Source organism: Vulpes vulpes, chromosome 8 (genome assembly GCF_048418805.1).
Source record: "Vulpes vulpes isolate BD-2025 chromosome 8, VulVul3, whole genome shotgun sequence".
NCBI lineage: Eukaryota > Metazoa > Chordata > Mammalia > Carnivora > Canidae > Vulpes > Vulpes vulpes.
The window spans coordinates 32,895,867-32,967,571 of NC_132787.1; the positions used below are offsets into that span (position 1 = coordinate 32,895,867).

At 44.1% G+C, this 71,705-nt stretch overlaps 2 protein-coding genes and 1 pseudogene across 3 annotated transcripts in view; 1 reads left to right on the plus strand and 2 right to left on the minus strand.

The window, feature by feature from the left end:
• GPRC5D (G protein-coupled receptor class C group 5 member D) overlaps positions 1-6,145 on the plus strand; it is an 8,654-nt gene extending 2,509 nt beyond the window's left edge. Inside the window, exons 4-5 of one of the 2 annotated variants that reach the window (XM_025995593.2) lie at positions 4,694-4,761; positions 5,871-6,145. In XM_025995593.2, coding sequence (XP_025851378.1) covers positions 4,694-4,761; positions 5,871-5,975 — 173 coding nt within the window. In that variant the 3' untranslated portion in view covers positions 5,976-6,145. The remainder of the gene's footprint in view (positions 1-4,693; positions 4,762-5,870) is intronic. The other variant, XM_072766003.1, reaches the window with a different exon arrangement.
• A 13,330-nt stretch (positions 6,146-19,475) lies between these two features.
• GPRC5A (G protein-coupled receptor class C group 5 member A) lies at positions 19,476-41,034 on the minus strand. The gene is made up of 5 exons (XM_072766004.1): positions 40,900-41,034; positions 40,616-40,725; positions 25,592-26,520; positions 23,489-23,547; positions 19,476-23,160 (listed from the first exon to the last, which is right to left on the minus strand). Exons 3-5 carry the CDS (start codon positions 26,511-26,513, stop codon positions 23,068-23,070), a joined length of 1,074 nt encoding a protein of 357 aa, XP_072622105.1. The 5' UTR covers positions 26,514-26,520; positions 40,616-40,725; positions 40,900-41,034; the 3' UTR covers positions 19,476-23,067.
• Positions 41,035-49,746: 8,712 nt separating this feature from the next.
• LOC140599826 (U6 snRNA-associated Sm-like protein LSm5 pseudogene) lies at positions 49,747-50,085 on the minus strand (annotated as a pseudogene).
• Positions 50,086-71,705: the final 21,620 nt, after the last annotated feature.

The following is a 71,705-nucleotide window of genomic DNA, read 5'->3' on the forward strand; positions in this document are numbered from 1 at the left end:
CTTGGCAACAGCAATTGACATTTTTTTAAATTTTAGGTCTTGAAGTTAATTTGCCCAAACATCATAATAAACTGATTCATAGGACTCATCACCTCATTAACGTCACAAAGCCCCATAACTTCTGGATTTCTACTTTTCAAACCATTTATTGCTTGAAAGCCTTCAAGGTTTACAAAAGGTGAAGAGCCACTGAATCACAATTCTAATAAAGGCTCAGATGTGTAATCATTAATAGAAATAAAGCAACTTGCTTAGGTAACATTTTCATAAAAATTTCTGGTCAGATTTTTATCATGATGTAAGACTAAGCCATCTGACTATACTTTGTTAATGAATAAAATATATTAACCATGACAACAAAAATGCTTGGACCCTAACAACCTGTGAAAAATAGTGACTAATTCTGGTTATCTAGAAATATGTCAAAACTCATTCATTCCTTTCTAAAACATCTGGCCTATTCATAACCCGATATCAAAATTTTACATCAATTTTTGTGTCTTAATAGGCATCCGATTCCTCACAATTTATTTATAATGTGTAAAAATTATGTTATTTTATATACTGTATAGCACACATAACGTTCACCAGGCTCAAAAAAATTAATAGAAGCCTTCCCTTTAAGTGTATACACTTTTTGAGCTGTAATCTCTGGCTAATTACACATTCAAATTAAATGCTGCTCAGATAGATGCACCCATTAATTCTTTTCAGTGCAGTTGACAGAGTCGGAAATTGAGGCTATACATCCTTCCTAGAACAGTTTCTCTTTTCCTGTTGCTGTTGCATCATCAGATCACTAAGGTTTGTGGCAGAATTGCAGAGTCAATCCCTGAAACTACTTCTCATGGTTTTCACCAGAAGTTAGGATAAAACTTCTTGTGTTTGTGTTATGGTCATCATATGTTTCCAGTACACAAAAGTCAGAGGGAAAGAGAGAGAGGAGTTTTTAGAGTTTTATGATACTTCAAACATACTGGGATTTGTAATGATTGATATTCTATATCCGAAGACACAAGTGTTCCAAGTGTTTTCAAGAGTGTCTTGGAGGAAGAGTTAAGGCTTGCAAAAGCACATTTCCTGGTCCTATCCTTGTTACTTGAGTATGGTTAGGAAATCCATATCTGAGCAGGAAATTGCCTTCCAGTGACAGTCATTGTCGATATAGTTTGGTGTTTTTTAAAAAAATAAAAAAATATATCAGTAATGTAGTAAAAAAGATACAGATTGCTCTTCAAATTGGGCAGAATAACCAGAAACTTAAACTTGGCCAACAGAATCAGAATTTAGGTCACCTGGGAAAGATACAAATGTCAAAAATAAGAAGAACGATGAAAACTCAGTACAAAATACAGGATGACACCAAGCTCAGAAAAAAATACAATGCAAGATAGATAAGAGCCAGACAAGTAGAGTGTGATAACAGGAACCTGAAAAACCCAGTGTACCATAGGTCACAAACTGGAGGGAGGAAAGTGGCTTACCACTGTCTTTGTTTTCATTGCCTCTGAAAACAGTCCTAGTGCCATGTAAGCAGACATGTGGTCAGCAAGATCCATCAGGCTCTTGTGCTTGGCATTGGTCAGTCTCCAACGAGAATACCCATTCCAGTTCTGGGATCCATCAATGAGAAGTGTGAGCAATTTGGGGAGTCTAAGGGAGAACCAAAAAGATAATTAAGGGTTATAGCATCAGACCAATATGGAAAAGTTAAGACAATGAGACAAGTGGTAGTTCTTAATACACCTTCCTCATTGACTGTTCAAGTTCTTTCTATAAATTCTTTTTTTTTAAGATTTTTATTTATTTATTCATGAGAGACACAGAGAGAGAGAGAGAGAGAGAAAGAGAGAGAGAGAGAGAGAGAGGCAGAGACACAGGCAGAGGGAGAAGCAGACTCCATGCAAGGAGCCCGACATGGGACTGGATCCCGGGTCTCCAGGATCACACCCTTGGCTGAAGGCGGCGCCAAACCACTGAGCCACCCGGGCTGCCCCATCTTTCTCTAAATTCTATACCAAAATGTGATATTTTGAGTCCATGAGACATCCATTTGTCATGTGACTGTTCTGATTACTACTGCTTTTAGCTGTGACTCCAGTCATATAATTATTTAATTTACCACAAGGTTGTGGGGCCAGTATTATCCATCTGAAAGAAGAATAAAACAAGAAAAGATCAGCAGGGAATTTCACCAGTATGGAAACCTCTCTCCAAGAGGCTGTGGCCCTGTTGCTTTATATCTCCAAATACAGACAACATGTAGAAATGAACTCAACCCAAAGCATGAAGGATTTAGATTAAATGTGAAAATAAGAGTTTGTAAACACAGAAATAGATCAGCAAAGGGGATTAAGAACTCTACTTCCCTGCGAGTCTTTCAAAAGAAGATTAGGCTTTATCTTCCTGAAGTGGCTTATGGACTTAATTCCAAGATATAAAAACATCCGGGTGGAGAATGAAAATGCATTCAAGCATGTTACTACAGGACACCAAACAAATAGGAGTAAATATACTTGGCCCTGTATTATAAATGTGTTCCTAGAGAGCTGTATAATGATTGCACTTTTAAAAACTCAGTTGCCCTTGTAACTGAGAATTTTAAATGTGATCTAATTCATGGAGATCCTAAATATAGAGTATCAGCCATGAATCTTTTTTTTTTTTTAATCAAGGGAAAGCTTCTGTTTGGATTATTGCTTACTTTATCTGCTTTACTTAGGGTATTGTTATATCAAGTTTGCTAAAATCAAGACCCATGTATATTTTAAAGTATCACACTGCTGTGGGCATTTATTTCTGTCCATTGTCTGAAGGTGTACAGACAAAGCCAGTCTGAGTCTTTTTGAAGATATTAAGACAAAAATAATGAGTCTGTGCAGTGTAAAAAGAAGTCAATAACTATAAAATGACATGAACCAAGAGAATGTACCTGCAAACTGAAGTCCATTTGGATTGTTTTCCCTATAGCAAGTACCAGCTTTTGCTTGACAGTCCTTTTTGACAATTCTCAGCATTTTTTTTCTTCAAGGCATTTCCCCCCTTCCTAGAAGAAACCAATTTCAATAGTCCCAAGCAGTGTAATTTCCATTTGTTCAAGCAGGAACAAATTGCAAAACTGCTGTTTTATCACCCTCAAGAGCAACAGGTTACAGAGAGAGAAGTCGCATGGAGTAGGGAAGAAGACAATGAGTCTGGGCAGGATTTGTTTGGTCTGAGGTCAGATAAGGCAAGGATTTGGCATTCCTAAAGATCCAGGGAGCATGAAATAATTGGGCAGCATGAGGGTAGAAGAAAGAAGGCAGGATCTGCTTCCTTCCAACTTTGAGACCAAACCAAGCTCCTTAACCTCTAGATCTAGAAGGTCAGGCTCCTTGTCTTTAAATGATGGTTATAACATCCCTGCCCCCTCCCCATATAAATGTAAGGTCTTCCTCATTCAACTCAGATTTCACACCATGAGGTGGTTGCAGGATTAATAGAGAGAAATACGCAGCCCTTTGGTAAATCCATGAACAACTTAACTAATGCTGGAGATTGCTGGAGAATGAGGCTTCTCTCATTTATGATCTGGTCTGATGAGCATGTTGGATGAATGTTGGTCCACAAAATGCTAAGTGTGAAGGAGTCTCATATTGCCTCAAAGCACAAAGTTAAACCAAGAATTCAGTTCACTCTGCTTCCAGGGAAAGAAGAGAATTTCATATTTCTTAAGATTCAGCCCTCTAAAAAATACCATTTGGAGAGGATGTCAGAGCATCAGTTATGACCACACCACCAGCACCACCATGGATAAAAATACACAAAGTACAGAATTATAGTGTTTTCTACATATCATGCCCTGTTCCAAGAGCCTTATACATATTGATTGGCTCAATCTTCAAGATAACTCTATGAAGTAGATTTACTATCATGATCACTGTTATCCCTCTTTTATTCCCATCAGGAAAGAAGGGCAACCAAAGGTTAAACAATGTGGCCCTAGGTCACACGGCTAGTAAGTGAGAGAACCACTATGCATAAACACTCAGGACACGGCTACACCTGTGACCATCAAACAACAAATATGTATATGCAGGCGAGGGCCTGGCCTTAAAGCAGACATGGCTCCTGTCTTCAAAGAGCCTACAGTCTTGTCGAGAAGCCTGACCTTAAACCAATAACTGTGCATGTGATTATTATTATGATTATTATTCAGTGATGGGATAAAATTGTCTCTAGGGATCTTTTTTATTAGGTCTGCTTTTTTAAAGCTGAACCAAAGTTTATGGAGTATCAAGCCTGAAGGAGCTTTGATCTAGGTAAGGCCTTTTATTTTAGTGTTGAGGACAGTGAGGTATGCAAGGTCACACAGGTAATACTGCAGGGCCAAAGACCTTGACCCACTGTGAGCAGCGCCCTTCCTCTAGAAGGTGATGACCAGTGTTCAGCCTCTTCAATCACTAACCACAGATGTGGCTCTCCTGAACACACAGATGCCATCCATAGCCAACCTTCCTCATAAGCTTTAAAAACACTCTTTCTTAAAATCATAGATTAAAAAAAAAAAAAAAAAAACAGCCTCAAGTGAGAATTCCTTTTTAAAGGGTCAAGAGCCTCTTTGCAAGCCCTTGGGTCTTCTCATAGTCCTCATGTGCTGTTTCCAGGTGAATCTCTGACACTAACCCAAGCCCTTCCCTCCTTTGGCTTTCAGCCCGAGACAGTGATGGAGCTGAGGAGGATGTAGCATTAACTTCATATGGTACCCCCATTCAGCTGCAGGTAAATGTGCTCATCTACCATCACCAAAGAGGGGCATAGCAAATACTCCTTCCTTAAGAAAGCGGTCAGGCTTCATTTCTGGTGTCTTTACTGACCTGAGAAAGGAGAGGTAGGGCAGGCTCATCTCCACAAGCATGTGGAACTTAAGCCATCCAGATATAATCCATATTGGGGGAGTGCAATAAAGGCAAGTCATGCCTTTGCCCCTGCCCAAGGCCCTCCCACACCATCAACAATGTACTCTGATACAAGTGAATGTCACTGGAAAGAAAAAGGCAGCCTGAAAGGTTTGTGAGAGCGTGAAGAGGAACAAGCTTACTGCTTTTTGCCCTCGGGACAACAGGGAATTGTAAATATGTATGAGGTCAGATCTGTTTTTAGTATTTATCAGTTGTCTAAATGAATCCGCTGAGCCCCACCAGCTGCCTCTCTGAGTCACTGTCTAGCTCCTGCAGCCCAAGCTGCCCCAAGAACTGGGCTAGGTCTGTCACCCTCATCACCAGATGGGTATAACCAATTTTAATCCTTTCAGGCAAAAGCAGAAGCACTAGTGAGTAGAATTGGAGGTAACTTGTGTTTGTGTCATGATAGCTTGAGGGCATACAAATACAGGCAGCCAAAAATACCAAACTGGGACATAATTCTTATATTCTTATCTCCATAACTAAAATCTGAGGGTGAAAGTCATGCTTAGGCTGTTTGCTTGATGAACCATGTGAGGCAACTCTAGCTAATCCCTCTGGTCTGTTACCTGAGACTTAGCCTTTTCCTGGAATGGCACACAGACCAAAAGAGAGATGCATCATTTGCTGTAATTAACCCTCTGGAGGGCACTAACATGATGAGAAAATATTATCTTTTCTAGAATTTCTTAGATTACTTCAATTTCCAGTGATCAGCTAATCATGAATCTTGCATAAAGATACTTGTTACTGATTAAAAGGGAAGGTGGTATAAAAAAAATTCTGATATGCATAGCCTCAATATTTTTTTCCTTTTATTAACAAAGGATTAAGTGATGCTGAAGTGATATTTTAAACATAGCTGTGGAGAGTTATCATTCATTGTGTTTGCTCAGCAAATTGACAATGGCATATCTTCTTTTCCAGACTGTTGATCCCACACAAGAGTGTTTTATCCCATTGGCCAAACCAAGCCCCCAGCAAGACGCAGAAAAAGAAAGTCCACAGGAAACATGCATAGTGAAGACCTAGAAGACCATCCTAATGTAGCCCTGATGGGCTACTGGGGAGCTCAGAGTCATGCTGCCAACAAAGTATGGACTCATCCTTCCTCCCCTGCTTCCTAGCCCTTTCCATCCATCTGGGCCCTTCATCAGAAGACTACCCTCTCAACCATAATTACAATCTTGCTGGCCACCCTACCTTGACTATGTGTCTCTTTTTTCCTTCATGCAACTGAAAGACTCCCTTCCTTAGCAATGTAAGAACAAATTGGCACCTCTTACTAATGGAACTGAAAGACCTTGGTCTGAAAAAATTAGGGTCATGTTAATGTGACAAAATATAGAGAGCACTAGCAATGTACTACTGGATTACTCCTCTAGTCATTTTTTATAAAGGGTCCCTAAATATGATTGACCCAGAATTTATGATAAAAGTTATAGCCCTGGGATCCTCATGACTGAGCATTTTAAATAACACAGACATTTCATAGCTTGCAACTGGTAGGCTTTTTTCCAAGGTTCTAGCACCCAGCAACAGTGAGTATGGCAGCAGATGTGGCTGAGGTCAATAACCTGCTTTGACAAACCAGTAACAGCAAAGAAAGAGCCACCCTACTTGATGCTCATAAATGAATTTAGGTGCTACATATAAACAGCTGAGTCTGCCTGTTTTGATGTTTCCAATGAACTGATGCCTCTGCACTAATAACTTTGCCTTCAATCTTCCTGCAGCCGCACATCCTTCCCAATGGATCCATCTGTACTTATTACCCATATATTGTATATAACAGGACCAGAGTTAGATGTGTGCCACCAGAGGGCTTCTTAGGGTCTAATTCAACCCCTTCACCTTACAGATAAGAAAACAGAACCTAGAGAAATGGAAAGACTCCCCCAAAGTCACACACAGTAGTTAGTGGTAGGCCAAGTCTTCCAACTCACAGGCCACTCCTCTTCCCATTCGACAGGGCATGCCTATATTTCTGTGTTAACAAGTACAATGTGGACCCCCTGACAATCAAATGTGATAGTTCAGACCAAAGCAATTTGAAAAATAGCTAAGACTCCATATATGAAAAAAAAAACCTTTTTAATGAGCAACATACAGCATGAATTGTTCAATATCACCAAGTATTTCCTCGCACCTGCAAGGTACCAGGAGCTGTTCTTAGATTGGGCCCTAAGCAGATAAAGCAGACAGTGCTGCTTTGGTGGAGCTTATGTTTTCTCTGGGGCAGATAGCACAATGTAGAGAATTTCAGGGACACAGTTGCCTCCTTTTACAGATGAGGAAAGGGATTTGGCTAGAATAATATGGTTTGTTAGATGGCAGAATTGACTAGAATCCGGATCCTCAACTACTGTTCAAGTGCTTGCTCACTCCCTACACAATGTTCCAACATTTCATACATTTTCCTGCTACACTCAGGTAGCTACTCCTTTTTAAAATCTGTGCCCTGAGCAGTGTTCTCAGAACAAACCAGTATACAGGTAAGTGACCAAAGAGTTTGACCTTCTGCCCTTATTGGTAATACAAAATTGAGGGAAAATGTTAACATTAAGACTCTGACCCATTAGAGGGCATACTATTTAGTGAACCACATAAAGAACCCAACTTGAGAGGGAAAACAAGCCATGGAATCTTACCCATGATCTGGAAGAAAATCATCATCAGGGCAGCCTGGGTGGCTCAGTGGTTTAGTGCCGCCTTCAGCCCAGGGTGTGATCCTGGAGACCCAGGATCGAGTCCCATGTCGGGCTCCCTGCATGAAGCCTGCTTCTCCCTCTGCCTGTGTTTCTGCCTCTCTCTCTGTGTGTGTGTGTCTCTCATGAATAAAAAAATAAATAAAATCTTTTTTAAAAAAAGTTTAAAAAAAAAAAAAAAGAAAATCATCATCACTGATCTTCCTAATTTTTATCCCAAAAGTGTCAACAGGGACACCTTCAACATAATCCTGTTGTGTTATGTTGTGTTGCAGGCAGGAAAGGTTTCTGTTGAGTTGGCAGACACATTTTAATAAACCCATTAAAACCATAGATGGTCCAGCTTATCATCACTGCTCCTGACTGGGAGCTCTCTGGAAGTGGCCCTCTTAATTTACAATCAGTTTGTAAACTGACTGCCCATGAGTCCTGTACCCACCCTTGGTCCATTCAGCTACGCCTGGCTTGGTCATGTGGTACAGACATGGTCACATGTTATAGGAGGGTTTATAAGGAGTTTTTGGCGGGAGGGTTGGTAAGGAGATATGGGGTGAAGTTTCCTTATTTGGTGGTGTTTTCAGGTTTCAGTCTTCTTCCGGGTCTTGTTTTTTCCAGTTGGCTAGGGCAATGGTCACGGGTTTTGTAAGCCTACTAAGTGTCCGGTTTATTACTTGACTTGCAAGGAGAAGGGGGTGGGTAGGTGTACTGAATGTTGGCCTTCCATCAGTCCCTTTAGAGGTTTCCGTCAGGCTCCCCAGTCCCGTCGGCCCAACAGTTTGAAGATTCAAACTCATTTACTTTTATGTCCTGGGTTGTATAATTGGAAAGGTGCTTATTCTCTTAAGTATTTTAGATAGTCCTCTTCTGACTTTATTTATCCAAAAAGAAGGGTATCAGTAAAAACCTTTATTATAAAAATATCTCCCCAGTGTTACGTGGCTGGTTAGCTCAGTTAGTGCATGATGCTAATACAATACCTGTAGAGTTAATATATCCTTCATCTTGATTATTTTTTTCCTGATCTAAAGACCACCAAAGATTTGTTTCCCTGCACATTAAATTTCATGCTCTCCCCATAAGCTTAAAAGGTCTTCCAGTTAACATGTTTTATTTCAAGCTGTGGTCTGGTCAGGCTAAAATTTTCTTACTCTACCATTATTAAGAGAGAATCTCTTCTTTTAAACAAATGATCTCTTTTCCTAGGATTATATCTACTTCAGGTTGGCCAGATTCATGCCTTATTATCCTTTTTTTTCCTCATTCCACAATCAGTTCCAAATCTACCTTTCACAGAAACTTATCTCTAATGACATAAGGACCCACGGTGGTCACACATCAAGCCCTTAAGTTATAGCAGAACGAGGTTCTCTTTTTTTCCTTCAAGCTCAGTTGGTTAAAGAAGATACTTCTAGGGATCCCTGGGTGGCGCAGTGGTTTGGCGCCTGCCTTTGGCCCAGGGCGCGATCCTGGAGACCCGGGATCCAATCCCACGTCGGGTTCCCGGTGCATGGAGCCTGCTTCTCCCTCTGCCTGTGTCTCTGCCTCTCTCCCTCTCTCTCTGTGTGACTATCATAAATAAAGAAAAATTAAAAAAAATATATTAAAAAAAAAAGAAGATACTTCTATAGTCTCTTCCTCAGATTAAGCCTAATCATCTATTTTAAAAGCGCACAATTAATGAGCAATAAACTAGAAAATCTATTTCTCCTTCCTTTTGTACTTTAAAAGCCTCTGTACTTTTCACTGAAGAAAGTGCTTCTCAATTAACATTCAATGGGAACAATCACAAAGACCTTTACTTCTGAGAAGACATGGTTGACATCTCTGTAAAGGCTTCTACGTGGAGTCATTGGAAACGTCTTCATAGCTCAGGTCAGTTCTAAGCTGTTGGTCTCCTGTGAGAGATCATATTTGCTGCTCTTCACAGATAGATGAGTTAGAATTAAGTTTACATTTTAACATGAATCAGAATTTATTTATTCAAAGGACTTCAAAGTGGAAGACTCGGGAAGCACAAGGATGCATCTTTTGCTGACAATATTAGAATGCCTTACCTGGAAAGTCTCGAGGAAATCAGTGGGATTGGATTATGGTGATGTTTGAACTGTCAGATCTGAGAGGTGAGGTGAATGATGAATTTCCAATATTGATGTCATGCATCACTCAAAGAATGACTTTATTTGTGTGTAGAAGAACCTTGTGTAGAGGTAATCTGCAATTCATTTTTGAATTCATTAATATCGATCTCAGTGGCATTATTCCCAGGGCAATTTCTATCTGGAAAAACTGAGGGTTTTGATTTTTGATTTGAATTTACAGCTGATTCACATTTTTAAAAATGTTTGCTATCTTTGTTATTATGAGGGGTTTGCTTTAAAAGCAAATAAAAATTCGGGGAAAAAAACAAAGAAATGTTCATAGGAGGATAAGATCTTAGAACAGATGGATCTTTGGGATGACTAGTCCTTTATACTAATGGTAATTTAATTTTAAACAGCACTTCACATGTTAGCACTTTACAATTTACAAATGGTTTTCACATCCACTATCATTGATTTTTTGGATGAATTAGGTAATTTATTTCAATTGTGTGTGTATATATACATATATTTATATGCTTATATGTATTTAGTGTTTATATATACTCATGCAATAGCTATGTATTTAATTTTTATATATATATACAGTATTTTATATCGTACATAAAGATATATGTATGTATATGTGTATATGTATATCTTTCTAAGATACTAAGAGTGTCATCTAAAACTGCATTTGGGCCATGGCCACTCTGCTGTTTTTTAACAGTATAATCTGAACTACATCTGTAAAATGAAATAGACACTTACCCCACAAGAATCTTTATTTATGGGCAGAGATGTCACTGAAAGATTTCCAAAAAAGACTACGCTTTTGGTTTTTAGCTTCAGTTGTTATCATGCCATGTCCTGCTATTGATAACTTTCCTTTCTAAACACCAAAACCAGCAGCAGAAGTGTCTAGGAAATAAGGAAGATCAGTCAATTTTATGGAAAGTGTTAACTCTGATGGCCATAAGTGCTCTTTGCCAAATGTTTTCAAACCCTCCCATCTCCAGGCACATGGAAGCATTGCACTTTTGAGGCTGGGTGGAACCATGACACTACATCTGGCTGATACATTGGACCAGGAACAATGTCACTTCCAAGGTCAATGCCAGGCAGAAGCAATAAATTGTCAGTCCATGACCCTCAGGAATTTGATTTCTTTCTACGATGGTGGCATGCAGTATCTCAAACAGTGGCTGCTCCATCCATCTGGATTCCTTGATGAAGATGTAGAATAAGCAAGAAATAAAACTCTGTTATTAGATAAGCTAGAGTCAAAATTGTTACCTCAGCCCATTCTGATTGGATTAGCCAGGAACCAGTTGTTGGTGTCCAGAAGAAGAAGAAGAAGAAGAAGAAGAAGAAGAAGAAGAAGAAGGTAGTTGTCTGAATATTTTCCTTTACCACTGATATTTCTAGTGCTCTTCAAAGACATCCTTAGATTAAAGAAGAACCATCCTGTTCTTGACTGTTATATATGCCCAACTGATCTGCCAGCCATGGGGCTCCATGCTTGTTCACATAATTACAATCACTGAGATAGGTGTCATCATAAAAGAATAGAGTGTGAGGTGGAAACTTAGAACACAGAGTCACTCTGGCTGAGTGACCGAGGACAAGGAAGACTTCACAGTGGAGTCCAAAAGCTTGGGCTCAGTCTTAAATTGGTAGGCAGGAATTCTGGGACAGATGATGTAGGGAATGATACTCAGAGTAGCCACCAGCAGGGAGTCTTTGGGCAAACTAGAAAAATGTGCCTCCTATGGGTGGATGAATTAGAAAATGTGCCCCCACCTTCCCCCAAGCCCAGGGATGCAGCCTCATGCCAGGACACAGGACTTGGTAAGTGGAGCAAGGCTAGATTCCAACTCTACTCAACATCTCAGCCAAGTGTTTCTGCGCAGTACAAAAAACAAAAACAACAGAAACAAAAAACTGTTCAGCTGACTGCAATGACCCATATCCATGGGGCAGAAAAAGTGCCTATGGAAAAGCTTATCTGCAAGCAAAATCAAGATATGTCCAGAGAATCACAAGGCATCTATTATGGCTAGAGCACAAATGCACAGCAGGGTGCAGCAATAGGAGATGAGGCTGCAGAGCTGGGCTTGGGGAGCTCACACGGAGCTTATATCCCAAAGGCAGGAATCAAGCCCTGGGTGTGAGAAGCCCATGCTGTGTTGAGTCGTGCTGGGATCTCAGGCAAAAGGCAAAATGAGTGCTCCTTGTTTGCACTTATCCAAATATCTCCCACATTTTGAACCAAATGGAAACTCTCCATTGAAAAAAATCTAAACCCATTGCCCAATCTATTTACAAGCCTTTGTTGATACTCATAAACCCTCGGGAGGGACATGACAGCCACACAAGCCTGGGAACCGCAGCCTGAAACAATTGCTCCTGTTGTGAAATAATGCAGGGTTGGAAAACAAACCACAACAGCCTGTTTTTATAAAATGTTGATGTGTTGTTTATCATAGACTTTTGGGCATTAATTTTTATTTTTCAACATTTTATTCAATCTTGATTACTGGGGGCTTGATGCTCCCTTGAATTTTGTGCCCAAGGTAAATGCTTATTCTCTTTCCCCTAGCCCCAGTCCTGCTGATCAGATTTGCCTCGTGTAGAAGGAAGGGTGTGACCAGGAACAGAGAGGGAACCCTGGCTGCACATTAGAATCACCTGGGAAATTTTAAAAGCTTTCCATGGCTTGACCTCACCACAGACCAATTATACCAGAACTTCTGGGAGTGGAGCCCAGGCATGGGTATGTTTTAAAATCTTCCCACATGATTCTGTTTTGCAGCCAGGGTTGCAAACCACTGCCTTAAACAGATAATGTGGGATTAGATGTAAGGAATCAGGAAGAGGGAGAAGTCAGGATCCTGGCCTGGGTAACTGGGTAGATGATGATTCTATTTGGTAGAAGAGGTAACTCAGAAAAAGAAGGGTTCCGGAGAAGAACAGATCTGGGGGTGGAGAGGAAAGCAAATGACTCTAGTCTTGCACCAGCTGAGTTTGAAGTGGAAATGCACAGATGAGCATTAGGCTGTGGACTTCCAGTAGAGACAGAAACCCAGGAAGGAGCTTAGAGGCTAAGGTGGAAGTTCGGGGGGGAGGTGTGATTGTACCGGGAACATAAGGAGGGAGTCCCAGGTGGAGATCGAGTGCTGGAAAAGGCCATTCCATCCCTAAAGGGCTCTCTCCTGACATTCAGTTCGCCTTTACCACTGTGACATATCCACCAAGATCCCGCCAGAGAGAGGACCTGAGTACTGTTCGCAGAACCACAACCATAGCACTGAGGGAACATACTAAGAGTCTTTCTCTGGCTCAGAATTCAAAGATTCAGGGCAGCCCCGGTGGCTCAGCAGTTCAGCGCCACCTTCAGCCCAGGGCGTGATCCTGGAGACCCAGGATGGAGTCCCACGTTGGGCTCCCTGCATGGAGCCTGCTTCTCCCTCTGCCTGTGTCTCTGCCTCTCTCTCTCTCTGTGTCTCTCACAAACAAATAAATTTTAAAAAAATAATAATTCGAAGATTCAGGAGGCAGTGATTAGAGCTTGCCTGGAAAGATTGGTGGATCCACCAAAGAAAAAACATGGCTAACTATTCAATGCCTTTCCTCAAGCCTGCTGAATCAGAAGAAACAGCTAGGACACTTGTTCCAAATATAAACTTTCATTCTCAGACCCAGAACTACTAAATCAGAACCTCCAGGAGAAGCCCCCAAGACTCTGCATTTTAACAAGTTCCCATGTGACTCTTAAGATAGTGTGAGTTTGGGAAGCACTGCTCAGTTGACGAGAAAAGTCTCCCTCTTTGTTCTGGTTTGTAGCAAAGACTGTCCAGGCTTTTCTAGCTTGGCCCAGGAAGGCAGAAAGTAATTGGCTTTATGTGGCATAATCAATGGAAAGATTTTATGAGTCAATTCTGTCACTGGAAACATTCGGTTTCCAATTTACATCTTCTTTCTTCCCCTTGTCCAGCGTAATATTCAGAGCAGGACACACTCAGTTCTCCTGAGAGAAAACATTGCCAAAAGCAGCTTACCACCTTGAAATTTAGGAAGATAAATCCCTCCTGAGCCTATTTGCTGGCATGCTCATCTATTTCCAGTTAGGTTTATACAGACTAAAAGGTTCTTGTTCCATTTGGTTCGAGTCAGTTTAGAAAAGTAATGCACTTGAAAGAGAAAAAAAAAAAAAGATTGCAATTGATCTTGGGGGAGGGGGGATCAATCTAAAATGCTTCTCTGATTTTTGCTTTGAGGGATGCTTTTCTCTTTTATATTTGAAGTTTGTTCTTGTGTGGTTCTCCTAGGAAACAGCACTTTCCCAAGCTTGACAAAGAAAAGCCTCAGGGAAATAAAACTTGGATGTGATGAAATGTGCTTAACCCAACAACAAAAGAAGTTTCTTTCTTTCCTACAAGCCTCAGGCTTGTAAGTAGCTTTTATCACATTGAATTTAAGTGTTTGTATATGAAAAAAAGAAAAGAAAAGAAAACTCTCATGGTTGATCAGCTGAAATTCATCAAAATTATTTCAGGAGAAATGGCATTGGAGACCCCAGAACAGACAAAAGGGAATCTGACAGTGGTGTTCTCTGAATGAGGTACCATAATCCCAATTAGCCTGTGACAAACAAAAAAAAAAAATCCCTCTCTCCCCAGAATTATATTCATTCATGCAACAAATGCTCGTACATGCGCAGACACTATGCTGGGCCCTGGGAATACAAAACAAGTTCCTGTCTTCCTGAGACCCACAGAAGAAAAAAGAGAAGAAACAAGTAAGACAAATAAATACAATTTTATAATTATAAGCACTCTGGAGACAACAGGCTGGTCCTCTGAAGACCAGCTACTGTGAGAGACCAGCATTACCTTGACTGGTGGAGGCCTCGCAAAGGCAGCCATATTGGACTGAGGTGTAAAAGCCATGAAGAAGAGCTTGGAGAGGTTTGGGAGGAGCTGGGGCAAGACCCAAGTGGGAGGCATGTAGGGGTTGGCCCCTCAAGGAGAGGCCTTATGGAAAAACTTGTCTCTGAAGGAGATGATTAAAACTATCAAGAAATCTAACTTGCAGGATCAGACCCAAGAAGGACTGGCAAACCAGACAGGAGAGAGGTACCCTGAATATGCTCAATCTCATCTAATCTTGGAAGCTAAGCAGGCTCGGGCCTGGTTAGTACTTGGATGGGAGAGAGGCAGTGAGTCTATTACAAGATGGAAAATTGCTGATTCCCTAGACCCGGGGGCAGCCAGGCATGGTTTGAGGTGACCAGAGCTCCAGACTGGCCACATCTGTCAGTGAGGAGCAGCATCCATCTACCCTAGTGCACCTTAAAATATTCATGTTCTTCTAAGTGCCCCAGTAGGTGAAAATGAGAGGCCCTGCTTTAGGGTTTAGGCCCAACCAAACAGGCTCGTGGGAAGCTACCTGGGATTAACCTCAACTGGGTAAATAGGTTATCTCTTCAAATTTCTTCACTATGTATAGGAAGGCCTTTCAGACTGGAATGCATTTCTGGCAGAAGAGACAGGTTGAGAAGAGCAAGGGTCTGGGAAGCCCCAAAAAGTGAGATAGTGCTGTTTGATTGTGACACAACCCTAAGAGTACATGAGAAAGGTCATAGAAAGCAAGGGCCCCAGGTAAGGGACAGCTGGTAGCATGCATCCCTTCTTGCTTTACCATCTACAACCTTCTGTTTTGTTAACTGATTTAACTGGAAATTTTTTTTATTGGCACAATAATATGTATGCATACATAGAATGAATAGGATTAAGGATAAAGGTTTCATCTCACTGCAGAAAGGACTCTGTATCTGACAGTTACATCTAAGCTGCATATACATGTGTAGATGTGCTGTGTGTACAGGTGAATGCACAAGTGCGTATGCCAGTGGACACTGCACACACGTAGTAGGGATCTCAGAGACTCCCATGGACCACTGGGAAAGATGCTTGGAGAGCCTAAAAACTTCTCCACTTATCCTTTATGCAAAATTGATAAAGAACTATTTTTCTTCCTATTCTCATTTCCTGTTAAAATAAAATGCAACACACACACACACACACACACACACACACACACCAGCCACCTGGGCAAAGTATTCAGGTTCCAATTTAGTACGTCACAGCCTCCAGGTGTGTCAGGAAAAGGAGGGGACAGAGGACCCAGCCAATGCCTTAGAAGGGGGTGGTGGGAAGGGTTTTGGTCCATGTCATCAAAAGAACCACCTGCACACACCAGGGTCTGTGCCTTTTGGATGCTGCTTCGCCTCACATTATCCCCCTCTTTCATCATGCAGAGCCTTCTGGAACTTAGAGGCAAAAATAGCCTCTCTTACTAAGAGGTTCTGGGATGAGGTTGCCCAATTGCACAGATAGCTCGTGACACTCTGGGAATTGTAACTTCATGCTTTCCCGAATTTCTGATTCTTAAGGCCTTAACTTTCATTTCACCTGGCGATACTTGTTTCTTCGTTATTTGGCCAGGTGCCTGATTTTCTAACCCTCCCTCCTTAACCTATCAGCTTTCTTCCCCTCCCCCCTAACCGATCCCTATGCTTTCCTTCTAGCTCAGCCTTGTGTTCCTCCCTCTCTCTCTGCTACATAAATACAGTCAGATGCTCCCTGTAACCTGCTTCCTGGTTCCCAAGTGTTCACAGAGTTCATGGGCTTATGACTCAGATAACTAACCACATGCTACACAAGCATGACCCACAAACCTTTTTGATTTTTTTTTAAACCTTTTTGATTTTGCTCAGCAACACAAACCATGAGTTTCTTTCTTATGCAATGAATCACCCTCAAAGAGCAACATGGACCTGTTTTGTTGTTGGTGGGGGGGTTTTTTGTACTTAAAAAATGGTAGCTTTTGTGCAAAGAACTCAATCGGGCAATGTATGAGGCATTGACCGCATGTATCTCAGGCATGAGGGGGCACACTGGCTTCCATTAAGTTCAAGTATCTTTGCAAAGGATTCTATAGTGATCATCACAGCACAATAAAGTGTTATTAACTATAGCATACAAGGTTTTCGCATGGCATCTTCCAGCCCCAAGCAAGGCTATGAGGAATTGTTTTGTAAAATAAAACTGCCAGCCAGGGGACAGACTATGATAACCCAAAATAACACACAAATGGGTAAGGGTGTGTCCAAACAATGAAAAGCATTTTCATTTTCACCTGAGGGCTAAGGGAGTGTTTGGGGTTGCATATGTGGCAGATGAAAACTGTATAGTAAAACTGATAACCCCTCCATGGTTCTTAGAATCCAATCCCTGGAACGACACCACAGCAAGTAAAAGTCCAGAACCTCATAAGTTCCTTGGAGCTTATCCATCCCGGCCTGCTCCTACACAGGGTTCCCCACATCGCCCTCAGCAGAGCATCACTCAGCTTGAACACCACTCGCAGGAGATAACCCACCACTTTGTAGGAAGGTCTTCTGGGATCTGCCCCTGCTGAAGTTTCTAACCACTGAGCAACCTCTTTTATGCTGTTATCATTAAAGACAGCTGAGAGACAGCATGGGGTTACACGTAGGCAATCCTGAGGCAGCCCCCAGTGGCTTTGACCCTCCAGCCCTATCACTTGGTAGCTGTGTCATCTTAGGGCTTCCGTTTCTGTAGGTATTAGGCAAAAGGGAGAGTATGGTCATAATAACTCCTAAGGTTTTTATAAGTATCAAATGATAATACACAAATAGAGCCCTTCAAACAGAAGCTGGCACAGAGTAAGCATACAAATATTCTTGGTGATGATACTGTGCCCTACAAAGTCTTGCCCTCTCCAGATCAAACAGCTCCATTTCATCACCCCTGCTGTAGATCATATAATTCTAGAAATAGCTCCCCTGTTAGAAGCTCCTTCCTCACAGTGAGAGGCATGGAAATGGATTTAATATTCCAATGTGGTGTAATGCACCCCTGATTTGGTGGGAATGGCACTGCCCTGACCAAAGCTTCACAATTTTATCAGTGTGGCCTCCGTTTGCACTGGCTCTTTGCCTACTGAACTGCATCATGGTGGGTGTCAGTCTCATAGATAAACTACCAGCTCTTTTTCATGAAAACTACTGTCAAACTGAGCCTCTCCCAACAATATTTGTGTAATTTATTTGGGGGGTTATGAATACATCTTATGTCTATTCAAGTAAACTCTTGGTGTGGGATCTTGATTCCAGTCCTTTGCAATACATCTGCTTTTTCGCTTTATTATTTCGTCCTTCCTAGTGTGTCATGTGCAAAACTTGACAAATATGCTTTCTTTTTATCCAAGTGGTTGATTAAAGTGTTACCCAAACATAGCCAAAGACAGAGCCCTGTGGAAAACCGCTAAAGACCTCCATCTCTAAATAATCAGATCTTTTGGAATGTTTGACTTGGGACTCCACCTAACTTTATTACCATTACCCTTTCTCCATCTTGTTCATAAAGATATCATGCCAAAATCAATATATACTTTCTCTATTTCAATTTCTTGTGGGTAAAAAACAGTTGATCTAGAATTATTCCTTCTTAGAGAGAGAGGTAGTAGTTGTACATAATCACAGGGCACGGTGCTAGCCGCTACCACCAAGCCCCAGAGCTCAGGGCATAGCTACTGGACTTGTCAAAGTTTTTTTTAATTGGGGCGATAAGAATCCAGCAGGATTAATAGATCATAATATGGAAGGGAGGGATCCCTGGGTGGCTCAGTGGTTTGGCGCCTGCCTTTGGCCCAGGGCGTGATCCTGGAGTCCCGGGATCGAGTCCTGCGTTGGGCTCCCAGCATGGAGCTTGCTTCTCCCTCTGCCTCTCTATCATGAATAAATAAATAAATCTTTAAAAAAATTAATATGGAAGGGAGCCTGAACTAGAAGTGGCTGGGGCCAGACATTTTGGTGTTGCACAGGTGGTAACCAAATTCCATTAAAGTTTCACCTTCTTTTCTGTTGAAGATCACGTTTGGATCTGGTGCTTGAGCCCCAAGGCTCAGGCGGTGACAATAGAAGGGTTACTCGCAAAGATTTTTCAAGGATTGCTCCCTGAATTCTGCCCTCAGGAACTACACAGGGAGGGAGAGATGCTGAGGGTTGTGGCAAAGCCCCCTGAGGGGAGCAATGACTCCATCCAACAAAGGAGAATGGGAGGTGCTGGGTATGGGTTTAGACTTGATGTGGGACTCGGGGAAGTTAAAGGATTATCACGCTGGCAGGGAAAATGAAGAACTCTCCCCCCCCCCCCACACACACACACCCTTTTTTTTGAGAGAGAGAACAGGTGAGCAGGGAAAGGGCAGAGGGAGAGGGAGAAAGAGAGAATCCCAAGCAGGTTCCCATGCCCAATGTGGAGCTATCACAGGGCTTGATCCCACAACCCCTCGATCATGACCCGAGCCCAAATCAAGAGTCCAATGCTTCGCTCACTGAGCCACCCAGGTGCCCCTTTTTTAACTTTATAATTATTATTTTTTAGAATTCTGCCTTGTCTTACAATTCCTCCTTTGACAGTCTACTTTTCCAAGAGGAAAATGTTCATTCAGCTTGGGGCTCATGGTAATGTGACCTGGGGTTAACCAGAATATGCCCATCTTCACCCCATCCTTCTCTCCACAGATTACATGCAGGAGGGAGAGAAGATGACTAGAGAGGAAATCAGGGGAAGAAAAGGCATTTGGAAAAAAAAAAAAAGAAAGAAAAGGCATTTGGGAGAGGGAAAAGGAAAATGAAAGGAGAGCTTAAAGTATAGAGTGACCATGGTCATTTTATTTGATTCTTGACTCCAACACCCACTTTGGGGAAAAAAGGTTTAAAACTGACCACATAGGTATTGGCAGTAGACAGAACCAGAAATTTGACCCCAGTTGTATTAACTCCATTAAGCCTGAGTTCTTTCCTCTGCAAAACAAAGGCCATGAGGCACCAACCAGAAGTTCTGTGACCTTCTCAAATGCCAACATTTTGGGCACTGGATTGTTCCATTCTGAAGGATCAAGTAAGTTCTAGCAATCTAGGAGTTGCAGAACTGAGGGTAGGGCACTTTGATACTCTACCACACAGACCCATCTGCATACTTGGTACATCCTGAAACCAAGGGGGACTATAAAACATCATCTGCCCGGATGGAAGGGATTCCAGAATATGACCACAGGTTGGACCACAGAACGTGCAAAGGCCCACAGTGTACAACCTAGAAGCTGACTGCCCAGATCTTGGATCTGGAGAAAGTTGGCACTGGAGAAAGATGTTTCTAACGCCTCCACCTCCACTTCTGAAATAATTCCATGTTTCAGATGGGGGCTGGAACGGTGGCAAATCTGCAAACCCTGATAGCAACAGAAGGAAGCAGACCAGGAAGGAAAAGATCAGCTGGGCACAGTTCAGTTCTCAGCAATAATGACAAGTCTAGAAATGAAGGAAGGAAACCCAGAATGCATGGGCGGGGGGGGGGGTGGGCTGGGGGTGTATTTTACTGCTGCATTTCCAGGGCCAGGCTGTACTCTTTGTTTTGGCACACTTTTCCTTCCAGAAAGCCAATGTTCTCACCACATAAATACCCGTCGACATTAATAACAACAGCATTGGAGACCGTTGTCTGTAAAGATGCCAGATTGCCTGCAAATAGGCTGCAAATACCTGGGAGACTTTCACGAAAAACAAGACACCAGGCAATGAAAGTCTGGCAGAGGAGATGGGGCTTCTGACGATGGTGGGAGGGAGCACACGAACAGCCCTAGCATGCAGGCTTTTTCAAATGCGACGCTTTTGCCTTGAACCCATGGAACGCCTGCAGGTCTGACTCGGTGCCCTTTACCAAAAAGCAGCTTTAAGAGGTTTGCTTTGCAAAGGCTGGGCTCCCGGGGGTGATCGCTGAGGTTTTACTGCCATCAAGTGGAAGCATGGAGTATGGCATCTGCCAAGCAGCCCCAGCCTGAAGTGGAAGGCAGAGTGGAAGGAGACACAGCCTATTTCCCACCAGACAATGAAAGATGAGGGGAAGGTTGTTGAGCTTCATTTCATTATCACCCATTTAGTTCAAAGGAGATGCCATTTTGGTTCCCAGCCATCAATCAACTGGCATCACTCAAGGACCAGGCTGGGCTAAATTTGCACATTCTATTTCAGCCCAGTGAAAATGGAGATCTATGGGAAATCTCCAAAACCCTCTTCTCCAATATCAGAGATCATCAGGTGCCAAAACTTCCAGTCCCTGCGATGTCCTTATTCTAACAGAAGAGTTTAATTATGTCCTGAACACATAAGACCTGAAGACAGGGTGGCAGCTGTGGGGGTGACAAGGCTGTTCGAATGGGAAGAAGCATTTATCTACCTCCTGGCAAGATAAAGAATTCAGTGAGGGAATGATCTCCTTGTCCAAACCCTATACTTCTTAGAAGAGAATCCAGCAATGGGTGCCACTTCCATGTTCTCTCCTGTTTTCAAAGAGGTTAACAGGAAGACTGCAGTCATGGGAATACAAAGGCCTGGCAGATCCTCTTCCCTAACAAGAAAGAAGATCCAGGGTATTCTGTGGATTTACCTTTCGAAAACTCAGCCCCCTTTGCTTGGTCGGTGGGCTAAAGACCAGAGGAGGAAAGAAAAGAGGGAAGGGAATATTTATTTCTTGATTTACCTACACTGTGACAGATGATATACATGAAATTATATTGTGTTCCCCTCACAACAACCTCACTGGCCTCTTAAGAAATACTATAATGGTCTAAAAGGATCCAAATTATGATTTGTAATTTCTGTTTACAATACAAAACTAGACCAATGTTGGTGCAAAGCCACGTGAAAAACAACCAAATCTTTGTGGAACGGAAATTCAGGGTCTCATTCAGTTCACCTCTGGCCTCACCTCAATCTTCTTCCCACACCAGGTTTTCCTTTTGATGAAAAGTAGAGTGTCTTAGGAGGTAACTCCCTAACTCAGCAACAAATTTTTAAATGTCATTTGGTTTCTGTACCTGGGGATTCTACCCCCCTTCACCAAAGAGTGTTTCCTATTGCCCTGCCCCGCGAGCTGTTTCTGGAATTAAGTAAATAATAATTGTTAGGTACTAGGTCTTTCCCAAGGGATATTATGAACCAATTCTGTCAAATAGGGATCTGAATGTATTCCCTCCTACAATTAAACCTCCTGAGAATTGTGAAGCGGGCTTTGAGGTCTCCTCCCCGGCCTACTTGGCCTGCCACACTCCATTCCGAAATTGCCACTCCTCTCTGCCATCCTGTAGCAAAACATCAGTCTGTGGCCCTTCTTGGCTCCCCCCGGCCCCCTTGCCACTCATCTCAGCAACTGGAGAAAACACACGTGTTTTAGACAAAAGGAAGAGAAGGAGAAACTCATGGAAGTGCACCCCCAGTGGAACTGAACATTGTCTTCAGCTCCATGTGAAGACAAGAGCCCGCCATCTCTCCTTCGGGCCCAGTGCCCTCCCCTCGTCCTGCCACTGCCACAGTGAAAGCTTGCCAGCACATCTTTATTGTGTCTCCAAGTGAGGTGTGGTGAATAACTTATAACAGAAGGAACACTCCCCATTTGTAGACAATGCCCACTTACAGAATGCTGGTGGTGAGCATGGTGTGAAGCTATTTACGGGAGCTGAGGAGCAAAGGGGATGACAGAAGAATCAGTGCCAGGAATTTAGGGCAAGAACAGTGCACAAATGTCTCCTGGCAGAGGGAAATCAGGCTTGTCCCTGCTAGGGAGATATAGAAGAGGAATTTCTGGTAACGCATGAGGGGGTGCATATTTCTGGAGATGGGCAGCAAGTTTGGGAATGGTGACCTGTGAATTGGTGCTGGGGAGCCTCAGGGGCTCTGTGCTAGCACCACGTGTGGGTGACCTTTGGCCTCTCCTACCCAGACAAGATGCGTGAGTGCCAGTAAGTTGGCTTCCAGTGTAGATATTGACAAGGACAGGCCTTTGCTGTTTTTGCTCAGATCTGCAGATCTGCTCTGGGCCAAGCGATCCTCACAAAACCAGCCTTGAGTCAGAAGAGCTAGCTCCTGAAATGAACTGAGTCAGTAAGGGGCCCGATGACCAGAGCTTTAGTCACTTGTGGAATGACTGGGCATAGTAATGGGCACACCCTGAGTTGCCTGAGACTCCCTCCCATTTAAAAGAAGTATCCTAAGTACGGGACAAAGGAAAAACACTAGAGTGCTAGGACCTAGAGTCTTGTTAGCCCCCAACAACTCCAGAAGGGAAGGCAAGTTCTTTCCAAAAGGTTCTGTACAGTTTCCTTGGGCGACTTGGGATTCAGCCCAGATCCCTTTGAACTCCCCGTTGGTGGGCTGACTTGCTGTGCTCGTCCTGCTCTTCAGAACAGCTAACTGCCGTCTTTCCTTCCTTCATAGTCATTGTAAGGGCTAGTCCGAGTCTGGGCCCGTGGAATGGAGAAATCCCTTTGGGCGGTTCGATTCTGAAAAGGAAGCCACCATATTGTTAAACCCACTCCAATTCCCAATTCCCAGGTATTTCAACAGAGCTCCAATCTGGAGCAGGAATCTCCATCTTCCTCCACTCTCTTCCCTCTCCCATCTCTCCCCGTGAAGCGCTCCTCCCTTTGCCCTGCACTCCAGTCTCCTGTGCTGACCCAGGAGGCAGATCACAGGAAAGGAGATATGGCGTCCTTTCAAGGTGGCCATCTAGGGGCCTTCAGAATGGCTACATCCTGTTCCCAAAGGACAAGCATTCCTTGCTAGCAGAGCTAACACTGCTGATGAAAAAGGAGAAAAAAAAAATTTTACCTGCAGCTGAAAATGGGTGGAATAAGGAGCATAGAGTGTACCACTTAGCTCTTCAAGACCTGAAAGAGAGGGAAAGGAGAGGTTCCAGCATTAGGGCTCCACCCCACTTCCTGCTCCTGCCTGTTCTCACCCCAATTCAGTCAATTATCAAAGTGTGACATCTATCTATCTGTCTCTTCGGTAGACCAGAAGTTTCCTGTAGGGAGAGACTGTCCCAAGCCCAGGGCCAGGCACAAAGTAAGCACGGTATTGGATGAATAAATCAATAACTACCAACATAGGATCACTACGGAAGCACCTTCCAGAAAACTTCACTGGTGGCACAACTCATCCCAGAACCACTTCTAAAGCACATTTGAAACCAGTTTTTTCAGATATGGATCCGGCCAGAAGGTGTCGCCTAGAGCGAATCTCACTGAGGATTTACCTACTTCCTTAACTGCCCACCAGGAAAGAAAAAAAAAAAAACTTTTTTTTTTTCTTTTTACTTTCTTTGGGAGGGGGCAAAACTTATGAGCAACAGTTTTCTGTGTATTTGAGGGAAATTCGAGGGATTTAAACTCTGGAACAGAAAAGCAAATCCATACAATCATCATGGATATCATACAAAGCAATCCATCGATTTCCCACCAAATGTACCTGTTCAGTTTACTCCACACACACCTCAGGTACTTTCTCTATGTAAGGTACTGTGGAGAAGCTGAGGATTAACCAGAATGATTCCTGGCCTGAGGCTGACACTGGGGAACGAGGGATATATGACAGCTATACAAATAGCAAGGGAATGAGACACCCTCTGATAAGAGCGTTTCAAAGTTTTACAGCTTGCAGGCAAAGTGCATGAGAGACTAGGGATTGCATGACTCTATAAGAGGGCAAGGGCAGGCAGAAGGACATGTCTGGAGCCTGGACACACGGGCGGGGAAAGGTAGTGGCTGGTTACTTTGGACTGAGAGCACAGTTTCCATGGTTGTTGGGTCCTGGCCATGAAAAGCCTCCCTATGTACATACGGTGGGTACTGGGGAGCCAGCAAGTTATGGGAACAGGAAAATGTGGTAGTCGAAGAGGTATTTTAGGGAGAGGAAGGTGACAGTGGTCCATAAAATGAATGCAAAGAAAGAAGAAAGGGAAGAATAGTAGTTAGGGAATGAGTCCTAACAGAGTCCAAGAGTATGGGGACAGGCTGAAGCCCTGAGAGTGGATGGGAGTGGACAGGTGCTAAAGTATCCCCTCCAGCCGTCCCTGCTTCCCTTCAGGCTTCCAAGTGTCCAGAAGAGGGACCACAGCCACTATGAAAAGCACCAGGAGGCTTTGCACCTCGGTTTTCAAGGGCAGAGAAAATTGTTAACTAAAGCTAAGAACCTCACCTTGGAGGTCCCTCCCTCCTGTCCCAGACCTGTCCTCTCCCTTGATTAGCCCCAGAGACCAATGAATAGATTCCTTTGGGCAAGAACAGTCTCTAGCTATCAGTTTAGCCTCTTTTTGGTTATGAGAACAACATAATACCTGGTTATTCACAACTTTAGGCAAGAGCAAAATCATTTGATTCTTTTATGTCAGGTACCATCTCTTCCCTCTCATGAGGCCAGAGACATGCAGTAAGATGTGGCTCTTCGGGATAAATCAGAATCCTCAGTAACTTTATGGAGATACCTCCTGATTTATGATGAAAGGGCTTTCTCCCTTCTCTGTGACCACTGCAAGAAATCATGGCTTGCTTTCTATATTCAAATCTACAAAGGGCTCCACATTTCTGGAAGGAACACTTAGTTATCTGTTATAAAGAATATAATCTCACCTACTTGTCTCTGGAGATATTTTTAGTCATTCCTTTGCCATTCCTTTGCCCTATCTTATTTTGGCTTGAGAAACCCACAAGGTATTGTGTAGAAAGTACTAGATTAAGACTCCAGAGGCTGGTTTCTACTTCTACTAGAACTCTAGTTAGCTGGATGATTTTAAGTAACATCTGAGCCTGGGGGACCTTATCTATTCTATCAGAGGTATGACTTGGATCATCTTGAGTGCTCCTCAGAGTTATAATATCCTATGATTCTCCCCCATCTTTCTACAAGGGATTCCCACCCAGCCATCCTCTGTACCTTGAGTGATTTCCTCTTGAGAGTAGGCTCTGTTCTCCACACCATAGCTCTGCTTCATGAGTTGAGGTTTACAAAATGTGTCCTCCACAGGGTAATCCATGGGGTTCCGTTGCTTTGTGAGCAGCTGAAACTCAGGTGCAGCATAAGCCAACAGGAAAACCCAGCCATTGGCAACCAAGGCTGAGCTGAGGACAGTATCATCCCACTCAGGGCCAAAGGTAGAAATCAGGAGCAAGGTGATCCATGTCACCCAGATGCCAATGGAGAGGAGCATGGTGAGGAAGATGTGGGTGCCATGTCTCTTCCAGCCAATGAAAGATCCACAGAAGATGAAGCAGGACATGAGGAAGGTCAGTGCCATCAAGGAGAGGACATAGATGAGCAACATGACAAAATCTTCATTCCGCCGAGGGGCAGAAAGCTCGGAAAAGATGGCAACATTGGTCCTATTCATGGTGAGGATGATGTACTCTGCAGCAATGATGTCCTGCACCAAGCTGAGGCCCACGGCCAGGCTCAGCATCACCATCAAGGACAGGGGCTTCCTTCCACGCACCAGCTTTGTCAGATTGAAAGCATGAGCCAGGAGGCAGGAGAAGCAGAGGGAGAAGAGGACGCCAAAGAGGAAGAAGCGGGTGGGCCCTGTGCTGCCATCAAGTTGGATGATGAAAGCGAAGGTAAGGCCAAAGATCCCCAGAACACCCAGGAGGAAGAGAAACTGGGTCGGGAGCACTTTTCGCCTGTTGGAGTCTTGCACCTTGCAGATGAGGATCAGAAGAGCAAACATGAAGGCCATCGAGGTCACAGCCCCAACTGCAGCCACTGCTTCTAGGACGATGCCCCAAATTTTAGTGGTATCACAAAGTCTGTGGTACCTGGCATCCAGGTTTGAGCGGCAACCACTAGGGGATGTTGTGGCCATTCTGGTCCTGCATAAAAGCAAGTTGTGGGGAGGAAGAGGTGAATCTCCTAAGAAATTCAGCCACAGGACACCCAAAAAGATTAGAAAAAAATCTTTGTATGTTTGGCCAGGATGTTGCCCCTAAACTTGCTACTTAGATAAAGCTACTAACTTTTCTCCACCTTTTGTGGCAAATTCTAAAGGAAAAAACCAAATCTTCCCACAATTAAGTTATAAATATGTACCCTGATGCCAGAGGACTCAGTGCTCTGTTGAAGGGTTCCAGGGTTTCATTTTAAAAAACAATTTGCCAGGGTTCCTGATATTTTTGCCTAGTATTTTGTCAGAATTCATGAGCATGGAAATCTCTAAGTTTAAACTTTAATCATAATTTATCAGTCTGAAGGTTTTTTCCACCTTTGCCTGTTTCAGACATTTGTAAGTATCCCATTCTTTTTTTTTTAAGGTTCTATTTATTTATTTGAGAGAGAGAGCACATGTGCAAAAGTGGGGGAGGGGTGCAGAGGGAGAGGGAGAAGCAGATTCCCCACTGAGTATGGAACCCAACGCAGGGCTTGACCCCAGGGTCCTGGGATCATGGCCAGCCAAAGGCAGACACTTAACGGACTGAGCCACCCAGGCACCCCTGTAAGCACCTCATTCTTTCATGCATAAGAGGAGTTATCTATTTAAACTATAGATTTCTCTATGGAAGGCCACACATCCACTTTGCCACCCCCGGATCCTCTTCTTAGCTCTGCTGTCACATGTTAGAAGGATTTTTTTCCCCTCCTTAAGGTTTGTAAGGCTGGCTCTACTCTTATTCCAAAAAGTGATGGAGTCTTCTCTGTCATAACAAGTTCTTTATTAATTATCTGTTAGGAGAAAAGTCCTAGAGTATGCACCAAAAAATAGTGAATAAAGCAACTCTAGGAGGTAAAAAATATTAGCCCTATATTACAAATGAGAAAACTGAGGCAGAGACAAGTTAAGTTACTTGCCCAACATCATACATTGAGGAAATGGCAGAAGCAGAATTTGAACATAAGTCATCTGGCTCTAGGATCCATGTTCTCTCATACTACAGGTACCACCTCTCGAGAAAGTTCTAGTTGGCCTTAAATGCAATCTGAGGTGTTCTCATTCTCTCTCTCTCTCATGTCCTTCCCTTTTCTACCTCATTAGATGCCTCATTAACCAGCTCTGTTTATGGTCTTGATTCCACTTAGTTCAGGCCCACACAGGCTAGGAGCTCCCAGGTGACAGATGATCCACAAAGCAGGTAATCTGTTCACCCACTCAAGGACAATCAGACTTGACTGGCTGGAGACACATGGGTGGCTCAGTGGCTGAATGTCTGCCTTTGGCTCAGGTCATGATACCAGGGTCCTGGGATTGAGTCCCACATCAGGGAGCCTGCTTCTCCCTCTGCCTATCTCTGCCTCTCTCTCTGTGTCTCTCATAAATAAACAAAATCTTAAAAAAATATAAAAATAAAGAATTAACTGGCTGGGAGCAGCCTGGGTGGCTCAGTTGAATAAGTGTGACTCTTGATTTCGGCTCAGCTGGTGATCTCGGGGGTCGTGAGATACAGCCCCATGTTGGGCTTCACACTCAACTGGGAATCTGCTCGTTCTTCTCCCTCCCGCTCTGCACTCCCCCACCCCCACCCCCACCATTGTAGCTGGCAGGTGTGCATGCACCTTCTCTCTCTCTCTCTCTCAAATAATTAAGTAAATAAAATATTTTTTAAAAAAGAATTGACTGGCTATACCCCCTATATATCTCTCATTGATTTCCCAGATCTGCTTCCTTCTCCACTCCCACTAACTTCATGTCAATTTTAAAGCTAGCTAATGTTCAAACCTCATGAAATCTAATTCCTAAGAATTCAGGGCATGGTGGGAAGATAAATTGGGAAATTGGAAGAGAGAAGGAGTCTATACATCTTAAAATATATGGGTCTCAAAGTCCAAAGTCAATGCCAGGTAAGACATTGAAATTCAAAAGTGCTAAGGTTTTAACAGTTTGTCAACAAACTATAATTTTTTCCTGGATTACCTGGCTAGTTTATCTGGTTTATCAGTTTCTATGACACCATTCTTTTGGTTCTGTTAAATGCTATTTGTGCATGAATGGGTTTGGGGGGCACAGCGCTTTAGACTTTAGATTTTCTTTTCCTGATAGGATTGCTCACTCAACAGTGAAAAGTTCTGAACTGACTAGAAGAGAAATGCAGTCAGGACAAGGAATAGAGGACAGTGTTGGAGGAAGGAAAGGCTCACTGAGTACCCCTCCACAGAAAATCACCAGTGAAAGACCTCGGCCCCCCAAAGCCAAGTAGGGAGAGATCGTGCAGAAAGGAACTGGAAAGAAGGAGAGTCGCTAGGACTGGGAAGCAGGAAAAGATACAAAACATTCATTGCATCCTGCCTCTTCCTTTATTAGCAGAGAAAACAGCTCAGAATGTCTTCACCACATGCCCATAAATGCTCATAGACAAGATTTCTCTGGCCCTTCACAGCTCTATGAGATGCTGTGATCAACCCTAGAGAAAAAGAACACCTGTTTCTCTTTTTTCCATTTTATATCTGCAAAATCCAACTACAAGTCAGAGAACACCACAATGGGATATGGAACCAGCCATTGCTCACTAACTGTCCAGGGCAAAGGAGCACCTTCCTCAATGCAGACAGAATTCAAACATCTGCTTCCCTTAAAGATACAAAATCTGAGGGCACCTGGGTGGCACAGTCAGTTAAGCGTCTGATTCTTGATTTCGGCTCAGGTCACAATCTCAGGGTTTTGGGATCCAGCCCAGACCCACTGGGCTCCATGCTCAACCAAGACTCAGCTTGAAAGATTCTCTCCCTCTGCCCCTCATCCCACCTTCCTCTCAAATAAATAAATAAATAAACCTTTAAAAAAAAAAAAGATACAGAATCTCCATTTCAGTTCAATGAGGTAGTCATCGCCCTAGCATTGTTTAATTTTCATGGTAAGTAGGGAAAAAATTATATATATGTATATATATATGCAATATAAAACACATAATTACATAAATGAATATTATGTATGTGTTGGAATATTATAGGTATGTTAGAATACAATAACTTAATATAAATAACAAATAATTGATAGCTTCAATCTATCTTCCTAACTTTCTTTTTTTAAGATTTTATTTATTCATTCATGAGAGACACACAGAGAGAGGCAGAGACACAGGCAGAGGGAGAAGCAGGCTCCCTGCAGGGAACCCGATGCAGGGCTCGATCCCAGGACCCCGGGATCGTGACCTGAGCCAAAGGCAGATCTTCAAGCACTGAGCCACCCTAGTGCCCCTCTTCCTAATTTTTTAATGAAATTTGGCTCCCCAAGCTTAACTTTTTATTGTATAGTCATTCATTCAACCAATATTTTCTGAGCACCACTATGTGCCCATCACTAAATAGTGGTAAAGGGGAAAACCGGCAAATGCCCTAGCATAGAAGGGACAAACAGACAGACATAATCTGCCACTACTTCCACGGCCTTCCCAAGTCCTTTCGTCAGCAGGGGTCTGTCACGGGGGTCTCTACTGCATGGAAATAACACCACAGTCATCCCTACCACATTTACAGAGCAAAGATGGAAATACCTCTTCAGGGCAGCAAAGAGTGAAATATGGGAGGAAGAGGGCGGGCAAGGCCTGAGACACACGTGCCCAAAGTCTGGTTTGCCTCGCCTCTGAACGTGCTCTGTGGTGGTGAGGGGAAGGGAGGTGCAGACCTTGTCAGTGCGGGTGCTGGGAGGAAGGGAGAGGAAGAAGGGCCCCCTCCCTTGAATGCAAGCACAGTGCGTACAAGGGAAGGGAGGGACCCAGGCTGGGCACAACTCCTCCCTGCTCACCTTTGCCTCTCCCCCTCACCCCCTCCCATCAGTCATAAGGGCGGTGTCTAGCTGGAAAGGTATTTCTCCCTCCCCGGCAGGCCGCCCGCCTGCGGCTCCTTCCCCACCCTCTAGGTAGTGCTGTCCCTTGCCAACTGGTCATGAGCATCACGGGGAATTATATGAACTTTGGGCCTGATGACTCTATCTTGACGGAGACTGATGAGGTGTTTGCCTATAGGAGAGTCGGGGTGCCGGTCAGAGGAAGAGTGAGGCAGAAACCTCCCATCCCCCAACCTGGACCTCCAGGCCCATCTGTTCTGGTGGCAGGTGTGCAGGAGGCGGGTGTGTCTCGAGGCCTCCTGGCATCTGCAAACCAGGCCACAGGTGTACAGAGGTGGGGGAAACCAATTTCCCTCAATTTCAATTCCACCTCCCACCCCAATCACGCACAGAAGATGGAGAAGCAGACTCTGAAGTCCCTTTAAAACACTATTTTGGGGGGGGCCTGGGTGGTTCAGTCAGTTGGACATCTGCCTTCAGCTGATCTCAGGGTCCTGGTATCAAGCTCCAAGTAGGGTTCCCTGCTCAGCGAGCAGCCTGCTTCTCCCTCTGCCCCTCTCCCTCTGCTCCTGCTTGCTCTCTCTCTCTCTCTCTCTCTCAAATTAATACATAAAATACATTTTTAAAAAACACTGTTTTTAGGGCAGCCCCGGTGGCTTAGCGGTTTAGTGCCACCTTCAGCCCGGGGCCTGATCCTGGAGACCAGGGGCCTGCTTCTCCCTCTGCCTGTCTCTCTCTCAATCTCTGTCTCTCTAATAAATAAATTAAAAAATCTTAAAAAAAAAAAAAAAACACTGTTTTTAAAGAAATGTTGACATTTTCAAGCATACAAAGCCCAAGGGCTCATCATTTGGTTTCGGAAATTACCAATCTATGGCCAATTTTGCTTCCTCTCCATCCCCATCCCACTCACTAGACTGTTTTTAAACAAACACCAGGCAGCCTATCATTTTATGCACAAATACTTCAGTGTGTATCTCGAAAAGATAAAACTCCATTTTAACCTAACTACATTTCAAAAGTCAAGAATAGGGATCCCTGGGTGGCGCAGCAGTTTAGCACCTGCCTTTGGCCCAAGGCGCAATCCTGGAGACCCGGGATCGAATCCCACATCGGGCTCCCGATGCATGGAGCCTGCACAGCCCTCTGCCTGTGTCTCTGCCTCTCTCTCTCTCTCTCTCTCTATCATAAATAAATAAATTTTTTAAAAAAAGAAAAAAAAAACAAAAGTCTTTTAAAAAAAAAAAAGTTAAGAATAACCCTGTCATATCAAATACCCACCTGGGGTTCACATTTCCCAATTCTCTCACAAATGTCTATTTTAACATGTTTCTTAGTAAATACACTTTTATCTAAGTGACTAATTTTTCTGGAATCCTCCTTACTTCATCTCTGCTAGCCTTCCTCCAGCCTCTTCCCCCAGCATGACACCCAGTGTGTAACAGGTCCAAATGTCCTCTAACTACTTTGAATTTGGTCAGAGGAAAATAAGACTCATCGGACTCATTAACAAGCAGCTCTGTACAGAGAAGGCCCTGTGTCACCCAGATGAGGAAAAGAGAGAGGGAAACTGGCTCGGGAAAAAGGCAGGGTTCTGGGAAGCAAAAAAGGGCTAATATAAACTGCCAGGAGTTACAGAAACAGCCTTTGGAGAAGAATGTAAGGGCTGGAGCTAGAAAGAAAAAATGGAACGCGACCAGGGATTATTTGGCCATCGTTTGTAACCAAAGTCAAGGACACAGAGATTTAGGGTCCTGCCAAGAGAGGACTAGCTCCCTCAAAGACCAAGTGGGAGCTGAAAGAAGCAATTTACTGTTGGACTGCTCTGATGGGGAGAATCTCCCCACTAACTCATCCTCAACATCCACCAGGTGTGCTTTAATGGGCTCTGCCCTCTGAACCCTCACCACCTCCTTATACTATAGCTCCTATCATCACTATCTTGCCTCCAACTGGAGCGATGGAGGCACAAGTCAGACCCCTCACCAAAGTCCCACCACTAGGAGATGGCAGGGCCAGGATCCAAATCAGAATTCCAACTCCAAAGTTACACTGCGGAGCCCTCTGTCTGGTAAAAACTTTAAAGCTGGGAGTGGAGCACCTGGTGGTTCAGTGGTTGAGCATCTGCCTATGGCTCAGGGTGTGATCCCAGGGTGCTGGGATCGAGTCCTGCATCGGGTTCCCCATGGGGAGCCTGCTTCTCCCTCTGCCTATGTCTCTGCCCCTTCTCTGTGTGTCTCTCATGAATAAATAAGTAAAATCTTTAAATAAATAAATAAGCCAGGAGGGACCTGCCATCATGGGGCCGGGGGGGTGGGGAGGTGACTGCATCAGCACTCAGGCTTTGAGCATGAACAAAATTCACTGAGGCACAAAGCCTGTCCTTGTGAGTTGCTCCAGCTGTTGGAACTGTGTGTAGCCTCAGATTCCTCCCCGGGAACAAAAGGACTGTCCCCCCAGCCTGGCTGCTGGAAGAAGCCCTCCACTGCAGGAGGCAGGCCAGGAAAGGAGGTCTTGAAAGCAGATGAGAGCGGGGCAGGGGGCATCACAGGTGTCTCGCTACTTGTAAGCCTGAGGCAGAGGCTCAAAAAGCCAACTTCAGATCAACCTCTGAGTTGGGAAATGGTCTGAGAAATCCGTACCCCACATTTCTGGCCCCAAAGTTCATGTCCTGGGGATTCCATCTCTTCAGGATCTCAAACATTCTACTTCTCCCAGCCCTAAGGCCAGCCACCCCACTCAGACCACTTCAGATGACCCTCCTCGCTCTCCAGACTTATCCTCCCTGAGACCCTCCATTTACCATCAGGGAGAGCCGTAATCCTGCCCAAAGGTATAAGGCTCTACATCCCCGGCCCCTGCCCTCCTCTGGCGCTTCCCACCCAGCACTCTTCACACAGCCCTGCAGTGCCTACTGGTAAGTCTGTGTCTTCCTCTGGGTTTGAAGGCAGGGACTGAGTCGCTGAATGTTTCTCCCCGGTCTCTACACTAGCACCTGACACGTGGTAAAAGCCTAACCAGGATGGATGAGTGTGCACAGGGATAGAAGCAGAATCTGGTGGGAGAGGAGGGGCCGCTCATGAGTTGGGGGGGTGGAGTGGGGTGTCCCTGGCTTCCTCACTAGCTTCCTGTTTGCTGTCCTGAGTTCTAACTTCCCTTTCTGGGGCACCTGGGTAGTTCAGTGGTTGAGCATCTGCCTTCGGCTCAGGGCTTGATCTCCGGGTCCTGGGATCAAGTTCCACATCAGGCTCCCTGCAGGGAGCCTGCATCTCCCTCTGCCTGTGTCTCTGCCTCTCCTTGTGTGTGTGTGTCTCTCATGAATAAATAAATAAATAAAATCTTAAAAAATGATAATAATAATAACCTCCCTTTCTCCCCATCCTCCGCCTCCTGTGGGCTGACTAAAACATACTGTAGGGCCAATGCTAGGGGGTTTGGGCCATGTCTGGAACCATGGTCCTAACTAAATGACTCCGGGGGTCTCCCAGGAGAGCATGAATCCTGAGATTTCCCAGGAAGCAGAGAGAGATTTGCTAGAATCTGTCCTCTGTTGCCAGCCAATTCCTTGATGACTAAACCCTGCACTTTGGAAGAACATGGTACAGTTTTAGCATGTGTAGCCTCTGACCTGAGGCATGAGGACAGAACTTTTCATTAGTCATAAGGGTGAGACACCCCCCTCCTTCACTTACCACAGCTGCTAACTAAGCTAGCCACCCACTGTCCAGTCACCCAACAACAGCGACAACCAAGACCTTGAATTCACCTGGCACTGTCCTAAACCCTTCTGAAATAAGTCAAGGCATGAAAAAGAAAAGTTACAAAGGAAAAGGACACATTGTTGGTAAATTGAATTTAAATAAAATTTTGAAAAAGAAAAAGAAAACGGCGAAGTGAAAGGCAGAAAGGTAAGAGAAGAACAAGAGGAGGAGGTGACAGGGAAGAGGAAAGGTAGGGAGAGGAAGGGGGGGAGGCAGGAGTCGCTGTCTGGGCTCAAGTCCAAGCCTTGTCTTTACCCCAACCCTTTGGGAAGAAGCGGTTTCCGCTGCGTCAGGTGTGGACACTCTCCTGGAACCTCCCTCCTCTCCTCTGTAAGATGAGGGTGGGGTGCTAAACTAGATGGTGGGAACCCAGTTTCATCCCTCTAGGAAGCTCCCATTAGACAACTGCCCAGGTCGCCTGGGGCTCAGTTGGTTAAGCATCTGCCTTGGGCTCAGGTCATGATCCTGGGGTCCTGGGATCGAGCTCCTATGGGCTCCCTGCTCTGCGGGGAGCCTACTTCTCCCTTGCCCTCTGCCGCTCCCCTGGCTTGTGTGCACGCGCTCTCTCTCAGATAAATAAAATCTTTTTTTTTTTTTTTTAAAAAGGCAGTTGCCAAATCTTTCTCTCTCCCCCTTCATTCTTCTTCCTGCCCCACCTCCCGTCATTAAAAGAACATGTCCTGCCAACTCCCAACCAAACCCCAAAACAGGGCTGGAGGTGACTAAGGGTCTGAGTGCAGGCCAAGGAGAGGGCCACCAAGCAAACACACACCTGCGAGACCAGGCCACCAGGTAGTGGAGTAACACTGACCCTAGACCTAGACTTGCTCTTGACGACCTGGGGCACTGACCAGTACAAGCACAAATGCCAAAATGAGTCAATGCACAAATGCCACTGATGAGTCCTCCAGCATCCCCGAGACTCCTCTCTTTTCCCTGGGGGTGGAGGGGTTGGGAGTGGTGGGGAGGCTGAAGCCCAGACCTGGAAAGTTGCCCAAGCTGACTGGACGTGCTGTACCCCCTCCCTGCCCCATTCCACCCTGCCCTGCCCTGCCCAAGAGTATCTGAGCACGAATAACCTGGGGCCTGGAGCCTTGCCAAAGCCAATCTTATCTTCCTCCTATGAGACATATCTCATTCTGTCATCTGAAAATGAAGAGGACAATACTTACCTGTTAGCACTGCCTGAGGGATAATACCAAATAACTTGTGATTGTTGACGCTGAGTCTTCACGTACCCCAGCTGGGCAAATGTGTGATTTTCTAACATTTTAGTCTTCTCTCTCCTCTTAAACTGCTCCCTTCAATATATTATAATAGTCACAATATAAAGTATGAAGAAAAATAGTGAGGACTAGTGCCACATCCTGAGTTCCCTGGAACCAGGCACAATGCTGACTGTTCACGTGTTTATAGCTTTTCTCTCATTTACACATTTTTACATCTGTTATCCATCTCATTTACTATTCCTACAACCCATTTTACAGGTGAGAAGACTGACTCTTAGCAGTTACATGTCCAGTGGTGCCTGAGCAGCCCAGTGGGTTAAGCATGGGACTCTTGGTTTTAGTTCCAGTTATGATCTCAGGGTGGTGGGATGGAGCCCTAGCCCCACATCAGGCTCTGAGTCTGCTCATTTATGAACTCTGAAGCTTTTCTCCCTGATTCCAGCCTCTCTCTACTTAAACCAACTCTGAGAAGTTCTCTAGTGAGTGATCCTACACTCAAGCAACAAACATTTAAGTACCTACTTTGTGTCAGGTACTGTGTTAAGTGTATGAGTCACATAGATCCAAAGTATGGCTTCCGTCCCTGCCAGGACCAATAGGGTCACACTGACATACAAATAAGGGCTTATGGGGTCTGCAGGGATTGCCAAGGGCACATGGGAAACAGCGAGTCATTCTACCTAGTGGGTCTTTAAAAAAAAAAATGCTATAAAGATCAAGGCGGTGAGCCATGAAAGATGTGCAATGAACACGGAGAGATTTTTAGGAAGGCAGAAGAGACAGGGCTTGGGGAAAAAAGGGGTCCAGGTTCATTCTCAGATTTCTGGCTTAGGCAACAGAATGGAACTTAGAAAAACAGGCTGGTGAGGACCGATGCCAAACGTAGCCGTGCTGAATCTGAGATGAATATGGGACCTGCAACTGGCAGCATCCAGAAAGGACAAGCATGAGGTCCTCCAGAGAGTTTACTCTGGGCTACACGCTGTTTCACTTAATTCCCACAACAACCCCAATTATTATGCCCCTTTTCTTGCAGTTGAAGCACAGAGAAACTAAATAACTTGACCAAGATCTCATGGTGCTTAGAAGCCAGGCTCCAGGGATACCCCAGTGGCTCAGTGGTTGAGCATCTGCCTTTGGCTCACGGAGTGATCCTGGGGTCCTGGGATCTGGTCTGCATCAGACTCCCTACGGGGAGCCTGCTTCTCCCTCTGCCTAGGTCTCTGCCTCTCTGTGTGTGTGTGTCTCTCGTGGGTAAATACATACAATCTTTAAAAATAAAAATAAAGAAAAAGAAAAAAAATGATCAGGGGTTGGGAATGAATGAATAATAGTAATAATAAGCCCAAGTGGTTTCCCAGAAACCAAGGAGCAATTTCAAAAAAAAAAAAAAAAAGGAAGAAGAAGAAGAAGAAGAAGCAGCAGCAGCAGCAGTCAATAGAGTCAAATGGTATGAAGAAGGGAAACAAGGAAGGGAAGAGATCTTTGGATTAACATGTTAGCTCCTTTTTATTTGTTATAACAGATTCAGTCCCCATTTGAGCTTCATGGCTTTTCTCCAACTGGTCCTCCCACCCATCCCCTCCTGCCTTCCTCACTCCTCTCTTTCTTCCTCACTCTTTCTCACTCCATGCAAGGCAAGCCAATCTCCCAAGGGTATTTCTATCCAGGAGGGAATTGGGATTCATCTAAGGCTTTGTGATAGTCATGCTCTTTGCCTCAGCAAGTTTACTGTCCTTCCAGCCAGAAAGACCCTTCCCCTCCTAGACACAATCCATTTACCTCATCACTTCGAAACTGAGCCCAAAACTTACCTGTATCTTAAGGTTTTGAAAAATTATTAGTCCTGTCTCATTCTAAATTTGTGGGTCTCTTCATTATTTCTTAGCACTCAAGTTTTTCCATCTATAGGTTTTATATTATACATTAATATCAATGCTGACTCAACCATCAGATAACAAGCTTCTAGGATTCCTGAGTCGCTCAGCGGTTGACCGCCTCCCTTCAGCTCAGGGTATGATCCTGGAGTCTCAGGATCAAGTCCCACATCAGGCTCCCTGCATGGAGCCTGCTTCTCCTTCTGCTTATGTCTCTGCCTCTCTCTCTCTCTCTCTGTGTCTCTCATGAACAAATAAATAAAATCTTTTAAAAAAGAAAAAGATAAGAAGCTTCTTAAAGAAACAGCCAATTTTCTATTTGTTGGTATCCTCCTCACTAGGTGTTCTGCACAGTGAGTGGTTGCCAAGCAAATGTTTTGGACTCAGGCTGACCACTGAATATTTACTCAAAGCAAGTTATTTATTAGTAAGTGTGAGTAATGGGGAGGAAGAATTTTTGAAGATGAATATGCACTAATGCTTATCCTCATTTTTTTTTTTTAATCTAGGCTGAATTCTAAGACAAGGGTGGAGTCCCACAGGAATTTCTCTGGCCTTGATGAAGGATTAGTTATAAATGGAAAGTGTCTATAGGGAAATCTCCAGGATCCCCTGTTCTGAGGAGTCATCCTAATTCTGATGACATAAAAGTGATTATGGCAACAGCTTATGAATAACATCACTGAATTGAGTTTCTTTGTAGCAACTGAGAGAATATGAATCATTGAACCGCTTTAGGGAGATCTAAACAAATATAACTATAGAATTTATCCCTGATTTCTCACTTTCAGGTACCCCTGGGGGGCATTACAAACCATCTTCCTCCATTCTAAACAAAGCATATGAACTTCAGATTATTGTAAAATAGATTGCTGGAATATAAAATACAATCCTGGAAATCTTTTATAAAAAAAAAAAAACAAAAAAAAAACAAAAGAAAATAAGATTTTGAGTGAAACTTCCAAATCTTTTAGGCCTCGGGTTTTAAGAAAGAAAATGTCCAGAAAATAGGTGGATAAAGTCCTCTACTGGTATACCAGCTCCCAACTCGCAAAAGAACCTTCTTTTAAATATTTTATTTTTAAAAATATTTTAATATATAAAGGGAACATATTCATGCTCAGTCCAACAAGTCCAAAGCTAAATTTATCATCTTTCCTCATAAGCCTGTGTTTCTAAGCCCTGAGAATAGCACAACCAACCACTTAGCACCCTAGCATATCTAAAGATAAAATATAGACTACTAATGTGGGAAAAGATGGAGAGGGCAGATCATGTGGCCAAAATCTATTTGGCAATAGCAGGCAACAGTTATTACAATAAATATAAATGGTAACTTTTTCATTTTTAAAAAAGATTAAACTCTATATACCCATAAGAACAAGATTCAGAAACATTGAAAGTTGGGGTGCCTGGGTGGCTCCGTCTCTTAAGCCTCTGTCTCTTGATTTTGGTTCAGGTCAAGATCTCAGAGTTGTGAGATCAGCCCCCTGTCAGGCTCTGCCAAGGGTGTGGAGTCTGCTTAAGATTCTCTCTCTCTCTAGGGATGCCAGGGTGGCTTGGTGGTTGAGCTTCTGGCTCAGATCATGATCCCAGGGTCCTGGGATTGAGTCCAGCATCAGGCTCTTCATGGGGAGCCTGCTTCTCCCTCTTCCTGTGTCTCTGCCTCTGTGTGTGGGTCTCTCATGAATCAATACATAAAATCTTAAAAAAAAAAAAAAAAAAAAAGATTCTCTCTTCCTCTCCCCACACTCTAAAAATAAAAACAAAACGTTGAAAGCAAATGAAAAAATTTAAATAAATGCAAAAATAAATAGTAACAGATAGTGTTTACTTAGCAGGTATTATGTATCAAGTACAAAATTAAATAGCTTGCTGAAGGGGGACACCTGGGCAGCTCAGCAGCTGAGTGTCTGCCTTCAGCTCAGGGTGTGATCCTGGAGACCCAGGATTGAGTCCCACGTAGGGCTCCCGCATGGAGCCTGCTTCTCCCTCTGCCTGTGTCTCTGCCTCTCTCTCTCTCTCTTTCTCTGTCTCTCTGTCTGTGTGTGTGTCTCTCATGAATAAATAAATAGAATCGTTAAAAGAAAAAACAAAAAGACCCCTCAGGAGAAACTCAAGGCCCAAACCCTGGCTGCCTCAGAGCTACAGGTCAGGTCTGGCAGAGCCTGGATGAGGAGTCAGTCTTCTGACTCAAAACTGAGAGCACTTCCCAGTAATGTTCTGCTGCTTTCGATCTGCCCTCTGAACACACCTCTCACCATACCCTCAGAGGAGCCTTTCTGTTTCTTCCCAAGTAACGCCTCTGCTGAGGCTTCCTTTCCATCATTCCTTCCCTCTCCTAGAAATAGCCAGCACACAGACCTGGAGGGTGGAATTCAGACCCCCATTCTCACCCCTCCCATGGATCCCAGCCCATGGTATCTGAAGTGGTTCAAGTATTCTCTTTCAGGACTGAGCCCAAACTCATGATGAGATGAGCACTGGTGGGTTATACCTTATGTTGGCAAACTGAATTTTAAATAAATTTTAAATTAAAAAAGAAAAGAAACGAGCCAAAAGTGGTGGCTGATTCAACTGAACCCTTCAAACAGATGTGGCCTCTGAGGAGAAAATCTGCCTGGAGGGGCACCTGGGTGGCTCAGGGGTTTAAAATCTGCCTTTGGCTCAGGTGGTGATCCCAGGGTCCTGGGACTGAGTCCTGCATCAGGGAGCCTGCTTCTCCCTCTGCCCCCCCCCCCCTCTCTCTCTCTCTCTCTGTGACTCCCATGAATGAATAAATAAATAAAATCTAAAAAAGAAAAGAAAAGAACATAAAATCAACCTAGAAAGAGGTCAGGAACAGAAAGTCCTTCAAAATTCCCTGATCCCGAGCAGGCTTCCCCTATCACTAACCCTTCCTTCCCAGTGGATGTTGAAGGGAGCTTCTCCAACAGCCTTGAGGCCACACCTGGGGCCCATCTAGTTGCTGCCCAGAGGTGGGCTGCTACTGGATATTCAACTTCCATCCCAACCACCGCCCCCCCCCCCCCCCAAGGTTCCTGTGCAACTCCACGGACAGCCAGGGAGGGAATGCTGTGGAGCCGACAGCCTGACCCTCCCGTGGAGACAGGGGTGGCTTCTACAATCTACTTTCCAAAATGCAGAAAGAAGCCTGTGCTTTGTGGAAGGACAAAATAGATCAGAACTTCTCTGTACCTGGGTGAAGTAGCAATTAGCACCATCTCCCTCCTCCTACCTCCCCCACCGCCGAGTCCCAAACCTCTCCACCCCCGACCCCTTCCTCCTCTTCTCCCTTCCCCTAGGGTGATCCCCAGCCTGCTCACCTGCCAGCCAGGGCTCCCCGGGCCAAGCCTGGTACGACGTGTCCGACGTGTCCGAGCACAGACGACTGCTCCGGCCTTCGAGCCGTCCGTCTGCCTCTTATCTTGGGAAGCTGGGGGGGGGGGGGGGCGTGGGGAGGAATCTGAGTTAGGCGGGGAGCCCCGCTGCCAGCCAGCCGCGGTCCACCGAGGAGTTCTCTCCTCCCGCCTCCCACCCCACCCAGCGCCGCCCTCCGCGCAGGATTTGAATCCGGAGGCGGGTTCCCCCGGGCTGCGCGCCGGCTCACCCCCGAGCCCCGGCCGAGGCGCGCCCGAGCCGCTGCTCCCCGCGCGTCGGAGGCGGCCCGGGAGGCTGCAGGTGCCCGGCGGTTATACGGGCAGCGTCGCCGGGGCAGGGCCGGGGCAGGGCCGGGGCAGGGCCGGGGCAGGGCGGGGGGGAGCCGGGGCGCCGGGGCACACGGGGCGGGAGCGGGGCGCGCCGAGCGCTCTTAGGAAAATAAGGTCCCGGTGCCAGGGAATGAACCGAAAGCCTCCTGACGTCAGCGGCACAGTCACCCTCCCGATGGGGGCGCCGGGGGGAGCCGCCCCGGCCCCGTCTGGAACCTCCGACCGCACGGGGCGCGCGCGCCGTCCCGAGGCCCCGGAGACGCGCTGCAGGGGCCCCCCCGCCCCGGGCCGCACCCGCGGGCCACACCCGCGCTCCCGCGCTCCCGCCCGCGCGCCCTCGGCCGCGCCTCGGTGTCCCCCGCGTCCCGTGCGCGGAGCCGAGCAGAGCGGAGCCCCAGGCGCCCCCCGCTGCGGGGGGGCCCCGACGCTGCCCCCTGCCCCCTGGCCTCGGCCTCGCCCTCACGCCCACCCGCCGGGGCACGAGGCGACGCCAGGTGCGGGCGAGGAGGCGCCCAAGCCAGGCGGGAACCGAAGAAGATCCCCCGGGGTGCAGGGGGCTCCGCACCCCACTCGTCGGGACAGTCCGCCGAGCTGCCCCGCGCGGAGGCCTCGTGGCCTCTCCGCGTCCCTAAACTGCCTCCGACAGCCTTGACGGTGCAGGGTGATGAGAACGGGGCCCAGATGAGAATTAGGAAATAAAGGCATTTGCCTTTGGTGTCGGGTTCCCGCTCCCGCGCTGCCCACCCCTCTCCCCTTTATCGAGCCGAGCCGATCCTCCTGAAACTCGTCTTGGTTTACTTGTCAGACAATCCTGGAGCGGCTGCCCCTCGGTGTCAGGGCTCAGGGCAAGGCTCCACCCCAGCTGCCTTGGAGAGGGGCGTTCTGTGCTTTTAGGGTGCCAACCGGCCTACCCGTAAACGAACCGGTGTTGTTATGCATGTGAATGAACAGGAGAAGGCCTCAGCCTCCCCAGCTTTGTCCCCACACCCCAAGTTTCCAGAGACTAATGGGATTTTAAAATGTGATTTTATTCGGTTTTCATTTCACTTCCAAGAAACCACAGCCAGTGTGTTGAGTCTTGGAATATTTCGCTCGAGGCCTGCAGCCCAGGGTTCTGTAGTCTGTCCACTCCTCTCCCCCAGGCTCCTAGGGGTGTGTGTGTGTGTGTGTGTGTGTGTGTGTGTGTGTGTGTACCAGCAACTGAGAGGTTGCTGAAAATAGCAGTGCTTTTTAGCGTGTGCCATCTGCTAACCGAGTTCTTCTCTCTGGCCCTCAGTTTTCTTGTATTCAAGGAGGAAGTGGGATGAGACCACCCTTGTCCAATAGATCTACTGTTCCAGCCACAAATGCGAGCAACATTTGTGATGTTAAATTTTCTAGCAGCCACTGAGCAGAGAGCCCCTCTTCCAGGGAAATAGGACATGGCCAGAAGCCCTTCGGTCGAGACCTGGATGCTAAACCATTCCTAGAGGACCTGCTTCTGGGTGGGTTTCCTAGGTAGCAGAGTGGCTCCCTCCCCTTGATCTACTGAAAGTCAGCCCTCCACCAGGAATTTGAAAAAAATCATTAATTAAAAATCTATTTTAAAAAATTAAACATTTACAATTTTTTTCTAGCACCCACGTTAAAATAAGTAAAAGGGGTGGATTAATTTTAATATAGTTTATTTAACCCAGTAGGTCCCAAACATTATCATTTCAGTATAATCAAGCTCTTAAATAATATTAGTGAGCTATTTTACATTCTTTTGTTTCAAACTCAGTTTTCAAAAACTGTGTATTTTATACTCAGCACTCATCGGTTCGGAGTAGTCACACTGCAAGTGCTCAAAAGCCCTGCGTGGCTAGTGGCTCCCAGGACTAGCAGCCTGTAAGGGCTCCTCCTCAGGCATCTTAAGACTTAATCACCATGCCTCTGGCAAGGTTCTAAATATCCAAAAGAAAATGTCGAGTCTGAGGAGGGAGTGAAAGCAGAGAGGACAGGACTTTAGGGATTTCTTCCCTTTTCTTGTCTTCCCTCAGACAAGAAACTGGGGAAAACCTCCTGAGAAAGGGGTGACTGTGTTTTGGTTTTCCTCTTGTTTCTTATTCTCTGGGTGACATGGAGCAGGTCTGAGGCTGTGTGTGTGAGATTTCTGCAGGGAAACCTACCAGTGACTACATGAACCCATGATTCATTCTTTTTCTTTCTTTCTTTCTTTCTTTCTTTTTTTCTTTCTTTCTTTCTTTCTTTTTTTTTTTTTTTTTTTGTTTTTATTTAAATTCCAGTTAGTTGGGAGTGAGTTCGAGGCCCATGTTGGGTGTAGAGATTGCTTAAATAAACTTTGAAAGAAATCTAAAAAAAAAAAAATCCAGTTTGTTAGCATACAGTACAATACTAGTTTCAAGTGTACCATTTAGTGATTCAACAACTACAAACAACAACATCAGACAAGTGCCCTCCTTCATCCCCATCACCCATTCAACCCATCCCCCCACCTACCGACCCTGGGTGGGACCATCAGTCTGTTCTCTATAGTTAAGAGTCTGTTTCTTGGCTTTCTTCTCTCTTCTTTCCCCCCTATGATCATTTGTTTTGTTTATTAAATTCCACAGTATGGAGGTTCCTCAAAAAGTTAAAAATAGAACTACCCTGTGATCCAGCAATTGCACTACTCGGTATTTACCCAAAGGATACACCCATTATTCTCCACTTTGCCACTGACTTCAGATTTCCTGCCTTGTTCTCTCAGCACTCTTCTACCCTCCTTTTAACTTCTTTTCCTCCTCCATTCCCTTTATTAATACACTAGCCCAACACCAAGCCAGGGCACCCCGGAAATACAAAATTTAAGGAGATACCTACACAACCCTGAGAATTAGTATCTCCTTAAATTGAGTCCTGGGCACCTTGTTTGCCTCTCCTAGTCTCAGCCCTGCCCCAGAATGCCCTGTGGGGTCTGGTTGTGGGGGAGCCAAGAGGGAACAGGAGTGGAAACTGGGAGGATGAGATGGATAGCTGAATAATTTTGAGATGCCCCTCATGGAGACGGGGCGGTGGTCAGGAGGTAAAATCATTCATTTGCTAGGTCTCTTGTCCTAGACTAAAATGGTCTGGAGAACAAGGTTGAAGGCCCACAGAATCAACGGAAGAAATGGTATAAAGGGCGTCTGGAGACCCAGGTATGACTCCAAATCTAGTTACCCTTTGAGTGTTACCTGGCTTCAAGTGACAGGTAGCACTGTTAAGGGACACAGAAGGGAAGCTCACATGACTGGAAATGAGATGAGAAGAGAGAGCCTTACAATAAGGGTGCCTTGTTCCCGGCAAAAGAGAGGTTGGTCTGATACTGGAGAGGACCTTCATTCAGCTGCAAGGCCAGCAAGGGGTCTTTTTTTTTTTAAGATTTTATTTATTTATTCATGAGAAACGGAGAGATACAGAGAGAGGCAGAGACACAGGCAGAGGGAGAAGCAGGCTCCACACAGATAGCCTGACGTGGGACTCCATCCCAGGTCTCCAGGATCACACCCTGAGCCAAAGGCAGCATTAAACCGCTGAGCCACCTGGGCTGCCCGAGGGATCATTTTCCATGGGGATGGGCCTGGAGCAGCTTCAGTCTGGGAGTCCCAGAATCCCATCCTAGCTGACACCTCCCTTACCCATGCCACGGCCCAACACCGCCAGAATCCCCACTCTTTTTCCCCTTTTTTTAGGTAGAGTCCATGCCCAGTGTGGAACCCAACAGAAGGCTTGAAGTCATGACCCTGAGGTCAAGACCTGAGCTGAGATCAGGAGCTGGACGGTTAACGGACTGAGCCACCCTGGTACCCCATGATCCCCACTCCTGATTGTAGGAATAAACCAGGAACCGACGTCCTGGTCCTGGCCACTTAACCAACACTACCTCAGAATTCAGGAACCTCAGGCCCAGGACTTCCCCTTTCTTTCCTTTCACTTCTTCATTAGCGAGATGGAAGGTGGCACCTGTCCCCCTCCCTGACCTCAATTAAATTTCATTTAAGAAGCACCTGAGTCAGTAGAAGAAAAGGATGAGAGAATTTTATTTCCTCAGGGCATTACATTAATGGAAATGCAAGTGTCCATGACTCACAGCTCCCACTACCCCTGTGTCCTCGCAAATAGAGGCTTTTTCATTCATTCACTAAACCACACAGGAAGCATTTGAGAGCCAACTACGCACCAAGCATTGTAAGGCATATAATACGAATACGGTCTCTATCCCCTGAAAGCAACTTCTATGCTTGTTCAGCCATTTAACAGCTGTGAATTGGTATCTCCTTAAATTAAGTCCTGGGCACCTTGTTTGCCTCTCCTAGTCTCAGCCCTGCCCCAGATGATCTTCTGCATCACTGTGGGGGACTCCAAAGATAACTGCCTTTACGACACTTGGTTTGGTTTGGTGGCCAGGTGGGCAGTAATGAAGCAAAGGCAACACATTGCGGTAGGTGTTGCTTGGGAGAAACACACAGGGACCACCGCTGGGCACCAGGTGTGAACACTCCCCACCGCATTCGGGTTAGCCCTCACCCAGGGGAGAGGCTTCAATGGTGAGTGGATGCTTTTCACATGGGGAGGGAAGAGGGGTGAGGAACGGGGGGAACTTCCCAGGCAGAGTGGAGGAGTTACACTGCCACAAGCCAAGGAACGCCAGGGTTGATAGGTGCCAGCAGCAGCCAGGGGAGAGAGCTGGGAGGGTTTCTCCCCTGGACCTCCGGAAGGAACCACCCCTACCAACCCCTGGATTGCAGACTTTGAGCCTCCAGAACATGAAAGAATAAACTTCTGTTGTTTTAAGGCACCCGGTTGGTGATACGTTGTGACAGCAGCCCTAGGAAACTAATACACTGCAGAAATGTGGGCACTTTTGTATCTGCTGGCTGGTTGTGTGACCTGCTAAAATTACGAGCCTACCCAGCACAGCCTGGCCCAGCCCGGGAGTCTCAAGGGCCGAATGTTGAAGTGGCCTTGGTTTCGCCTTCCCACCTCCGCCAGGTGGAAGGGAGAGGAGTGGAGTGTGCAAAGGGTAAACACATGTGGCTTGGGAGAGATGACACTTGAAGCCCTGGAATGCAGTCTGTGGGGAAGCAGGGCTTGAGGTCAGCCTGCTGGCCAAGCACCAGCTCTGCCTGTCTCACGGCTCTAGGCTCTAGTTATCAGACAGTTGACAAGGCCCTGGTTACAACCAAGGCTTCCCCCATTGTTTCTGGAATTGACTTTTAAGACGGGGCTCATACCCCGGGGTCTTAATTCACGAGGAGAGTTATGAGCTGAAGCTGCCATGCTGAAACCAGAGAGGCACTGCCAGTAACCCCAAGGCTACCTTAGAGAATCTCATCCCATGAAGTGCCCAGACTGGTTCAGTTCTGAGAAACCCAATGCAGCTTCAGGGAGTCTCCTCCTCCCATGAGATTTCGCCCTGTGGATCTGTTCTGACCTCTCTCTCTCCTCTCCCATTCCGTTCTCCCTCTCTCTCTCTCTTTCTCTCCCTCCCTCCTTCCCTATCTCTCCCTCTCTTCTCTCTCCTCCTCTCCCCTTTCTCTCAGGCTGTGCTCAGCCCAGGAACTTAAAATGAACTTGAATGATTGAACTTTGTTGTTAGGAAGACCTGGCCTGAATCCCACTAACAGCTCCTGGTCTGTTTCTTCATCTGAAAGAAGGGAGGCTGTAACATTTAATTCACAGGACTGCCATGCACATCAAATAGAACTACATCCAGCACCTAGCAGGTATTCAGTAATACTCATTTACTCACTCTTGGATTTCGGGCACTGAAGGCAGTGAGGCAACTTCTTGAATCTGTATGTGAAAGACAAGCAAAATGGTGATGCTGGCAAAATCGCCTTTCAGCATCTTGCCTTTGTCAGGCCTCCCCCTCATTTCCAGTTACCCAAATGTTCTTATACTTTCCATATGTTGCTCAACCAAAAAAAAAAATTCATTTAGACTTAAGTGTTAAAGAACTGCCAAGATTGCCAATTGCCCATCTTCGGAGTATTTTCTATTTAATAGAATGGCCTACTAATTTCACTCAGCAGTAAAAAGGAATGAACCACTGATACACACACCACCATGGATGAATCTCAAAAACATTATATTGAGCAAGAGAATGAAGTGTGCCTACTGTACGCTTCCAGTTCTATAAAATTCTACAACAAGCAGAATTTATCTATGATGACAGAAAACAGATAGGTGCTTGTTCAGGATTGAAGGTGGGGGCTGAGGATTTCCTGCCAAGGGACACAAGGGAATGTTTTTGGGGTAATGGATGTGTTCTATTTTCTTCATTGGGGTGGTTGTTACAGAGCTGTATGCATTTATGGAAACCAAAAAAAACTGAGCCCTTAAAAATGGTTGCATTTGATTTTATGTAAATGATCCATCCATGTGAATAAGGAGAAAATTTTTTTTAAAAGGCCTATTAAATAGGGTGATGCTTAACACTAAAAAATTCATCACTGAGAGTAGAATTCTAGGGAAACTGAGTTAAACAGAGCCAGGCCACAGAGGACATTTCAGGAGAACATCCTGGCCTGGCAAAAAATCTTTCCAGACATAAGAAACTATTTTGGAAGTGTGCCTCAGACCCCTAAACATTTAGGGCTCTGTGGTGACCCACACTCCTACCTATTTGTTCTGCACTCCCTGATTTAAGGATTTGAGCTGAGGATATTTCATCATGCAACAAATATGTACTGAATATCTCTACAGGCCCAGCACTCTTCCAGAAGGGAGGGATTCCACGGTGAGAACCAGACAAAATCTGTCCTCTTGGAAGCTTCCTTTTTTGTGGAGGGAAGAAAACAATAACGAGATCAATAGATTATGTTCAGCAGAGCTGGGAGGAAGGATTGGCAGAACAGATGCTACATTATCTAGGGGGCCAAGGAAGCCCTCGAGGAGAGGCTGCCTTTGGGCAAAGACATGAACACAGAAAGGGGGGGGGGGGCTGGTGGATATCTACGGAAAGCATTCCTGGCAGAGGGAAGAGCAGTGCACACCCTCAGCTGGGTGCCTTCACAGAACAGCAAGGAAGCCCCAGGAACTGGGGAGGAAGGTACAAAGCAGAGAGAAGGAACTTAAGTCAGAAAGGAGGAGGGGAGGGAAGAAGGTGCAGATCACCTAGGCCCTTGTAAATCCTCAAGGCTTCTTTGGCTTTCACTCTGAGACAGGAAGCCTGGTGGCGAGGGGTGACATTTACAAGGGTCACATTCCCTGTGTTGAGAGTGCACATGGGTGGGGGTGGGGTAGGGGGTGCTAGGGACAGGGCTGGTGAAGCCTGGCAGCAGGATGCCAGTAGGAGCCTATTGCTAGAAAAGAAGTCCACTTGGAACAGCTGGAACAGTGGGGACAGTAAAAAGTGACCAGATTCTAATACATTCTGATGATAAAGCCAACAGACCTTAATGAGTTGAATGTGGGCTAGAAAAGGAATAAACAAAGGTTTATTGGTTTCTAAGGTTTCTAAGGTTTGAGGCTTTGGATATACAGTTGACCCTTGAACAACGCAGGGGTTGGGGCGCCTACTCCCTGCACAGTCGAAAACCCAAGTATAACTTTTGGCTCCTCCAAAACTTAACTGCTAATAGCCTCCTGTTGACCAGAAGCCTTACTAATAACATAAGTAGTTGATTAACACATATTTTGTGCATTACGTGTATCATGTACTGTATTATTACAATAAAGAAAACTAGAGGAAAAAAAGTGTTATTGAGACCATCAAAAAGAAGAGAAAATCCATTTGCAGTACTCAACTGGAGTTATTGAAAAAGCTGCATGTGTAAGTGGAATTGCACAGTCAAACCAGTGTCGTTCATGGGTCAACCTCAATTGAGAAGATAATCCTTTTGTTATCTGTGTTATCAAGAAACAACAAGAGCCCTTATTACTACCTTATTCTCTAAACTAAATGACTGTATTTTCAAAATAAAAAATGAAACAATGTGAACTACCAAACAGCTTTGTGCCACACACAAGCACAAGGGGCAGTTTCAAAAATATAAAGATTTAAATATTGAAGTTTCTTAATTTTTTTTAAAGATTTTGTTTATTCATGAGACAGAGAGAGAGAGAGAGAGAGAAAGACTGAGAGAGAAAAGCAGGCTCCATGCAGGGAGCCCGATGTGAGATTTGATCTCAGGACTCCAGGACCATGCCCTGGGCCGAAGGCAGGCGCTAAACCGCTTGCCACCCAGGGATCCCCAAATATTGAAATTTCTGAGACATTTTAAAGGCTATGGGGCTAGTTGTGGGATGAACATTTGAAACTGGGAGGATCCCATAAAATGTTATAACCACCAACTTTTCCCAGCAGAATTATAGAACTAATTTTTTCATGGATTCTCAAAAGAATCATGAAATCATAGATTATTTCTTGGTCAACCCACTTGCACCATCATGCTGGGTGAATTGGAATACCTTCTCAGTGAAGGAGTTTGGTGACGCAATCAGATATTAAGATTTAGAAACTCACATGAAATTTGTCAGTCTTGGAATAGATTAGAATAAGTCAGTAATCATTTAGCCAAAGGGGGAAAATATGACAGGAGCATAAATGATCACTTTTTGTTGTTTTTTTTTTAACCAAAAGCATTTTTATTTTAGTCTTCAGAGGACAAACTGTTCTTCTTTTTCCAAAATAATAATGATTAACTTACAAAAATGGGCATTTACAATGCATCTTCAAAACATTTGCCTTCAATGGGAAACTTAGCTTTACAGAATCCAAACATAAAAAGGGTAACAAAAATCACTTTTGTTGTCATTATAGGACAAAAGAGAGTAAGGAAATCCATTCATACTTCAGGATCTTCTCCTCCAAGAACCAGCATTGTTATATTATTTCCATTTAGCAAAATTTGATCTAATTTAGTGATCCTTCTTCCTTCTGGTGTGATTTCAAACTCAGTGACATTCTCCAGTACCATGTTGACAAAGTCATCAAATTCCAAAAGTGTGCCAACAATTTCCTTATCACTCTTCAACACAATGTGAATTCTTGATCCTATACATTTGTCCACAAGCTCTAGAGGCAGTAGCTACCATGAGTTAGTGGTAGCGTTAGCCACCATGGCTACGCTGGAAGAATGGTAACTTTTTCTATATTGCTTTTATTCCCAGGTGCCATCTTCCATGAGTTTAAAGTCATAGGATTTTCTTCACAAGGGCTTGCCAGCAATGATTCATTTAGAGTCCCAGCATAAAACCAGAAATTCTTTCCTCTGCCTTCAATCCACAACATTAATCTCCTGGCAAATAAAATAAGATGAAAGGGAAGAAAACATTTCTGCTCACCTGGGTTGGAGTACTCCAGAGTTTCAACTTCGGAAGACACAGAAGACTTTTATTTCTAAAACTGTTTTCTACCAAACTTTCTCCCCAGGTCCCCCATCTGGTAGGCTTGGCTAAGACCCACAGAAGAAAAAGGACTTGCTCGAAATTTATTTGACGAGACAATGGAACCGAGAAAAATATCCCTACCAAAATAAGAAGGTCAGTAAATAAAGTCCATTCTCCTCTGAATTTAGGGGAACTATTTAGCTTTCCAATACAGACTGGTCTGAGGTTTTGAAATATATATACACATTCCTTAATACAGCCCCAATCATGATTTCCTGAGAATCGGAAGTAAGAATGAAACACCTGAGGAAAGAAACAGGTAAGAACCACATACTGATGGAAGACCTGCTTTGCATCAGCTCCCTTTTTAGCACAAAAGCACTAAGGAAAGCCATCCATGCATTCTCTCAATAAACTTGTACAAGACACCTATTCTGTGTCAGGAGTGTATAGTGTTTCAGATGAAACTGAATCAATGAATCAGTCAATCAACTGAACTGAAACTGAATCAACTGAAAGCCAAAAACTGAATTTGGCTTTCTCCAAATCAGTAAACCACCTTTGCATCAAAATGTCCTTAGTATCTCCTCTTGGGTTGGAAGATTGTTACTTTGTGTTGCTTATTCTTTCTTTGCTAAGTTTATTCAATAGTTGTTTGTGGGGGGGGTCCCCAAGGAACATGGCCAAAAGGGCTAGTGTCTCCTGGGGGTGACATGAGAGGCATCCCCCAGGCTGCTTTCCAACCCCAGACCATCTTGATCTGATTCTGGTCTCATCCCAGAGATGGGCCAATGGCTCCAGTGGACACAGAAGACTACTTAACCGACTAATTCCAAGGACAACACAGACCCAAACCAAAGCGAGACTCTTGTAGAAAGATGATGGGGTGGCACTCAGGGAACACCCTGGGGCCCACCAGCAGGGACAGACTGCCACAGCAGCTCCCAAACCACCTCGGCTGTGGCAGGTGGAGAGCCAGAACAAGGGTACCATTGGGCTTGCCGCTTGCCTGCCAGCCATTTCCTTATTTCTCTTGTACTACCCCAAACCACAACTGCTTGAAACACCTTTTCAAGAAACTGATGGGTGTGACCTTGGGAAGGAACAGTGTAAACAGGCACCTGACAATGGCAAGTATTGAGAAAAGAAGATGATTTTAAGGGAAAGCGGGAAAAGATTTAGCCACTTTCATCTGGCTCAGGATGAAGGCTCTAGCTATTTCTGGGTAAGCCTTCTCAGTTTCCCCAAAGCAAGACTGGATCCTCTGAGAAAGAACTTCTGAGGTGAGGCCTAGGGAAAGTTTATTTTCCCATTGTAAAGAAATATGGCTCTCTTCCCACAAAAGAGCAGTGTGTGTGTGTGTGTGTGTGTGTGTGTGTGAGATATACATCCATGCTTTGCAATGTTGACTTATTACTTAATAATATGTGGGGGTATGGATAGAACTTGGCATGTGTGTCTGTTCCATGATGGACATTAGAAAAAGAAGCTATGGGTGGGAATAAGCTTGACCAATGATAAACTTCAGAGAGACAACATAACTTAAGTCCCAAATCTAGTTACCTGGGGAATCAGGACTAAAACTCCAGTCTCCAGACTCCTGTTCCAGGCAACCAGCTGTTTATCACCTACTCCCACTTCATGATTTATTTAAGGTTAACAACTCAGACAGAAAATTCTTTTACATTCCGCACTTTTAAAAACTGCATTGTTACTCCTACCCACAAAAGAATGGAAGAAACTTCCTTGATATTCTCAATGACCACCAGCATTCCCTACTTTCTGTAGTGCAGGGGCTCATAAGTTGAGGTCCATGGACCACACGCATACACCAGGGATCCAAAGATGGATTTCAAGTTGAGAACCTCTCTCTGTTGTCAGAAATGTGTGTGTTTTTTCCTTGAGAAAATGTCCATAGCTTTGAATCCATGGAGGGATCAAAGGTTAGAACCACTATTAACCTATATCCCCGGCACTGTACTTGCCACTGTAGATCAGGTTTTCCCTGGCTTTTAGTTTTAAAAGGATGTCTTTACAAATGACATAAAGGGTACAACAGTGATATATCAACAAAGGTCTGGCTGAAAAAATCCAGGATCAGCCTAGAGGATTAACATTTCCCTATTTTGGCATTTTATTGGAAATGCATTTTCTTACAACCAAGGATTTTTTTTTCTCTCTCTCTCAACTACGTCAAGGAGGGGCACCTGGGGGGCTCAGCCAGTTAAGTGTCTGACTCTTAATTTTGGCTCAAATTGTGATCTTAGGGTTGTGGAATTGAGCCCTATGTCAGGCTCTGAGCTCAGCAGAGTCTGCTGGAGATTCTCTCTCCTCTCCCTCTGCCCCTTCCCCACTCCTCACTCATGCATGTGCTCTCTAAATAAATAAACAAACAAAGGAATAAATTAATACAATCTTAAAAAAATAAAAACATAAAATAAATAAAATAAAATAAAATAAAATAAAATACATCAGGGAATATTTATAAGAAGGAATAGTTTCTTTTTAACTGGTATGGGTTGGATGTTTGTGTCCATCACAAAGTTCGTATGTTGAAATCCTAATTCTTACATGTGATAATATTTGGAGATGAGGCCTTTGGAAAATAATTAGGGTTAGATGAGGTCATAAGAGCAGGGGCCCTCCTGATCGGATTAGTGCTCTTACAAGATGAGACACAGGAGAATTTGCTCGTTCTGTGTGTGTGTGTGTGTGTACAAAACAAAGGTCATATGAGCACGCGGTGAGATGGCAGTCTCCTGCTAGCCAAAAGAAGAGGCCTTAGATGAAACTACTACCCTGCTGGCCCCTTGATCTCAGATTTCCAGCCCCAGGATCCGTGAGAAAATAAACTCTGTTGCCTCAGTCCCCCTCCCTTCGGTTGATAATATTTTGTTATAGCAGCCTGAGTTGACCAGTGCAACCTGTTCAGTTTCTTTTTCATGACAATGACAACTGGCATCCAGAGTTTTCACGGTTTCTATACACTTGTGCTTTCTTCGTTTCATGCTTAACCTTTGCAGAGACCCTTCAAAGCAGATGTTATTTTCTTCATTTTATAGATGAGAAAACGGAGGCTGGAAGAGGTAAGCCACCCGGACATGGGTCAGCCTTCAGAGAACATGCAGCACTGCTACACCTACACACCCCAGCCCCAAAACCCACAGGCAGGCCATCCTCACTCTGCATCCCTCTGCCCTTGGCGCCTGGGCTCAGTGCATGACTGACTCTGCAGGGACCCTGAAGCCATGTGCTCTCTGCCCTGTGTTCCCCAGTGAGCTCTGCCCTGGCCTCCCTGCCAGCCTCACCCTGCTGAGTTCATCTGCAGCTGATGTTGCCCAGCAGCCTTAAACACTCCACTTCTTAGACATGTAGACAGTTAGGTTTGGCAGGGGCTGCAACTCCTCCCTTAATTTCTCTTTCCCCAGTGAAAATAGCTGACAAATTGACTTCACTGGGGCCAGGCTGGCATCTCTTAGCAAATGTCTCCATTCATGGCCTGTTTTCCATGATTCATATTTGGTGCTATTATCATATTTCTACGCCTTCTAAGATACAGGACAGATGTGTCAAATGGCTATACTTTTATTTAGTATCAGTGAGGAGCTTCACCCCATTTTGTGGGTCCCAGATCACCTGTCACGTTAAGAGCTCCTGGCAGACAAGGTCAGTCTAGTCTAGAGCGGCCTGGGAAGGGCATCCTCTCAGTCCTGGGTCTCCTGCACCCCACCCCCACCCCACTCCTGGTAATTCTATATCCTTCCCTCTATCTCCTCTGTTTTCTGAACACCTCTCCACTTCTAATCTGCTCTTTTGTCTTTTTATGTTTTAAGCTAACATCTGTTGAGCACCTTTGTATTCCAGGCACTGCATTACTTGCTTTATATCCATTATCACAATCATTTTCCGCTCCAAGAACCTGATAAACACATTCATGGAGAGCGATATAGAACAGATTTGATTTAATAAGTTACCCCTGTGGCACTTCAGTGGAAATTGGATCTACAGCAAACCATGAGGCTGTCATGGTAAATATGAAAGTATTAGTAAGCCAGGTAAGGAATGAAATACACAGTTTGGTTTATTTTGGTAGATTGGAGATGCTTTCCTATAAGACCTTGAATCATGTTATGAGAGGTTCATTCACCTGTTCCTCTTTTGCAAGACTGTTGGCAAATATCATAACTCAGTTTGATTTCACACAATATACATATTAAGTACCTACTATGTGAGGCCATTTTACTTATCTTGCAACACCAAAGTTCTCTTCGCAAAGGAGGCTCCAGGACTCCTGAAACTACAGAAAGTTCATGAATGTCTCTTTATAATTTTTTTAAAGATTTTATTTATTTATTCATGAGAGACAGAGAGAGAGAGAGAGAGAGAGAGAGAGAGAGAGAGGCAGAGACACAGGCAGAGGGAGGAGCAGGCTCCATGCAGGGAGCCTGACATGGGACTCGATCCTGGGTCTCCAGGGTCACACCCTGGACTGAAGGCGGCACTAAACCGCTGAGCCACTGGAGCTGCCCTCTTTATAATTTTCAGGAGAGAAGTTTTCCTATCTTTCTGAGGTTTTCACGATTTTTCAACCCCTTAGAGGATAAGAATGACTGCTTTACAGAGTCAAGTTAAAAGATAAGCCCCGAGAAGTTAAGATATTTTGTTAAAAGTAAGAACATAAAAATAGAAGTAATATAGAAACACATACCCAAATGAAGCCCCCTCTCTCTGTTACCATCTGTCGTGGAGGCATGTCATGGCTGTGTGGAACAGAAGGGTCCTGGACCCACCTTTACTCCCTTCTCTAGTCATGCAACATCAATCTGGACTCAAACAAAAGGATTGGCTAAGTTAGTCTACCTTAGGCACTTGGCTGAATTGGAAGGCTCAGGGACTGACCCATCTCTTTTAGCCCTGTCCACTTGGTGTTCATTTACTATTACTGCTTATAAATCAACTATTTCATTTCCTTGGCTAGATTTGCCTTGAATTAAGGGAATCATCAAGAGAAACAATTTTAAGTACACACACACACACACACACACACACACACACATCCATATTGTAATTTAAGACAACATACAACTGGCTTAGCCATCTTGTTCATTCATGCATGCATTCAATCAGTATTTACTGTCTTCCCTGGTACCAGGCTCTGGAATTAAGGACATAAGTAAAGTAAATCCTGTCTTTGAAGCCCTCATAATCTAATAGAAGAAAAAGACATAGAAGCACAGAATCGCAATACAGCAAGTTAAACATGAAGAAGTAAATAAGTTAAGAATTTAAGAGAGAGCAACTTCTCCTGGAGGTTAAAAAAAAAAAAAGCAGGAAAGAGTTCATGTAGAAATGAACTAAAGAATAAGTTGAGACACGACAGATGAGCAGTGACACTTAAAACATGGGACTCTCTACAGGGTTGCTTTTCACTCCTGAAAGCATTCACTCAACAAATATTAATCCAGCACCTAGCTATGCACTGACTTCCTGACCTTCAACTCTGTGATGGTAATAATGCATAGTCAAAGCACCCATGGGGTGCTGCCCCCTTCTTCAGACTGAAAAAAATAGTTTACATTGCAAACATCCTGGTTGGGGTGGAGGGCACTTTACAAGCAGGGGTTTGTGAGCTTATAACTTTATAAGACAAGTTAAAGTCTACTCCCATGTCTGGCTAAGTGAAAGCTAGCCTTTGATATGAGCTGTCAAGAAGGCCCATCTAACCCCCAAGTCTCTTGCTAGAACTCTGTCATCCACTCAAAGGTGGGCCATGAGGATTAATAAGAGTCTTATCTTGAAACGTTCATGTTCATATGCCATGAAATGCCAGTATATGAATCTGGCTATTACTGCTCATAACTTTTGTGTAATGTAATCTAATTCTCCTCTCTGAACAGTTGCTAGACTCTCCCTGCTTTGGAACCCACTTTGCCTGCACTTGTGAAAAGCCAGCAGTACCCAGGAATTGATGCCTGTCCATGGCGCTGAACCAAAGTCTGGCCGACCACTGATGGGTGCAGGTGTGGGAGCAGGGTGTGAAAGCTCCAATTCCCTTGGCTCCAGCTGGGTCAAGTCTCCTTAGCCCACCTCCCACCTTCAAGCAGGCCAGGAGTGGGGGAGACTGCCCTCTGCAGGTCTTCACCTTACTTGGCTTCTTCCTCTGCCCTGTCCAGGGGTCCCACTGATCTCCCGTGGGGAGCACTTCCTCAGGGAGCCTGACCTACAGGTACGAACAGAGGAGGTGCTGCACCAGGGAGCCACAGAAGGAAAATGGAAAGGCCTGGAAAATAAATTCCCAGTGCTTGATAGTGTTGCCTTGGGAAAACCCTTTGAGAGTTTTCACCAGTGTCAGTATTGCTAGTACTGCTACTCTTCTACATTCCTACCCAGACCTGTAACTGGCCAACAACCATGGCTGCCATCCACTGTGCCCTTTGATGAGGGCCTCGCACATGTTTTCTTATTTAATCCTCACAATAACACTGTGAGGTGGGCATTACTTGTGTTCTACTTTACACCTAAACTGAAGCTTAATTAGGTGACCAACTGGACCATAGGCCATAAACCTGGCCAGGGAGAAAGCCAGGACCAGCCCTAAGTCTCTCTGGCCAGGGACTGAACTTTTCATCACCATACTGTTGAGGCTGAGAGAGGGGGCTTCATTTAAGCATATGTTTCTATATTCGTTCTGTTTTTGTGTTCTTTCTTTTTACAAAATATCACCTTCTCCAAGGGCTTCTATGGATTGAAAGTAGATCTCTGCACCAGAAGGGAGGCCCAGCGCAGCAGGTCAAAGCCTGCCTGCACTCCCCATTGGAGCTGTTTTTCCACCATAGCACCAACCTCCTCCCACAGGGCTTCCAAAGGAAACCAGGAAGTCACATTTCTCCTCACACAGTGTTTCTGCTATCACCCTGAGGGGAGTAAAGAATCCTATGAGATCCTACTCTGAAAGCAGGCACAGCAACCCAGTCTTCTCAGGGAGACTGCACCGACTTGAACCAAAAATAAGCTTTATCGTTGGCTCTTTATTCACTTAACATTTCCTTAATAGTGATTTTTGGAACCTCAGCTAGGCATCAGGTTCCATGCTAGGCCCAGGGTTACCAATAATAAAATAAAAACAACAGCCTAGCCCCTATCCTTAGATAAGGTAATTGGTCTAATTTGCTGAGGTGACAGGTAGGTAAACTGGGGCTACAGTGTAGGAAGCCCTGAAAATGCGAGGCAGTAAGGAGTAAGACTGCCTGTTCTGGGTGGGTTTGGCACTGAAGTGCTCTGGGGTTATTTTAAAAACCATAAGCTTCAGTCTCCTCAGCCATATAATGTGGATAATAATATTATAATTTAAGACTTACCTCTTGGGGTTGTTGGAAAGATTCAACAACAAATATATGCAAAATGTGTTCCTGCTTGAATAAATGCCAACCTTTACAACATTGGGAAGTTAACTTAACACTTTCCTCCTCAGCTTCACAATCTGAGCCGAACACATATTCCGAACCTCTGATCTGCCAATCAACAGAGGTTGCCTCCAAACTCCAAGAAGCATTCTGGAGAAGAGGGAGAGAAAAACATCAACCCTCAGAGGGCTTCCTGTAAAGCCTGGAAAACAATATACACAGCATGTGTGAGTCAGCACTGAGTTGTATGGTGCCTACTCTTCCAACTGGAACAGGGGTGGGTCTGGGAGTGACCCACAAGGGCTGGAATAGTGACGAGAGTCTCCCATAGAAGTGGGATTTGAGCTGTTCTTTGAAGAACGTATGGAACTCTACCAATGAAGGCCCCATATGGACCCAGGAACAAGCATGGGGTATTGGTGAACAAGATAAGAGATTAGAGTAAATCCTGTTAAGGGTCATTTAGAATATAATTTTGATCTTCAGGGTCCCCTAAGTCAGTGGATGAAAACATCAGGTCATTCTTTGTCCACGGTCTCAGCAGCCACCCTTGCCTCAGATGTCTCTTCTCAGAAGCCCACTCCTCCAAGTAGCAGCCACTGGGGTCACTCATTCCCAGCTGTTTCCAGACCTTCTAAGAATTGTAGACTCCATGACCAACCAGTGTCCACAGAGTTTGTTTGAAACATACTGCTTGATAGGGCAAGGACGCCCCAACAAAGTAGCCCATCAGACCTTACTAGTGTTCCACATGCCAAATAAAATAGAAAAAGCAAATCAACACTCCAAATCTTACCCAAAGGAGAACAAATGAAGCAGCCATAAGAAAACGGGGTGTGACCCTTCAAATAGAGTTGGAAAAAAGCTCTCCTTCAAAGAAAACCACTCTCCCTGCTCAGTTTCCCTTGGATGCAGTGATTTCAGGGTGGGGTACATCTATTTATTATTAGCAGTTGCAGGCATAAGCAGTGGAACTGGAAACCATATGTCCCACCTGAACTATCCCTTCCCAGTTACTTGTAGCTACTTATCTGGCTCCAACAAATAGCACATATTACACTTGTGCCTATATAAACAAGTGAAAAAAGTCTAATTTCCTGATAGGAAATTCCTGTGTGATTAGTCAGCAACTCCAGTCTCTGCTCTGTCACTAACTAGCACCGTGACCTTTAGTAGGTGCTCCTCTCTCCATCTCCATTTACCACAACCTTAGGCCAGGCCACTATGTCCTTCTCTTGGACCACAGCAGCTTCCAACTAATCTCTGTCTCCCCTCAAGTATTCCCCACCCTGGAGACCTTTAGTGTAGAGATCTTCCTAAAATCCCAAATCTGGTTAACTCTCTCCTCCCCAAAATTTCCAAAGTCTTTTCATTTACTTTTGGATACAATTAAAATACCTCTGTATAACTTACAAAGTCATGCTCTGGCCCCTCCTTACCATTCTAGACTCAAACCTCCCCCTCCCTCATCTGAAATCCTTTGTTCCAGCCATATTTAACGGTCCGTGTTACCCAGTATAATACTAATAATAACCAACTTTCACTGAGTATTTTCTTTGTACGAGATACTAATTCTAAAGACTCTTCATGCATTACTGATTTGTTACAGAGCTAGTAGGTAACAATTATGATTACCTCCATTTCACAAATGAGGAAACCAAGATGTAGAAAAGCTAAAGAGTTATCCAAAGTCACTTGACAAGTAAATGGTAGATCCTGAATGCCCCAGGCTTATCACCCCCTCTTCTTATCTCCATGTCTCTGTAAGTGAGGTTCTCTCGGCCTGGAAGACCATTTGCTCTCTCTTCCTTTCTCTTCCCTACCCTTTCTTCACTTGGCTAACTCCAAATCTTCATATGAGCAACCCCATGTATGTTTTTTTCCCTCTGGGTTTTCCCTCTCCAGACTGCCCTCTCCCCTCAGTGGTAGTCCCCAAAGAAGGCACCCAATGATGAAAGATGCTTTCCAATAGCCTGCCCTGATGTAATTGCCCTCATATATTGAATCTCAGATGACCCTGTGACTCACAACAGAGTATGGTAGATGTGATCTTGAGTAACTCCTGGGCCTCAGTCATAAAAAGCCTAACAGCTTCCACCCAAATATCTTGGAACACTCACTCTGGAGCAAATCAGAATATATGTAAGAAGTGCTTCATGCTATAAGGAAGCCAAAGTAGCCACATGGAAAACGATGTGGAGCTAGAAAGATGCCCAGCCAGTTCTCAGCTATTTTAGCCATCAAAGGCCATGCACCAGATATGTGATAAAGAAACCATCTTGGGGGCACCTGGATAGTACAGTTGGTTAAACATCCAACTCTTGATTTTGACTTGGGTTGTGATCTCACAGCATGGAGTCTGCTTGAGATTCTCTCTCCCTCTGCCCCTCCCCCTGTTCATACTCTCTCACTTTCTCTCTCTCTCTCGCTCTCAAAATAAATAAAATCTTTAAAAAAAAATAAAGAAAAGAAAAGAAGAAAAGAAACCATCTTGGATGTCCAGCTTGGTTGAACCTTCAGTTAACACCAGCCCCTCCCACCACCTGACTACAACTGTATGAGAGACCCCAAGAGGGAAACATCAACCCACTGAACATCAAGCCCCATCAACCCACTGAACTTTGATTTGTCATTTTGAGCCACTAATCTTCAGTATGGTTTTGTTGAGCAGGAATAGATAACCAGAACAGTGGATACAGTAGTGAACAGGAGATTGTGTCTACTCCCAAGGAAGTCTTAGTCTAATGGAAAAGATTGTCAAGGAAACAGGCAAGTACAGTATGGTATGATGAGTTTGGGTGGTGGAGAAAGAGTAAGGGAATGACAGTTCAGTCCTTAGCACAGCCAAGCTAAAAATCGACAAAAGAAAGCCATATGGTATGGTTGATAAAAGCAATTGCTGGGCTATTGAGTCAGATGAAGTTGTTTGAATCCTGACCCTATACTTGCTTTCTGAGTGACTCAAGGAAAATTTCTCAAACTTTCTGAGCATCATGTTCATCATTTATAAAATGGGGATAATAATGCTGTTTAGAAGGTAGCTGTAAGGGTTAAATTAAGTACTGTTTGTAATATTCATCACATAGACCATTATATGGTTACATTCTATATATAATACATATATCACATGTGACTAAATATACTTACAGTTAATCACTGAAAAAAGAATATATCCCAACAATAACCTGGGCTTGTCAAAGCTCACATCAGACTAACAGCAGAAAGCTCCCTCTACACATGGAACTTGTCTCCATGCTGTACATTTTATGACTAAACCATTACTTATATTTCACTTACTTGAACGCTCATATTTTGGGAAGAGAGTGAAGAGGGGGATTATTATACTTTGGTGTATACTACACAAGATTCTGGACTGGCCATTCTTGGAGGGCAGGAAGTGAAATCGTGTTCGGGGCATCTGGGTGCCTCAGTGGTTGAGCATCTGCCTTTGGCTCAGGGCATGATCCCAGGGTCCTGGGATTGAATCCTGAATTAGGGCTTCCCAAGGGAGCCTACTTTTCCCTCTGCCTAAGTCTCTGCCTCTCTCTCTGTGTCTCTCATAAATGAATAAAATCTTAAAAAAAAAAAAAGAAAGAAATCATATTCGTCCTCATTCCCCATGCTGATAATAGCACCTACTATATGGTAGCTGCTTCCTAAACATGAGTTGAATGAATTATTAAATGAATGGAAAAGAGAACTCACAACAACTGAACACATACTAAGTGCCAGTACTAGGCTGAGCACTTTACCTGGAATATCTCACTGACTTCTCATAACCACCCTATGACAGGCATAGTTACTTCTGATTGAAACCATTCTCCAGCATTCAACACCTTGTTTAATATTACTTGGTTTATGGTATTAGGCTGATCTATTTCAGAAAGCAAAAGTGTGGCTTGCATTGCCTGGCTAGAGAGAAGACTCTTGCTGTCATGCAGAGCTTACCTTCCAATGTTATATAACTATGTGAATAATTTTCAAAAGCTAAAATGAGCTGGCGAAGGCAATGTAGCTGACATAAGTGCCCAGTAAGTAGAGTAGAATGAGAGCCAGGTATGTGGATCCCTTCAAGACCATAACTGAATTCTCAATTTATGTATGACAGGAATCCCAATCTGGGAGACCAAGCTAGATGTCAGGAGACAAAGAGTCTCTCTACTAAAAGAGAAGTCTCGGGATCCCTGGGTGGCACAGCAGTTTGGCGCCTGCCTTTGGCCCAGGGCGCGATCCTAGAGACCCAGGATCGAATCCCACGTCAGGCTCCCGGTGCATGGAGCCTGCTTCTCCCTCTGCCTGTGTCTCTGCCTCTCTCTCTCTCTCTCTCTCTGTGTGACTATCATAAATAAATAAAAATTAAAAAAAAAAAAGAGAAGTCTCTGCATTTTATCTCCCTGTCAAAGGGGAATGTACCTATATCAGTCTGGGTCCAGTTAGGAGGCAGAAACCACATAGTATTTCCAACAGGAAGAGTTTAATGTAAAGAACTATGAGACTGTGATAGGAGCATAATTATCAGATGTAAAGAGAACTATCAAGAGTGCTTTAGGGCTGAAGGAAAATATCCAAGGAAAGACAAATCTGAAGTGGAGGCCTCGTCCCAAGGCTGGGCTTCAGATTTCACTGGAGAAGATGTGGTTGTTGCTACTGGATGGTGGGGAAGTGCTCTGGGCTGCCCAGGCCAGAGCTGGTCCCCAATTGCTGGGCAGGCAGGAAGCAACTCCTCAGAGTACACACAAGCTGAGGTTGGTGGGCAGATATGCAGAGGGAGTAGGGGCACCACTGCAGGCCTGGAGCATACGGAGCCACACAGGGAGGGCCACAAGAAGGTGGTCACTGGGCCTGCATTGTCTCCAAAAGACTGTACATTCTGAGCAAACAGCTAGGACAGAACACCATTGTCTGCACAGATCCACACCACTGACCACCTGTTCAGCAAGAGCAAGAAAGGGAAACCACAGTGCACCAGAAACTAGGAAGAAAAGCTGACAATTTCCTCTTCAAGTTCCCTCCTTTGCCCTCTGCTGAAACAACTTATCGTTCTCAGCATGTACAAGAAATGCTTAGAGTCCAGTCTATCATCACACTGAAGGGTGCAGTTGGAGCTAAGAGGCCATAAAGTAGTAACTGAAACAGTATGAAAGGAAAGCAAATTAATACTTCATATGGAGAAGAGAATGAGCAGGTACTCTTTCCCTCCTACTACAAAACCACCGTGAGGCATACTCCTGGTAAGATCTCTGCACAGGGGCTCTGTCTCTGACAGTAGCACACAAAAGTGGGCATGGATTTAGGTGCCAAATTTACCCTTCCTGGTAGCAACCTTAAGAGTTTGAAAACAGATCACAGAATGTTCTGATTCACCTCGGTGATTTCATATGGCTTTGTCACCACTGTTCTACCGACATGCTTTATCAAGCTAGATATAATTTCAGCCAAAACCACCTCCTATCCCCTTGAATATTTCTTATGTAATCAAAATGCAGGGGTGTCTATATGTAGTGATGCTCCCTCATACAATAAATGTAGACTCCAATGTCAAGAGTATCTGACAATTTTTAGAGTTCTATTTTGCCACTGCACTTAAATTTTGCCTGCTCTGGTCTACCAAAACTTGGTCAGGGCTTCTTTATTTGTGTTCTAATTGTTTTCCTGACCTTTGAGGACTACTTTGTGTCCAAAGAGGATTAGCTTAGTTTCCTGGAACCACCATTAACAAAGTTCTACAAACTTAGATGGCTCAAAATGACAGAAATTCATTCCCTCCCAGTTCTGGAGGCTGGAAGTTCTAAATCAAGGTGTCAGTGGGACCATGTTCTCTCTGAAGGCTCTAAGGGATGTTTCTTCCTTGCCTCTTGTTACCTTCTGGGGGTTGCTAGTAATCCTTGGTGTTCATTTACTCCTAGATGCATACTCCAATCTCTGCCTCCATCATCACATGGCCCTTCCTTTGTGTGTATTCTGTCTCTGTGCCCAAATTTTTCTCTTCTTTAGAGACACCAGTGATTGGATTAAAGCCTTCCCTTACCTAGTATGATCTCATCAACATGATTACAGCTGCAAAGACCCTATCTTCAAATAAGGTCACATTCACAAGTATAGGGGATTAGAATTCAAAATAACCTATTTGGGAGACATGATTGCACATACTAGAGAGCACTGCTTATCCTTCTGTTTTCTCTATACATAAATGTGACATGTGCAGAAACTATTTCACCATGCATCCAGGAATCGCTAGGACTGGCTGAGAAGTGGAAAAGATAAAGAACTAGAACATTCTGGCTTCTAAAACCAACCACTATATTTGGTTGAGGTCCATACATTTCAGAAGTGGCAGGGAGAGAAGAATGTGTGCAATCCTGAGCAAAGGCATAACTTAGTGAGTAGATTTTTTTGTGTGGATATGCTTTTAGCAATAAATATAACTCCAAAAGTGTGGGAGAGGGATCCCTGGGTGACGCAGTGGTTTGGCGCCTGCCTTTGGCCCAGGGTGCGATCCTGGAGACCCTGGATCGAATCCCACGTCGGGCTCCTGGTGCATGGAGCCTGCCTCTCCCTCTGCCTGTGTCTCTGCCTCTCTCCCTCTCTCTCTCTGTGTGACTATCATAAAAAAAAAAAAAAAAAAAGTGTGGGAGAGGTTGACTAACCGAATAGGCATTGATACCATTTTATGAGTCTATGGGCTGCCATTTCCAGGTTTTGTTTGTTTTCAGCTCATTTACGTTGCAAGATCACCTACTAGTTGTCTCACTAGTTTCTCTACCTTAAATGCTTCCCCTCACCTCTCCACATCTCTTCTATTTTAGGCACCCCATGTCCTAGATCTTCTGTGGGACTTTCCTTAACTTAGTCTTCAATTCATTCTACAAATATTCACTGAGTGTCATTATGTGCTAGGCACATTGCTTGGTGCTTAATGAAGAGTAAAAATGGATTCAGTCTCATATCTCATTGTGCTTATAATCTAGTGAGAGAAATAGATACCAAATAGCCAGACAAGTATAATACAATCACAAGTGATACAAAATAGAAATGCAACATGCAATCATAGTCCCCAGTAGGAGGACTTGACCTAGTCAGTGATGTCAGGCAAGGCTTTCCTGAAGAAGAGAATGCTTGAGCTGAGATCTGAAGGATGGGTAGAGGTTGCATAGGTGAAGAGGACAGAAGAGGAGAGTGCAGGTAGAGTAAAATAGCATGTGCAAAGGCCCTGTGGCGAGCAGGAGCTTGGAACTAAAAGGTCATGGGGAAGGAGGACAAGTAAAGAGTGCTGGAGAGGTTAGTGGAGACATGTTGAGACTTGTAAGTAGCTTTGTCTTTATCCTTTCTCCAAAGAGCAATGGAAAGACATGGAAGATTAGGTGGATTAGTTGTTAGTTCGTCTTTCTGAGGGTTGACAAGAGCTGCTTCACCTAGAGGGGAACTCTGGACAAAGACCAGAATTAGTGACAAACATCTACTTGGGCTGACATGGCCTACCTCTTCTAAACTCATTATTCTCTATTATGTGTATCCTCCTTACTTGGTTACCATCTGTATGAAACCTTAAGCAAGCTACTTGTTTGAGTTTTCACTTCCTCTTCTGAAAAGGAAGATATTAATAATAGTTACCTTAGAGAACTTCTGGGCAAATTAAATTAAATTAAATCATGCACATAAAACACTTAGAAAAGCATCTGATACATAGTATGGCCTCAGAAATATTAGGTGCCTTTTTTTATTATTACATCTTAAGCTTTAATTATCTATTTATTTATTCTTTTATTACTTATGCCATATAATCAGCACTCCATTTTAATTTTGAATCATACCTTTTAATTGTGCACTTCTTAATTTTAACTCTTCAATTAAGACTGAAATCTCCTTAAAGGCAAAAACTGATTGTTCTCTTATCATCTAATATGCTGCTAATCTAAAATCTTGTTCATCAATTAGATCTTCAGTTTGCTCTGTCTCTACTCTCATTTATTTTGAATCATGGAGGCAGCATAGAAAGGCAGAAGAGTGATATGGGCTGGTGGAAAAGGTAGGGGGAGGGAATGTGTTCTAATCATGAACATTGACCTCCAGGGTTGAGTGGTCCAAAGAGCAGCTGCCAAGAAGGTGTGTTTAGAAACCCCTCAGGACCCAGAAACAGAAGTAATCATCATCATCATCAGAGTTAACATCCTATGAGTATCTACTATTAGCACCAAATTAGCTCTTAATCCTCACAACTCTGTGAGGGTGGTATTATTGCTATGACTCCATTTCACAGTAAGGAAAAGTACAGTAGTGTGGACAGCTTAAGCACCCAGTGTGACACAGCCCTCATGCACATAGGAAAGGCACAACATTGAAGGCATATAGTGGACTTGTTGTTTCTGTCCCATCCTTGGGTCTGAGCAGGATATCCCTTAGCCTTGCCTAGTCCTCCAAGTCTCCCCTGCAGCAGGCCTGAACCACAGGCAGCAGTGTGCTGCCCAGGTCAGACAAGGTTGTGTTCTGCTCCACCTAGCTAGAGGCTTAAGGCAAATCACCTGAATTCTCCATTTGGTATTTCCTCATCTGAAAAAGGAACAGTGAAAAGAAAGGACTTTCATCAGTGTAGAAGTGAACTGCAGCTGTTCTCCCTATTAACCTCCTCTCAACTGTTGGGGTGAGGTCAGACAATCTTCTGTGCCATACACTTCCTGGGTTTTCCTGGCTTCCATATTCTCACAGTATCCCTTGTAGCTCCTGACTTGTTTTAATTGCCGCGCTTGTACAGTACACTGTGCATTTTGGCATCTGATAAAAAGTTAAATTAGGAAACCTTCATGTGGCATCACTGCATTTATTTTGGCTTCTAACTTGAAGAAGAGATCCTCTTTTTAGGTCTTAGTATTTTTCTAAAGTCAGGGATGAAAAGAAAAGCAAGCCAAGCCGCTCTAAGTTGAATTGACAGAGAGCTCAAGGAGGACATAAATGAGTATTTAAAGCACTGATTAGGTAACAATTAAGGGAAGTGAGATGGTCATGCACCATTTAACATGGTGGCACTCCCAGGTTCAGGTTCAACACCAACCAAACCTGTCTTGGATTTACTAGGTGTAGCAGAAGAAAATGCCACCTACAGGACAAACTGAGTTGGAAATAACAGTATGAATCCATAATTTTTTCCTCTTTAAAAAAAGAAGAAAGGGCAAAACAATAAGGATAGAAAGCAAATGGCCATGAGGAAATTCTGAGGGGTGAAGAAGTGTTCTAAAACTGGATTATAGTGATGGCTACATAAATTTGTGAAAGCTCATCAAGCTGTACAATTGAAATGGGTGATTTCAACCTCTGAATGATTTCCAGACCAGAAAGAGTAAGATAGGATAGGAGGGCATGAGGAGAGGGTGTAAACAGAGCATGTGGTTGATTTTAAATTTCATGTTGGGTGAGAAGGGTATCACAGAGCCCCAATATTGGGTTTTAAAGCCCAAGTAGGATTAGAAGAATGTCCTTGAATGGCAGTTGCCCAGAATTAGCAAGTTGGAAACCGAAAGGTGAGGAAAACATCCATAGGGGACCAGGGAGGGTAAAAGGAAAGATGGTCCATCATGAAGAACTGGAACCCGAGGAGATGAAGAGAGTATCCCCACAGAGGGATGTCACAGTGTGATATGTCTGAGCCAGAATGGTATGAAGAGGGTATGTTTGAAGGGGGACTATCGTGGGATATTAGGGCCCAAGCAGATATGTCTATGCTATGAGATGATAGGCTGGCACAAGGTATCAGAGTCTAAGCAGGGTGATATCCCCACAGAGAGGTAACCTGGAGTAGGGTAGTGGAACCTGAGCAAGGTAGGGAAGGCATCCACACCTGAAGGCAGCCGAGGATGAGAAATCCAAAATCAAGTAGGGTAAATGAGATGTCCAAGCATGGGGGTAATTTGACACAGTGTCTGAGCACCCAAATGGAGTTATGGAGTCATCTACTCAGAGGTAGGGTTAGTAGCAGTTATGGGATATTGGTTATATACAGAAAGATTGCTGAAAAAAAGGAATTAATATGAAAGCTAATAAGAGCCATTACTATTAGAGAAGGAAATTAGAAAAACAGAAAGGATGAAAACTAGAATAAACCCTCTGCTGTTAGAGATTGGAATTGGAAATATTGGTATGAACTCATGTTTTCCAATATAGAGAGATAGAGAAAGAAGAGACAAATGTGAACATATGTCTATATGTATATGTAATTTATATGTACACAACATATGTATTTTTTAACTCTGTCCACTGAGAGGAACTAAGAACAATGACATCTCATTAGCAATGACCATACATAGCGCTCAGATGTTGGTTTCTAAATGCTATTATATACTAAAAGGAACAAGGAGGGCCCCTTGAAGAATGACTCTTCCCGAACTGTAGGGAGAAAGTACAAAAACTGCCTGGAATGAATGAATGCCTTGTGGTGCCAGAAATAAAGTATTCAAAGAATGATGGAGATAAATCAAAGGACACAGAAGCCAGCAGAAGGGGAGGGGCGCTCTCATTTGGCCAAGTTTGGGATAATTTAAGCATCAGCATAAATAATAAGTAAAACAGGAAGCCATAAATCCATACTGATATAAAGAAATAAATTGAAAGCTTCACGAAGAGGGGGTATTTATATTCTTACAAACCATCTCTCCATAAAAGTTACTAATTACAAAAGGAAAAAAAGTAACTGGGTAGTGAAGAAGCTCACAGATACCACTATAATCAAATGATCAAAGTGACCATATCAGTAATGAGAAAATCAAAACCAGGAGCCACTTCATAAACTTCCAAGTGAAGAACACAGCATCAATTCTCTCATATTCAGTTAAAAGTGCATAACCCAAATCTAATCATAGGAACACATTAGATTCCAAATTGAGGAATATGCTACAAAATAAATGGCCTGCAGTTTAATGGAATCTGAGGATCAGATTGTAATAATGTGTCAATGTTAACTTTCTGATTTGGGTGGTCACAATTAGGTTAGGTAGGAGAATATACTTGTTTGCAAGAAATATAAACTAAAGTACTCAGGGATGATGAAAACACTTTTTGCTCAAGTGATTTAGGGGACAAAAGATTCCTTGCTATACTTGCCACTTTTCTATAAACTTAAAATTGTTTCAAAATTATTTTTAAAAAATGAATGGGGTTGTAGAGAGTCACAAGAGACTTACACCCTAACAATGAGAATAAGGGGATTAATCTACAAAATTACAGCCTAAAAAAATCTATCAGAGATATGAGGAGACAAAAGAAACCCAAAAGAAATAAATTTCAGTGTTATAAGGGCTTCCTAGGAAATAAGGGAACCACAGAAGCCTTCATTTCTGACAGAGTAGTGAAGGATAAAAAATCTATGATATGGGAATAAGAAGAGCAGCTGAACTTTCAATGAACTTCTAATGGCTGTGTGTGGCAAACTACAGAGCAAGTCTGCACCCACCTACCCATGTTTTCCTATGGCCTTCACCATATACACATGGGTAGTAACTCAAATGCTAGGGACAGGACAGGAAAGCTAAGAGAGATCTCCTCTAGTATGCAAGTCTTCCCCAAGCACACAGCTGCAGCCATGAAAAGAGAGCTGAAAGGAATCCCTCTCAGTACTCTTGGCCTTTAGGGAAAGTACTTCAGGGGACCTCCAAAGACTAGGGACAGAGCAGCAAGGCAAAGAGAAGTTTTCTTAGGTGCAGAAAGCCAGTAACATGACTGGAAAGAAAAGAGGACTTCCCAAAAACATATGCTGAGCAGCTGAGCTAGAAAGAGAGAAATTTCCATGTTTATGAAGCTGGTGGCTACATACAAAGCAAAAGATGATCTCTGTGGTCTTGCTAGTGTCAGATCCCAAGCTCTGCTAAAGGGAAAGTCCTTATCCTGTCCTTAAAATATTTGAAGCCAATGGTGATCTAAATCAAACTAAAATAGCAAAAATCCCAGACCTATTTTTTTTTTAAGATTTATTTTAGAGAGACAGAAAGAGTAAGCAAGCAGTGGGATAGAGGTGGAGAGGGAGAGAGAGAATCCTCAAGCAAATTCCCCAGTGTGTGGAAAGCCTCATGTGGGGCTTGATCCCAGGACCCTGAGATCATGACCTCAGCCAAAATCAAGAATTGGCTAGTTGGCCACTTATCCAACTGAGCCACCCAGGCATCCTACCCAGACACATTTTAAATTTCAGCCTCCTATTCAGTGTGCCCTTTGTCAAGGATAAATATTACTCTGATTTCTATTTTCTATTATATATATATATATATATATATATATATATATATATATATATATAAAATGTCAGCATGTAATCTAAAATTATGAGGCACATAAAGAAGCAAAAAAATATGATCCATTATAAGAGAGGAAATAGTCAATAAAAGCAGGCACAGAGTAGGCCTAAACTTTGCAATTATCAGACAGAGATTTTAAAATATTGTTGAAAAAAAAACAAAAAAATAAAATATTGTTGATGAATATGACAAAGGAACTTAGTGTAAAAAGTAAACACCATGTCTAAACAAATGAGGAATTTTAGAAGAAAGAAAGAAAGAAAGAAAGATAGAAGAAAGAAAGAAAGAAAGAAAGAAAGAAAGAAGGAAGAAAGAAAGAAAGAAAGAAAGAAAGAAAGAAAGAAAGAAAGAAATTGCTAAAAATAAATGTTATCAGAAATGAAGAAGTCACTTGATGGTCTTAACAGAATTATGGGCACAGCAGAGGAAAGAATCAGTAAACTTAAAGATATCTCAATAGAAATTGTCCAAACTAAAACAGAAATAGAAAAATGGGGGGAGGTGATAAAATAGCATCAAAGATGCTGGGAGAGGACACCTGGGTGGCTCAGTGTTTGAGGGTCTGCCTTCTGCTTGAGATGTGATCCCAGGGTCCTGGGATTGAGTCCTGCACTGGGCGCCCAGCAGGGAGCCTGCTCTTCCCTCTGCCTTTATCTCTGTCTCTCTCTGTGTCTCGAATGAATGAATGAATGAATAAATAAAACTAAAAAAAAGATGCTGGAATGATATCAAATGGTCTACCATATTTGTATTTGAAGTCTCAGAAAAAGAAGAGAGAGAGAATGAGACAGAATATTTGAAGAGGTAGGTAATAGATACAAATTTTCTAAAATTGATTAAGGAAATCAACCCACAGACCATAGCAGCTCAGTGAAGTCCAAGCAGAATAAATACAAAGAAAATAACACATAGACATATCACAGTTAAAATGCTGAATACTGGGACACCTCGGTGGCTCAGTGGTTGAGCATCTGCCTTCAGCTCAGAGCGTGGTCCCACGGTCCTGGAATCAAGTCCCACATCGGGCTCCTTGCATGGAGTCTGCTTCTCCCTCTGCCTCTGTCTCTGTCTCTGTCTCTGCCTCTGTCTCTGTGTCTCTCATGAATAAATAAAATCTTTAAATAATAATAATATAATAAAATGCTGAAAACCAAAGATAAAAATAAAATCTTAAAAGCATCCAAATTAAAAAGAACAATTATGAATTACAGTTCACTTCTTATCAGAAACAGGGGAGGTCAGGGGCACCTGGGTGGCTCAGTGGTTGAGGGAGAGAGAGAATTATGGGCACAGCAGGGGCTTGTTGAGGGTCTACCTTCTGCTCAGGTTGTGATCCTGGGGTCCTGGGATGGAATCCTGCATCAGGCTCCCTACAGGGAGCCTGCTTCTCCCTCTGCCTTTGTCTCTGCCTCTCTCTCTGTGTCTTCCATGAATAAATAAATAAATAAAATCTTTAAAAAAAAAAGAAGAAACAATGGAGGTCAAAAGACAATAGAAAATTTCCCTTAGACAGCTAAAGAAACTTGTCCACCTAGAAATCTACATATATTGCAAACATGAAGGTAAATGAAACACATTTTCAGACAAAGCTGGGGGAATTTATGTTCATAAAGCATTCTTTACAAGAAGGAAAGTGATACAGACTGAGTGTAGATCTACAAGGAGGAATAAGAGCTCCAAAGACCATAA

Excerpts from the sequence above, each read along its gene's own strand:
- GPRC5A (XM_072766004.1), bottom strand. The coding sequence starts at position 26,513 with ATGGCCACAACATCCCCTAGTGGTTGCCGCTCAAACCTGGATGCCAGG. Across the intron at positions 23,548-25,591 it reads TCAAGAGGAAATCACTCAAG|GTCTTGAAGAGCTAAGTGGT; the intron begins GTACAGAGGATG and ends CCTCTCTTTCAG. Across the intron at positions 23,161-23,488 it reads CCACCCATTTTCAGCTGCAG|AATCGAACCGCCCAAAGGGA; the intron begins GTAAAATTTTTT and ends CTTCCTTTTCAG.